This window comes from Salmo trutta, chromosome 7 (assembly GCF_901001165.1).
Source record: "Salmo trutta chromosome 7, fSalTru1.1, whole genome shotgun sequence".
Classification (NCBI taxonomy): domain Eukaryota; kingdom Metazoa; phylum Chordata; class Actinopteri; order Salmoniformes; family Salmonidae; genus Salmo; species Salmo trutta.
In genome coordinates, this window is record NC_042963.1 from 22,990,079 (window position 1) to 23,062,167 (window position 72,089).

The window sequence follows — 72,089 nt, forward strand, 5'->3', positions numbered from 1 at the left end:
CTTTTTTGTAAATAAATATAAACATTTGCATCACAGTCATTGAGAATAACATTATGCATACTTGACAACGCCCACATCTAAAAATCACTATAAAAAAATTATAGCACTATGTTATTTTAAATATGCGTTGTGTGACCTTTCACCTTTTGTCAATTTTAATGCAGGCAGCATTAGCGTAACGGCAGCATAAGCATCATGTCAGCAGCATTAGCGTCACAGCAGCAACATTAACATTTCCGGTTTTCTGCTTTTCCCTTCCAAATAAAGGTCTGCGGCAAAACGCTATGTGTATGATACGAAGACATTTAGTGACAATGGGTTTTCCAGTTGGCCATTGCAAAGTTTTGTCAACTTCTTCCCAAAATTGAAAATCACATTTTTCATTATGCTGCATAAGGGAATGTGTTGCCATTGAAATAGCATGATAATCTAAACATTTATTTTATTTTCCCCCCATTTTTTTGCACGTCTTAACTTTCTTATCCTCCCCAACATCCCTACCACCCCCATACAATTTATGTTTCAGATTTGGTGAGATAGCATTGAGAAATAGTTGGAGCATAAATACATAAATGCAAAGAACATAATAATAGCCTACGGGTAAAAAAATATATAATAACATTTTTTTTTTAAAGAAAGCATTATTTTGAATGTATGCATTTTGTTAATTTACTGGTGCTATTGTTCAAGGATGCAATTTTGAAATGTAATGTTTAACAAAAGTCTTACTGTATTTTTGTTGTATTGCACAAACAAATTGCTCTGTACAGAAAAAAATATTGATTGTGTGTCAAATCAGGTGACTTTTAACTAAAAGCTTGGGCATAGCAAGTGTTGGAGTTTTACTGTGGTCAAACAGCTTAAAATGGAGCTATTGGACACGATACTGTTCAAATATAGCACTGCACTGGCAAGTCTTCCCTGTGGCTCAACTGGTAGAGCATGGTAGAGCATGGTGTTTGCAACGCCAGCATGGTGTGTGCAACGCCAGGGTTGTGGGTTTGATTCCCACGGGGGGCTAGTACAAAAAAATTAAAAATAAAATGCATGAAATGCGTCTGCTAAATGACTAAAATGTAAATGCAAAACGATCGATTGTGTCCAGTCTACTCACCAGAGTCTAGCTATTTTACGAGGCAATAATAGGTCACACAATCACAAAAACCTGAACCCACATCAGTCCAAAAACCCAAGTCCAAGATGGAAACCTTTTGATTAATTGTGACCAGGATGGGTTGAAGAAAAGCGCTGTTAACCTCTGTGATAACCGTTGATAGGCTACAGGCATAATTGGGGTGATATTATAGCAGCATGATCTTACTAGGATACTGCCTCAAAATAAATTGTATTTGTCTAGCCAAAACGCTTGACCTGATTCATGTTTTGGCACGTTCAGGCTGGCCTTGGGCTGATTTACATGTGTAAAGTCTGCAGCCTGCTCATCATTATTAGGATAATGTAGGTCATTTTACAGGCATGCCAGTCAGTTAACACCCAATCGATGAACACCCCATGTACTGGTCACTTACAGTTGAAGTCGGAAGTTTACATACACATTAGCCAAATACATTTAAACTCTGTTTTTCACAATTCCTGACATTTAATCCTTGTAAAAAATTCCCTGTTTTAGGTCAGTTAGGATCACCACTTTATTTTAAGAATGTGAAATGTCAGAATAATAGTAGATTATTTCAGCTTTTATTTCTTTCATCACATTCCCAGTAGGTCAGATGTTTACATACACTCAATTAGTATTTGGTAGCATTGCCTTTAAATTGTTTAACTTGGGTCAAATGTTTCGGGTAGCCTTCCACATGCTTCCCACAATAAGTTGGGTGAATTTTGGCCAATTACTCCTGACAGAGCTGGTGTAACTGAGTCAGGTTTGTAGGCCTCCTTGCTTGCACATACTTTTTCAGTTCTGCCTACAAATGTTCTATGGGATTGAGGTCAGGGCTTTGGGATGGCCACTCCAATACCTTGACTTTGTTGTCCTTAAGCCCTTTTGCCACAACTTTGGAAGTATGCTTGGGGTCATTGTCCATTTGGAAGACCAATTTGTGACCAAGCTTTAACTTCCTGACTGATGTCTTGAGATGTTGCTTCAATATATCCACATCATTTTCCTGCCTCATGATGCCATCTATTTTGTGAAGTGCACCAGTCCCTCCTGCAGCAAAGCAACCCAACAACATGATGCTGCCACCCCCGTGCTTCACGGTTGGGATGATGTTCTTCAGCTTGCAAGCCTCCCCTTTTTCCTCCAAACATAACGATGGTCATTATGGCCAAACAGTTCTATTTTTGTTTCATCAGACCAGAGGACATTTCTCCAAAAAGTAAAATCTTTGTCCCCATGTGCAGTTGTAAACTGTAATCTGTAGCAAACTGTAGCCTTGTTGAGCGTCCTTTCAGGTTATGTCGATATAGGACTAATTTTACTGTGGATATAGATACTTTTGTACCCGTTTCCTCCAGCATCTTCACAAGGTCCTTTGCTGTTGTTCTGGGATTGATTTGCACTTTTCGTACCAAAGTATGTTCATCTCTAGGAGACAGAACGCGTCTCCTTCCTGAGCGGTATGACGGCTGCGTGGTCCCATGGTGTTTATACTTGCGTACTATTGTTTGTACAGATGAACGTGGTACCTTCAGGCATTTGGAAATTGCTCCCAAGGATGAACCAGACTTGTGGAGGTCTGCAATTTATTTTTCTGAGGTCTTGGCTGATTTCTTTTGATTTTCCCATGATGTCAAGCAAAGAGGCACTGAGTTTGAAGGTAGGCCTTGAAATACAGGTACACCTCCAATTGACTCAAATGATGTAAATTAGCCTATCAGGAGCTTCTGACGCCATGACCTCATTTTCTGGAATTTTCCAAGCTGTTAAAAGGCACAGTCAACTTAGTGTATGTAATCTTCTGACCCACTGGAATTGTGATACAGTGAAATAATCTGTCTGGAAACAATTGTTGGAAAAATTACTTGTGTCATGCACAAAGTAGATGTCCAAACCGACTTGCCAAAACTATAGTTTGTTAACAAGAAATTTGTGGAGTGGTTGAAAAACGAGTTTTAATGACTCCATCGTAAGTGTATGTAAACTTCCGACTGCAACTGTATCTATTGATAAGATATAGTCCTGAATTAGTCATTCAGCAGAGAGTTAAAGTGACAGTACAAAAGTGAAGTAGTACGATTTAGACTCAACTTGAGTTCACCGATCTCACAGCCTCAGAGTAGGTGCTGTTACCAAGCCTTGCTGTTCTGGACTTGTTGGACCTCATCCGTTTACTTGACAGAAGAGGCTTAAAGAGGCAATTGGCTGTTTTGTATTCTATGGACACACTATCAGTCGTTTTGCTTGTACAGTAACTAATCACCTGTAGGCCTACAGTTTAGTGAATGGAGTACAAAGTGTTGCTCGTCATTTAGACCTCTGTCCCCCATGACAGAGGTCTCAGCTCACTGGTCACCATAGCAGCACCCACTCTTAGCATGCACTCCAGCAGGTACAGTGAGGGGAAAAAAGTATTTGATCCCCTGCTGATTTTGTACGTTTGCCCACTGACAAAGAAATGATCAGTCTATAATTTTAATGGTAGGTTTATTTGAACAGTGAGAGACAGAATAACAACAAGAAAATCCAGAAAAACGCATGTCAAAAATGTTATAAAATGGTTTGCATTTTAATGAGGGAAATAAGTATTTGACCCCTCTGCAAAACATGACTTAGTACTTGGTGGCAAAACCCTTGTTGGCAATCACAGAGGTCAGACGTTTCTTGTAATGAGGGAAATAAGTATTTGACCCCCTCTCAATCAGAAAGATTTCTGGCTCCCAGGTGTCTTTTATACAGGTAACGAGCTGAAATTAGGAGCACACTCTTAAAGGGAGTGCTCCTAATCTCAGCTCGTTACCTGTATAAAAGACACCTGTCCACCTCACCTCCAAAGCCAATTCCTCCTTTGGTCATCTTTCTTTCCAGTTCTCTGCTGCCAATGACTGGAACGAACTGCAAAAATCTCTGAAACTGGAGACTCATATCTCCCTCACTAGCTTTAAGCACCAGCTGTCAGAGCAGCTCACAGATCACTGCACCTGTACATAGCCCATCTGTAAACAGCCCATCTATCTACCTACCTCATCCCCATACTGTATTTATTTTTTTATCTTGCTCCTTTGCACCCCAGTATCTCTACTTGCACATTCATCTTCTGCACATCTACCATTCCAGTGTTTAATTGCTATATTGTAATTACTTCGCCACCATGGCCTATTTATTGCCTTAATTCCCTTAACTTACCTCATTTGCACTCACTGTATATAGACTTTTTGTTCTCTTTTGTTCTACTGTATTATTGACTGTATGTTTTGTTTATTCCATGTGTAACTGTGTTGTTGTATGTGTCGAATTGCTATGCTTTGTCTTGGCCAGGTCGCAGTTGCAAATTAGAACTTGTTCTCAACTAGCCTACCTGGTTAAATAAAGGTGAAATAAAAAAATGAAATAACACCACATTTAGATACTAAAAACCCAAGTGAATAATTCCAACCCCACTTTTACTTTGGCACCTAGAAATCTTTTCTCTCTATAAGCCAATATGTATTTCATATACAGTGTACTGTATTTGTGGCATTTATTTGACCTTGGAACATGTTTTAAAACTCACCCTTAATGCAAATGTCACTTAAATATGAACAAATATGAATCACTTAATATTTTACAGGTTAATGACACTTCTACTGTTACGTCCCTTACAAATAAAGATTGCAGTTCTGAAAAAGTGCAGTAACTGCAGGCGACTGTGGTTTGTTGGACGCAGTAATTGCAGAAAAACTGCAGTTGAACTGCAGTTATATGGCACTGTAACTGCAGTTGTACTGCAAAATTACTGGAGTAAAAATGTTATTTTGGATGCAGTATTTGCAGCATACTGCAGTTGTACTGCAAAATTACTAGAGTAAAAATGTTATTTTGGATGCAGTATTTGCAGCGTACTGCAGTTGTACTGCACTCCAACCACAGTGTAATGCAGTAATACTGCAATATTTTTTCATAAGAGAGGGAGGGGACTTTTATTTAGAAAAATGTCGTGACCCGGATGTACTTTTTTTTAGTGTTGCTGACGAGACGCTCGCTCAGGCATCGGTGACCGTACTTTGACAAATCGACGGCATGAATTTGACATCAAACCATAGTCCGAATCCTTTCAACGAATGTTTATTTTTACAAGGCTATTAGAACGTTATACTAATAGTTCAGTTTAGCCTTCTATAGCATAGACATGGCGTCTTGAGCTATGTGAAAATGGCTCTATAACACGGTAAGTCACGTTTCCTTGTTTTGTAAGGTCGATGCACCATGTTTATTCCTACGATGACACATAGCTAAGCTTTTTATCAACAGTTCATGCGATAGGTTTAACCAGAGCGCTGATGTTAATAAATTGTATTCTTCAATTGCGTGTGCGCTGTCTGCAGAAAATATTGTCACAATAGCTAGGTTTCCATACAATTGGGATCGATTTTCATGCGAAAGTAATAAATCCGCAAAAGAAAATATGCGAATGTTCCCACCAGTGGTAATTCCACCAAACTGACTTGTTGCGCATACAAATCAGTGCGTGATTACGTAGTGCGCACATGTACTTTTTCGCTTAAGTTTTAATGTACCAAAAAAAAAATCGAAATTAAAATGTTTCCATCGCATTTTCAACTCTACCAAATTATGAATTTTACGACAAATTCCCACAATGTCGAATTAACAAATTCTATCTGCATTTATAAAATTACACTGAAACTTGCTGTTTCCGCAGCTGTCTTGATTTTAAAAAATACGGTATGACATTACTCGCATTAAAAACTGGATGGAAACATGGTTATTGTAGCCATTATTTGTATCTAACACTAACCCATTCCTAGACGCTAACTGCTTAAGTGCCTATTGACGATAGTATCTTATGGTCAAGGGAATTTTGTTAAGGTTTTGACACTTTTTCTGAACGTTAAAATGCATCGCATGTGGTACGGTTTTGGAAATATAAGTAACGTATCTTTCATTTCAGCGAGGAGAAGGATAATAAAAAATAAATAAATTACTACCACCTTTATAGGGTTAGTGATCCCACATGGCCATATCTCCATGTTACATTGCATGTTTACAGAAGACCTAAGTGGCCGCGTGTACTAATTAGCTATATAGTGTGCTCCGAACACCTGTGTGTAAGCGTAACTGTCAGATCTGGCAAACTATCATGGATTGTAAAGGGAAATCCAGCCGCGAGCTGCCCATTGACGCAGGCCTACCAGACTAGCTAAAAGCCTTCTATGCGTGCTTCGAGGCAAGCAACACTGAACAATGCATGAGAGCACCAGCTGTTCTGGACGACTTTGTGATCATGCTCTCCGTAGCCGATGTAAGACCTTTAAACAGGTTAACATTCACAAGGCCGCAGGGCATGCGCTGACCAGCAGGCAAGTGTCTTCACTGACATTTTCAACCTCTCCCTGAACCAGTCTGTAATGCCCACATATTTCAAGCAGACCACGATAGTCCCTGTGCCCAAGAAGGCCAAGGTAACCTGTCTAAATGACTATTGCCCCGTAGTACTCACATCTGTAGCCATGAAATGCTTTGAAAGGACGTCATGGCTCACATCAACACCATCATCCCAGACACCCTGGGCCCACAATTCACATACCGCCCCAACAGATCCACAGATAACGCAATCTCTATTGCACTTCACACTGCCCTTTCCCACCTGGACAAGAGAAACACCTATGTGATAATGCTGTTCATTGACTACAGCTCAGCATTCAACACCATAGTGCCCGCTAAGCTAAGGACCCTGGGACCGGACACCTCCCTCTGCAACTGCATCTTGGACTTCCTGATGGTCCACCCCCAGGTGGTGAGGGTAGGCAACAACACATCCGCCAAGCTGATTTTCAACACAGGAGCCCCACAAGGGTGCGTGCTTAGTCGAATCCTGTACTCCCTGTTCACCCACTACTGTGTGGTCGCGCAAAACTCCAATACCAAGTTTACCAATGACACGACTGGTAGGCCTGATCACCAACATCGATGAGATGGCCAATAGGGAGGTGGTCAGAGACCTGGCAGTGTGTTGCCAGAACAACAACCTCTCCCTCAACATCAGCAAGACAAAGGAGCTGACCGTGGACTACAGGAAACAGAGGGCCGAGCTCACCCCATCCACTTCAACGGGGCTGTAGTGGAGCAGGTCGAGAGCTTGAAATTCTATGTCCACATCCCTAAGGATCTATCATGGTCCACACACACCAACACAGTTATGATGAGTGCACAGCAATGCCACTTCCCCCTCAGGAGGCTGAAAAGATGGCAAAAGCCCTCAGAATTCTAAAGCTGCACTATTGAGAGCATCTTGACTGGCTGCATCACCACTTGGTATGGCAACTGCTTGTCATCAACCACAATGAGCTATAGAGGGTAGTGTGTACTGCCCAGTACATCACTAGGGCTGAGATCCCTGTCATCATCCAGGACCTCTATGTGAACCGGTGTCAGAGGAAGGCCCAAAAAATTGTCAGACTCCAGCCTCCCAAGTCATAGACTGTTCTCTCTGCTACCGCACGGCTGCTACAGATCTACCTCAATTACATCGACTCGGTTCTGGTACTCCGTGTATATAGCCAAGTTATCGTTACTCATTGTGTGTTTATTATTACGTGTTTTTACTTTTCTATTCAAATGCAAACAATTCACACAATGAAGTTATGAAACAATGAATGTGCACAAATTGGCGGGATAGAGCGCCTTCTGGAGAGAGAAGTGCATCTGGGCGCATGGTCAATCCAACGTCTGCATTGGCAATGCAGCATTTACGGTGATACGACCCCCGCAGAAGTCAGAGCATTCATGCTTCTTGTGCTTCGCGGAACATTTACGTTACATTTACGTCATTTAGCAGACACTCTTATCCAGAGCGACTTACAAATTGGTGCATTCACCTTATGATATCCAGTGGAACAACCACTTTACAATAGTACATCTATATCTTTTTTGGGTGGGGGGGGGTAGAAGGATTACTTAATCCTATCCCAGGTATTCCTTAAAGAGGTGGGGTTTCAGGTGTCTCCGGAAGGTGGTGATTGACTCCGCTGGCGTTGTTCCACCATTGGGGTGCCAGAGCAGCGAACAGTTTTGACTGGGCTGAGCGGGAACTGTGCTTCCGCAGAGGTTGGGAGGCGAGCAGGCCAGAGGTGGATGAACTCGGTGCCCTTCTTTGGGTGTAGGGACTGATCAGAGCCTGAAGGTACGGAGGTGCCGTTCCCCTCACAGCTCAGTAGGCAAGCACCATGGTCTTGTAGCAGATGCGAGCTTCAACTGGAAGCCAGTGGAGTGTGCGGAGGAGCGGGGTGACGTGAGAGAACTTGGGAAGGTTGAACACCAGACGGGCTGCGGTGTTCTGGATGAGTTGTAGGGGTTTGATGGCACAGGCAGGGAGCCCCGCCAACAGCGAGTTGCAGTAATCCAGACGGGAGATGACAAGTGCCTGGATTAGGACCTGTGCTGCTTCCTGTGTGAGGCAGGGTTGTACTCTGCGAATGTTGTAGAGCATGAACCTACAGGATCGGGTCACCGCCTTGATGTTAGCGGAGAACGACAGGGTGTTGTCCAGGGTCACGCCCAGGCTCTTAGCACTCTGGGAGGAGGACACAATGGAGTTGTCAACCGTGATGGCGAGATCATGGAACGGGCAGTCCTTCCCCGGGAGGAAGAGCAGCTCCGTCTTGCCGAGGTTCAGCTTGAAGTGGTGATCCGTCATCCACACGGATATGTCTGCCAGACATGCAGAGATGCGATTCGCCACTTGGTTAACTAAAGGGGGAAAGGAGAAGATTAATTGTGTGTCGTCTGCGTAGCAATGATAGGAGAGACCATGTGAGGATATGACGGAGCCAAGTGACTTGGTGTATAGCGAGAATAGGAGAGGGCCTAGAACTGAGCCCTGGGGGACACCAGTGGTGAGAGCACGTGGTGCGGAGATGGATTCTCACCATGCCACCTGGTAGGAGCGACCTGTCAGGTAGGACGCAATCCAAGAGTGAGCCACGCCGGAGATCCCCAACTCGGAGAGGGTGGAGAGGAGGATCTGATGGTTCACAGTATCAAAGGCCGCAGATAGGTCTAGAAGGATGAGAGCAGAGGAGAGAGAGTTAGCTTTAGCAGTGTGGAGAGCCTCCGTGACACAGAGAAGAGCAGTCTCAGTTGAATGACCAGTTTTAACCTGACTGATTTGGATCAAGAAGGTCATTCTGAGAGAGATAGCAAGAGAGCTGGCCAAGGACGGCACGCTCAAGAGTTTTGGAGAGAAAAGAAAGAAGGGATACTGGTCTGTAGTTGTTGACGTCGGAGGGATCGAGTGTAGGTTTTTTGAGAAGGGGTGCAACTGTCGCTCTCTTGAAGATTGAAGGGACGTAGCCAGCGGTCAAGAATGAGTTGATGAGCGAGGTGAGGTAAGGGAGAAGGTCTCCGGAAATGGTCTGGAGAAGAGAGGAGGGGATAGGGTCAAGCGGGCAGGTTGTTGGGCGGCCGGCCGTCACAAGTCGCAAGATTTCATCTGGAGAGAGAGGGGAGAAAGAGGTCAAAGCATAGGGTAGGGCAATGTGAGCAGGACCAGCGGTGTCGTTTGACTTAACAAACGAGGATCGGATGTCGTCAACCTTCTTTTCAAAATGGTTGACAAAGTCGTCCGCAGAGAGGGAGGGGGAGGAGGATTCAGGAGGGAGGAGAAGGTGGCAAAGAGCTTCCTAGGGTTAGAGGCAGATGCTTGGAATTTAGAGTGGTAGAAAGTGGCTTTAGCAGCAGAAACAGAGGAAGAAAATGTGGAGAGGAGGGAGTGAAAATATTCCAGGTCCGCAGGGAGGCTAGTTTTTCTCCATTTCCACTCGGCTGCCCGGAGCCCTGTTCTGTGAGCTCGCAATGAGTCGTCAAGCCACAGAGCAGGAGGGGAGGACTGAGCCGGCTTGGAGGATAGGGGACATAGAGAGTCAAAGGATGCAGAAAGGGAGGAGAGGAAGAATCAGGAGATTGGTTGGAGAAGGATTGAGCAGAGGGAAGAGATGATAGGATGGAAGAAGAGAGAGAGCGAAGGTTGCGACGGCGCAATACCATCTGAGTAGGGGCAGAGTGAGTAGTGTTGGAGGAGAGCGAGAGGGAAAAGGATACAAGGTAGTGGTCGGAGACTTGGAGGGGAGTTGCAGTGAGATTGGTAGAAGAACAGCATCTAGTAAAGATGAGGTCAGGTGTATTGCCTGCCTTGTGAGTAGGGGGGACGGTGAGAGGGTGAGGCCAAAAGGGGAGAGGAGTGGAAAGAAAGAGGCAGAGAGAAATGAGTCAAAGGTAGACGTAGGGAGGTTAAAGTCACCCAGAATTGTGAGGGGTGAGCCATCCTCAGGAAAGGAAGTTATCAAGGCGTCAAGCTCATTGATGAACTCTCCAAGGGAACCTGGAGGGCGATAAATGATAAGGATGTTAAGCTTTAATGGGCTAGTGATTGTGACAGCATGGAATTCAAAGGAGGAGATAGACAGATGGGTCAGAGGAGAAAGAGAGAATGTCCACTTGGGAGAGATGAGGATTCCAGTCCCACCACCCCGCTGACCAGATGCTCTCAGGGTATGCGAGAACACGTGATCAGACGAGGAGAGAGCAGTAGGAGTAGCAGTGTTTTCTGTGGTAATCCATGTTTCCGTCAGCGCCAAGAAGTCGAGGGACTGGAGGGTAGCATAGGCTGAGATGAACTCTGCCTTGTTGGCCGCAGACCGGCAGTTCCAGAGGCTGCCGGAGACCTGGAACTCCACGTGGGTTGTGCGTGCTGGGACCACCAGGTTAGAGTGGCAGCGGCCATGCGGTGTGAAGCGTTTGTGTGGCCTGTGCAGAGAGGAGAGAACAGGGATAGACAGACACATGGTTGACAGGCTACAGGAGAGGCTACGCAAATGCAAAGGAGATTGGAAAGAAAATTAACTAAACAACTGGGGAAGCGAGAGAGCAGCCCCTACCTCATTAACCATTCGCTGAAACACTCAAATATAACTATTCCAACTTCCACTTAGAAATTATAATTGATGTAAACTACAGTGGTTCAATTGTTTCCAGGAATAGGCTCAAACTTAATTTATTCAGCTAGATAACTTGGTACAGTATTCTTCCGTGAAACCCACCCAATGCACCGTGTCTTATGACGCCGTAGCTAACTAGCATGCTAGCATCCAATAACACACGGTTGCACCAATACTTGGTTACAACAAACTATCAATGGATCATTCGTGTCCGTGACTAGTTCCTTTTATAACACAGAAGTAATTAAACGTTGGCTAGCTAACACAGTGGACTACACAACTCGTTGCAAAAATCTTATTGACTAAAAATGATACAGTACTGCTTGCTGGTAGCTGGTAGAGTTGGCTAGCTAGCAGTGGCTGCGTTTACCTTTATCTTTGATACAAAGACAACTATGTAGCTAGCTAACGTTACACTAATCAAATCGTTCCGTTGTAATGTATTTAGTTTCTACAGTACCGCTAGTTGGTAAAGTTGGCTAGCTAGCAGTGGCTGTGGTGTTGTGATGTTAACGCCGTTTGGAAAACAGCGCGAACAAACGAATACAGCTGGCTAGCTAACCTTGTTCGTTTCTCAAAGTTAGTTTCTCAAAGCTACACCTTTAGCTACACCTTTATCCTTGATGCAAAGACAACCATGTAGCTAACTAGCTAACATTACACTAATCAAATCGTTCCGTTGTAACGTAAGGAATGTAAGGAAATGTAATATTACCCGCGGAGCAAAGAACAGCACAACTACTCACTCCAGCATCCGGAACAGTACAGAGCTGTTGTCAAGGAAGTCATTTTGGTTGACGGTAGAAAACAATCATGTCAATGCGGAGCTATAACAGAGCCCTCCGCATTGTTACAAAATTTGGGAGCCGATGCGGTACGGAGCTTGATTTGGATGAAGCATGAATTGGCTTTTAATCTAGGTGTCCGCAATGGGTTAGTTCACTGAGATGGGCTCAAATATATATGTTACTGCTCAAATTAAAACAATCTCGGTCGACCAACAGCCTAACGACCAAACAATCTACCAGTCGACTAATTGGGGTCAGCCCTAATAAATAGTCACTAATCTGTTTGCTACACATTAACTTAACAAACTAAAATCGAAATATTTATCTAGACACACTTCATGCAGGGTTCCCACGGGTCCTCGAAATCCTTGAAAGTTTGTGAATTTGAGAAAAAGTTTTTGAAAATAGACATGGGTCATTGAAAGGGCTTGAATTTATATGTTTTGTGCAAGAATAGAAATTGAAGTTCTTTTAGTTAAGTAAAAAAAATACGCGTCAGTAATGGGCTACGTTCCGCTGTCTGCATGTGTGTCTTCTGCTGTCTGTGCATCCTTGTTTCACGCGCCACCTGCCTCGAGAGTGCGACGTCACGTGCGTGCATGAGTGATTGAAGTCGAATGATGCAGGTTAAACAGCGGCAAGCAAACGAGAAAGCTAAGCTTAAGCGAACCTTCAGCCATGCCTGGAAAATGTAAATTCCAGGACTCGTGGCTCACCAAAGACATTTACAAAGACTGGCTTGTTAAAGATCTGCGGGACATCCATATGGCCCAATACAGAGCCTGCAGCAAATCAATAAAAGTTCACGCCATGGGCGAAGCAGCTGTGACGAGCCATGCTGCTGGAGCATCACACGGGACGGCACTCCGCAAGTTAAAAGCAGGTAGGTCCTACCCCTGGTAACATGTACAAAGGAATACAACAACCATACTTAGTTAGTTACTAACGTTAATTAGTTAGCTAGATTATTCTGTCTCTTCGTGGTTAGGTAAATTAACTTTAACGTTACAGAATTATTCGGTAAAATTAACGTTTGCTATGTTGTTGTTAGCTAACGTTATCTAGATGTCTCAGTCAGTTCTCCCACAGAATCACACCTGTCAATATAGTGCTAGCAAGCAAACGTTAGCTAAGTTGTTAACGTTACGTTAGCCAACTTGCGGCAAGCCGCGCTGGACAGTGAACATTTAAAATAAATGACAGTTTGCTAACGTTCGCTGGAGTTGTTAGTGAATAACGTTTCATGACTAATGCTAGATAACGCCAGCTAGCTAGTCATTCATCAGACTTGGATACAAATTTTCTTACAGCTCCCACTCTATTGAACTATGTGGAAAAGTCATCGTCATCTACATCACCACCTAGACAGTCTTCTACAACTGTTACCACATTCACCACCACCTCAAGACAAAGAGGACACATTGCGGGCTAAGACATTGTGGTGTCTGAATATGATGGAGTCTCACTACTCTTTCCACTCTAGTGAACACACGGGTGAGTGGCATGGTTTATAAACTGTCACCTGTAACATTAAATAATTTTTAGGAACATGTTATGTTTGTTTTCGGATTTCATATTCTCTCTCTGTGACACACATACACGTTCACACACAGGCTAGAAACAGAAATAAGTGTTTGAAATCAATATATTTTTTTTTACTCTTAGGTGTGCCGTTCTCAGCGATGTTCCCAGACAGTGCAATAGCCAAGACCTTCGCATGCGGGCCAACAAAGTCCAACTATGTGTGCACACATGGCTTGGCTCCTCATTTCAAGCACTTATCTAAAAAAAAAATGTCTACTGGGGAGGAGGACTATGTACTTCACTTTGATGAGAGCCTTAACAGAAAAAAACAGTCAAAGCAGTGTGACTTTCACGTCCGTTTATGGGATGAGGAAAGTTGTGACGAATTTAAGATTCTACATTTATGGGACATGCGACTGCATTGGACCTTAAAGCTGTCTGTGAGAAGCGCACCGAAGATCTACCAAAGAAAAACATGGTTCAGATCTCCATGGATGGACCAAATGTAAATTGGTCATTTTACTCAAAGGTTGAGAAGCCCTATGAGAATAAAGTAGTCCTACACCTTATAAACATAGGCAGTTGCGGTCTCCATATTGTACATGGAGCATTTCAGAAGGGAGTGGAAGAAACAGAGTGGAAAGTCGACGGTGTACTGCATGCTATGTACCAACTTCTGAAGGATACTCCAGCCCGTTGGGAGGACTACTTTAACATCATTAGATCCCTCAATGCCACTTAAGTTTGGCAAGACACGGTGGGTTGAAAATGTGCCCGTGCTTGAAAGAGCTTTAGAGTATTTAGCCCATATGGCAACATACGTGAAGGTTGTAGAGAAGAGATGTCCAAATCCAGACACAAAGTTCTTTGAGGTGATTCAGGAGGCTGTTAAGGACCCTCTCATGACAGCAAAACTGAATTTCATCTTGTCAGTGAGCAAAGTAACACCATTCCTCACACGCTACCAGACCGATAAGCCCATGGTGCCATTTCTCTCTACAGACTTGATCAAGTTGCTTAAGAGCTTGATGAGTAGATTCATTAAGCCAGACCTCATGAAAGAAGCAAAAACCCCTCAAAAACCTCTTGATGTCGAGCTGGCCCAGTCATCCAATCACATAGACTCCTCACAGGTCGACTTGGGCTTTGTTACTTGAAGAATTGTGAGAGACTTGTCTGCAGGGAAGAAAATTGGACAGAAAACATTGGACTTCAAAATCGCTTGCAAGAAGTGTATGCTCACAACTGTTAACAAACTCATTGAGAAATCTCCATTGAAGTACTCTCTGGTCTCGCATCTTTCTTTCTTGGATCCAAGGGGAATGGCAGGCACAAATGGAAAGATGCTGTGTACAGCAAAGTTGAAGAAGGCCCTGACCTACCTTGTAAATAGTCATCGGGTGAAGGAAGAAGATTGTGATGATGACATTCGACAATACTCACATTTTTATTGATGACATTGTCCAGGCCCAACACTGTTTGTAAACTTTGATCCTGTCCAAGACAGCATGGACACATTTTGGACAAATTTTTACATGAGTAATGTCAGAGCTCAGAAATCTGTGGAGACTTTGCCGCCAACTCCTCTTACTGTCACACGGACAAGCCTCAGTAGAGCGCGGATTCTCCATCAATCGGCAGATTGAAGTGGAGAACTTGAAGGAAGATTCATACGTAGCACAGAGATGTATAGTTGACCACATAAGAGCTGTGGGTGGCATACATGTGTGCATTGACAGAGCGCTGCTGATGTCAGTGGCATCTGCAAGGCAGAGGTATGTGACACATCAAGAAGAACAGACAGTGAAGAATGGAAGAGCAAAAAAACAGAGGAAAGACCTTATAGATGAACTTAAAGGGAAGAAAAGAAGACTGACAGATTACATAAATGCTCCCAAGACCTCAGCAGACAAATTTGCACTCAAAGCGGAGAGCACAGGCAACCTCACTCTTATTGCCAAGTCCAATAGCCTGAGAAAGGGTGCTAAAGATAAAAAATAAAAATAAAAAAAAGCACAAATAGCTGAAATAGAAACACTGCTCAACAAAAAAGTGAATGACCTGAAAAGCAAATGAAGGGGCATAGCAGCAAAAAGCAAGGGTTGGGCACTGTTTTAACAGTTTGAGAAAGGGCAAAAAACTACTCAATGAGCAAGTGTTCAAAAATGTAATAAAAAAAGCTAATTAACCAAAAAGGCCAACAACCCCAGAACACAATGGTTGGGGAAATGTTTTATTTACTTTGATCCAATTCATTTATCTAATCTTTGTTGCAAAATATTTTATGGTCATGTGTTTTTTTTGTTTATCTATTCATTTGGACATGGTCATGTTGATAAAAAAAAAGGTTGTGTTTTTGCTCTGCAACATGTTTTGTGTTGTGAAGCTGGTGCTAATGAAATAAACGAGGAGTTACTTAGCTCTTCAACTTGTAAATAAGTCTGTCTTTATCGCTCAACTTACACAATATATTGTTTTGCTGTGCTGTGTTCGAGAAGGCAAGAGACCACATAGTCTGCCATCAGCACAATTGAGAAGTGTTCACACATTCAAGCCTCTCTCTCTTTTTAATTGTTGTCTGTGAGCTTCTGTAAAGCCTGATAGTTCACATCATAAAAATTGGCATTGCTGTAACAGTAATTAACCTTGATGAAAACATGGACGTAAATGTGAAATTCATGCATCCAAGTTATCCAGCAAAATCATTTTCTTGGCCAAACGGAGAGGACATATGCTTGTTTTTGGTGCATAACATCTGCACCATTAAGGAACAAACCACTGCAACTGGTTGCCAATATCAATTTGGATGTAGCGACATCACTGCAATAGATGCACTGAACAAAGAAAGAATGAAATGAGGAATGAGTAGTCCTCAAGGCAATTTTTTTGGTTTTATATGCTTTTTATTTTATGTATGTTCTAACTTAAACACTCAATTTACATTTATAAATCATCATATGAAGGTTGTCTTAAATGAACATTGAGGGTGTGGGGGACATTCAACAGCACCATCTTGTGATCAGAACCTGGTAATATGCTGTTGTATGATGGTACATAAACTCAACGATTTCAAATACTAATTTCTCTGAACAGGGGAAGATGGCCATCACCAAATTCATTGAGAATACATTACATGGTATGAAGAAAGAAACAATACTCCTAGTCGCAGCTTCATAGTACTCGTCAGACAGCGAACTGATGCTGTATACTTGCCGTTGGGGTGGGCTTGGTTTGGGGGGTCTGTGGTTGGCTTTTGACAATTTATTTGGGTTCCTCAAGTAATCATTGCTAATAAGAGGTCTGGTTCAAATCAGATGTTGGTTACTATATTTATTGAATATTCTATAAATTGAAATGGCCAATTTTGGTGCAATCAATTAGCTTAATTTCTCAGAGTTCAAATTGTCTTTAAATAAACAAATAATGTTGCAGGAATGCTTATTATATCTGTTTCTAACAACAAACTATTTCAAAACAATCTGAGATGGTGAGTGATGAAATCCTCTTTTTGTGCTTTTTGAGGCAGAACGACCCATGATGTCTACCTGCCTCAATGTCCTTCTCTTGGTCCATCAGGTGTTGTGGAGGGCGCGGTCCATTCAACAAGGAGCTGTGGACACCAGCAGGCAGGATGGAGGAGAAGAAACGCAACATCCGGATCATTGAATGGGAGGACCTGGACAAGAAAAAGTTCTACTCCCTGGGTGTGTTCATGACCATGACCACCAGGGCCACAGTCTACCCGTTCACCCTCATCCGCACCCGGCTGCAGGTGCAGAAGGGCAAGTCCCTTTACACGGGCACCTTTGACGCCTTCTACAAGATCCTGAAGGCGGAGGGCCCGCGAGGCCTCTACCGAGGCTTTATGGTTAACACCTTCACCTTGATCTCAGGCCAGGCCTACATCACCACCTATGAACTGGTAAGGAAGTACGTGTCCCAATATTCCAGCAATAACACAGTGAAGTCTCTGTGGGCAGGGGGAGCGGCGTCCCTGGTGGCCCAGACCATCACTGTGCCCATCGATATGGTCTCTCAGCAGCTAATGATGCAAGGCCAGGTGGGACACCTGAGCCGCTTCAAGGTCAAACCCAAAATAATGATGGCGACATCCAAGAGCAAAGTGACTTTCGGACAAACCAGGGATATTGTGGTGCAGATATGCGCCGCTGACGGTTTCCGGGGATTTTACCGGGGATACGTGGCATCCCTCCTCACCTACATCCCCAATAGTGCGGTGTGGTGGCCTTTTTATCATTTTTATGCAGGTAGGCGACTAAGCAAGCAGTACTAGATTTTAGCTAGGTTTTCTATGATATTACATGACACGGGCAATTCTAAAGCTGCTTGAAATGCATCTGAAATGTTTTTGCGCCTTACATTTTCACTATGTTTATGTTTACAGAGAACCTTTCCAAACTAGCCCCCAGTGATTGTCCTCACCTGCTGCTGCAGGCCATCGCCGGGCCAATGGCAGCAGCCACAGCCTCCACCATCACCAATCCCATGGATGTTGTGCGGGCCAGAGTGCAGGTAAAACCACAAGTATATTGCTTTGTCTGTAAACAATCCTTGTTATGGTTTAACTGAACGAAGAGTGACACATTCATATTCAGTGTTGTCTTAGTTAATCCTTTTTGTAATCACTGGTGACATGGTTTGCAAACCATTTCAAGTTTACCATACCAGATTCTCTTATTGGACATGCAGTGCATTTGGAAAGTATTCAGACCCTTTTTCCACATTTAGTCACTTTTACAGCCTTATTCTAAAATGGATTTAAAAAAAACAATCTACACACAATATCCCATAATGACAAAGCGAAAACAGGTTTTTAGAATATTTGGCACATTTATAAAAAAGATGCCTTATTTACTTAAATATTCAGACCCTTTGCTATGATAGTTGAACTTGGTGCATCCTGTTTGCATTGATCATCCTTGAGATGCTTCTATAACTTGATTGGACAAATTCAATTGATTGGAAAGGCACACACCTGTCTAGATACTTGATGAAAACCTGCTCCAGAGCGCTCAGGACCTCAGACTGGGGTGAAAGTTCACCTTCCAACAGGACCCTAAGCACACAGCCAAGACAACACAGGAGTGCCTTCCGGACAAGTCTCTGAATGTCATTGAGTGGCCCAGCCAGAGCCTGGACTTGAACCCGATCGAACATCTCTGGAGAGACCTGAAAATAGCTGTGCAGCAACGCTCCCCGTCCAACCTGACAGAGCTTGAAAGGATCTGCAGAGAGGAATGGGAGAAACTCCCCAAATATGTGCCAAGCTTGTAGCGTCATACCCAAGAAGACTCGAGGCTGTAATCACTGCCAAAGGTGCTTCAACTGAGTAAAGGGTCTGAATACTTATGTAAATGTGATTTATTTTTATTTTTAATACATTTGGAAACATTTCTAAAAGCCAGTTCCTGCTTTGTCATAATGGAGTATTGTGTGTAGATTGATGAAGAAACAATGTAATACATTTTACAATAAGGCTGTAATGTAACAATGTGGAAAAAGTCAAGAGGTGTGAATACTTTCTGAATGCACTGTATTTTGGGGGTATATACTGTTCAAGGCACTTATGAGTTCAATTCATTATATTTTACAAAGCAGGTTCAAGGGGTTTTCAGGCCAACATTTACAAACATGGATTTTTCAGGGGATATTTAAATGTTCATAAGAATGATTTGCCTAGCTTAAATACATAGCCAGAAAAATTCCCATGTTAACCAAGAAACAACTGAGTAGGCATTTGTCAAGACTCTGAAGGGACTCCTCATTTGTCTTTCTACCTCGATCCATCTATTTCTCTATGGACTCTAAAGGTATTTTTTTGGGTGATATGAACCTTTCTCACTGTGGCTAAGGTGGAGGGCAGGTCATCGGTCATTGCAACCTTCAAGCAGCTGTTGGCAGAGGAAGGACCCTGGGGGATGACTAAGGGGTTGTCTGCCCGCATCATCTCCTCCACCCCCACGGCCGTGGTCATCGTGGTGGGCTACGAGACCCTCAAGAGACTGAGCCTGCGGCCTGAGCTGGTCAACTCTAGACACTGGTAAATACCAGAGGGACAACCAGGGACAGACCCGGGCTAGACTGGGCCAGATAGCCAGGGACACTGTCAAACACAGACAAAACATGGCTACCTGGTCCCCCATATTGCTGATTCGGTTTGCCTGTCAAAAACTGTTGCCTTTTTTGTTTTAATGTGAGGTAGGTGGATTTTATCATGTTTGGGCAGAGGAATTATGATTCATACCTTTTTGTTTTCAGGGAGTACAACTGTAGATATTGGAACTTGTCAATTAGAGGTATGGAGAAAAATGTGTGAGTTGTTGCAGCAGAGTAAGCAAATTAAAGTAATTAATAAGGAGAGTAATTTAATTTACCAATTATAAGCCTTGGTAAATTTTACACTGGGTTAAACTAGTTTTCAAAAGGGACTCACAAACCCTCTGTTGCCCTTAAAGAATGGTGTTTATGTTAACTTTAAATGGTACATGTTTTCAGCTTTGTATTGTTCATGTATTCACCCAGTGGTTGCGTTTCACTGGCAAAGGTAATGTAGACAACCCTGCTGAGAGCCTGTCGACAGGGCAGGTTATTACATTCAACAAAGTTCTCTTCCTATGGTGAGAAAGGACCAGGGCTATGTTGAATAAGAGCAGAACCGCTCTCTAGTACCCTTTTTCTCTGAATATGATGTGTAAAGCAAGTTATTCAAAGTAGGCTTGGGAAACACTATGGCATGGTAAAATTACTGGTGCTTCCTCAACACATCTCAATTTAAAAACAGTACTACCTACTCCTGCCCTCAATGCTTGTCGACTGTTGGGAATAGTACACTATATACAAAAGTATGTGGACACCCTTTCAAATTAGTGGATTCTGCTAGTTCAGCTCCACCAGTTGCTGACAGGTGTATAAAATTGAGCACACAGCCATGCAATCTCCATAGACAAATATTGGCAGTAGAATTGCCTTACTGAAGAGCTCAATGACTTTCAATGTGGCTGTGTCATAAGATGCCACCTCAAATGTATACCCTGCTTGAGCTGCCCTGGTCAACTGTAAGTGCTGTTATTGTGAGGTGGAAACATCTAGGAGCAACAACAGCTCAGCCGCAAAGTGGTAGGCCACACGAGCTCACAGAATGGGGCCGCTGAAGTGCGTAGCGTGTAAAAATAATCTGTCCTCGGTTGCAACACACTACCAAGTTCCAAACTGCCTCTGGAAGCAACAAAATAACTTAGTCTGGAGCTTCATGAAATGGGCACCCGCAGTCCAAGCCTAAGATCACCATGCGCAATGCCAAGCGTCAGCTGGAGTGATGTAAAGCTTGGACTCTGGAGCAGTGGAAAAGCTTCACCATCTGGCAGTCCGACGGATGAGTCTGGGTTTGGCGGATGCCAGGAGAACGCTACTTGCCCGAATGCATAGTGCCAACTATAAAGTTTGGTGGAGGAGTCCCTGCAGCAATGTTCCAACATCTAGTGCAAAGCCTTCCCAGAGTGGAGGCCGCTAAACTCCATGTGAATGGCCATGATTTTGGAATGAGATGTTAGACAAGCAGGTGTCCACATACTTTTGATCATGTGTATGGTGAGGCAGCCATTTTAAGAGTCCATTGTCCTGAAACATGCCACAATATCATGCTCTATGAAGTGTTACTTGGCAAAAATTAGATTTAGAAATGTAATTAATGGTTTCTAAATGTACTACATACATTTCATGGAGTATATGCTATAGTGAATAAGGTTGTGCTTTGAATATTTCACTTTTTTTTCTGTAAGTTGTAGACAATTGTTGCACTTCATTGATTTTAGTTCATGAAATGAACCTTGTTTGTAAGAATTCACGCATTGAATTTGCCCAACAGTCTCTGTGTCCTCTCTCTCCACAACCAACCTTATGAAGGCTAGGAGCCAAAACACGTTGGTTGTAACAATAAAGCAGAATTTTTATCAACTTCCTCAAATATGAGTAGCGATATTTGGCACCATGCTCAGTTGTGAAGTATACCCATGTTAACTGGATAGGGTGTTGTGATTTCTTCAATGAGAAAGTTACAATTTCAGGTCACAACTGTGTTTTGGATAAATTAAATAGATTTGCACAAGTTATTTTAACTTGATGGAAAATGTCAAATACTGTCACAGCACAACCAAGCCTTTAAATGTCTCCTAATGCTTAGCAAAAAAATCATAACTCATGAATTTGAATTGCAAGGTCATTGACAGTTTGTACAATAAATTGGACTTCACACTGTTTCAGGAACAGGCCTACTTGTGTAACAACCCTACAGTGTGCCTGAAGCTGATTTGATCCTCACTGTTACACCAATTGCCGTTAACCACTAGATTTATCGTCGCCGCCACTCCCAAAAATGTTACATTCTTAAAATAAACATTTGGGATGGTAACGTTTATGTAAAATTAAATTACTAAAATCAGTATGTAGAAAAGATAATGGACATATTTTAAAATAAGATCTTTGAGAACTAATCACCAAAATAAAGAGCGTAAGGGAGAATCAGATTACACACGTCATGGTATGGAGCCCCCATTGACTCAAACAGAACAAAATCAATCAGGTAACATAACACTGCATAAGCTATGACAATGTGTAGAATTGCAGGAAATTAACTTACATTTTGTCTGCACCCTAAACTTTCAGCCTGCGACCTTGCCACCGAACACCAATTTTTTTCTATCAGTTGGGGATACATTTAATCATCCTTCTAAGTCATTCTACAAAAATATAATCTCATGGGTCTGCATGCCCACAGACCCTCCCCAGGTAAATGAAAAGAATCCCAGGGGAATCTTTTCTATGCCACCTTAACATGGGCAGTTGGGCAAAACTCCCCTTAATGTGAACTCATTTTCCCTCTACGATGGGCATGGCAAAGTGCAAATGTGTCCATTACGTTGCAGTTTTCTTAAAACACTGGAATAGGAATTAATTATATATGCAGTACTGATTTTTGGTCACAGGATGGAGCACTGGTTTGCAAGGCCTTCTTGAGCATGTTGTATGTAATAGGAAACTAACTGTAGCCTTGGTGCCAGCCTGAGATGGAAGTTCATGCTGATTGAAATGTGTGCTTCCTCACCTTTCACAGAAATCCTGAGTAGAGTAATTGTTTTTCTAAACATAACAGTCTGGGAAACATCTGCTGTATTTTAATTTGCGGTGACATTAATTTAGATCTCCACAAATGACTAGGTTACCATTCTGAAAATTTACTGCAAATGTTGAAAAGTTAATTGAATAAATCATGCACCGGTAGGAAGGAATATTAACTCAAATTAGTTGGGAAAATGAAAATACAAAAAATCCTTTATTTTGAGTACAACAAAAGGAGGGCAAGGTACAGTGAAGTGCAAAATAATCAATGACATTGAACCTCCCAATCATTGTTTGATTGCAGTTTAGCTCTGGCTCAGTGGAGCAACCATGGGCTGTTCTGACTGAGCTAGGCCATAGGTGAAACTCAATAGTCTAAATGGACTTCCTCTCCACGAGAAGGAGCAGGGCTTGTGAATGTGAATTTTCAAATCAGTGCAGATGAGAGGAAGGAGAGCAAGTCAGAATATTGAGCTGCACCATAAATAGGATGAGCCAGGCAAGATAAGCTGTGGTACTCTTACTAGAGCGCCAGTATTCAGACTGCCTGGTCTGCAGCTGGGAGAGGTGGTAGGAATGAGAGCTGGTGCATCACATGGGACAATCATAGATATGGATGGCCCGGTCATCTCCAACAGATACGATCTTAGAACCTGTGCCGTTGTATTTCACACTCCACACCTGGGGGGGGGGAAAGCAGACAAGACTTGAACAACATGAAGGCAGCAGTTAAGTGTAAAAACACACCATGTCACTTAAAATACTCTGTAGGCATTTCAAAACCAGTTCAGAATGCAGGTGTACGACTGCACCATTAAATGTATTCAGACAAGATTTCAGATCTTATTATTCTGTAAAAAAAAAAAAAATGCACGCTTTGAAATGATGGTGGGACAACCAAGGGATGTTCTATCATCAATAACACATTCGACCTCTGAAAAGCAAGAAGAGCTCCTCTGTCTATTGTGACCAGTCTGAACAAGAGTTACTGCTACAAAAGAGAGATGATTCTATCAGCTGCATTTGTCCATATCATTCTCTTGACTTCCCAGCAGCTTTCATTCAGACAGAGGCTAAAAATGGAAAGCAGACCAGACACTCAACTGCCTCTGATCTCTCCTCTCCTCAGAGCAATGTCTGTAAATTTGAAGCTTTCTAAAAGAGAAGATTAAGCCTCCCTACAGGCGTCTGCAGTGGAGATCTAACGACAGCTCGGATTATTAAGTCTGCCAACGCTGAGACATAACAGAAAGACAGCAGGGGGCATAGTAGGACAACAGCCACATCAATTCCCATATTCTTTTGAGTGGCCAGCCACTATAACACCGAAGGGGGGCAAGAGATGAGTCTACTGTATTGTATATGGCTGTTAGACCCAATAATATTATTAATCCCTTCCCTCATTTTCTTTCTTTTGTGATCAGACTGTAGGTGAAAATAATATGGGGGATTAAAGCTATGAGTCCTGTTCACCCAATCCAGGATGCATGCACTATATGGATTGTAAAACGAGAAGTGCTTTCTAAATTAAATGTACGGTCCTCAGGATCAACAAAATGTTCCATTAGCCGTTGAGAGTTGACTGAATGTTCTCACCTGGTCCTGATGGTCGAAGAATGTATTGACACACGCCCTGGAGCTGGCGTCCCAAACCTTTACACTCTTGTCTGAGGAACTGAGAGGAGCAAAAACAAAAGTAATATTGTCATCCCAAAAATTCATAACACTTCTTGGCATCACAACTGTCAGTGGTAGTCTAGACTCTAGCCCTTAAAATCTGAATGTGTGTGAAGAAAAAAAAGAAGAAAAAAAAACAAACTTGTTGGAACACTTTGGAATTAGGATCTCTTCCTTCTCCCATCATTGACGTTATCACTGATTTTACATAACTGAGTGACAATTGTTTTATGGTCTTTGAATTAGACTTTGGCACCTGCCATTATTAAATCACATCAAATATGATCTGGGAACTCGCTATTAAAAACCAAAACAGTTACTGAATTAAGACAAGCACACACACTTTACCTGGACACAAAATGCGTGTCGTCAGGGGAGAAAGCTACGTTGAGGACCCAGGACGCGTGGCCACTCAGGGTGCCTGCCAACTTGGCATGCTGCCTGTAAAACAACATTTTCCAAGTGTTAATAAAATACATGACAAAGTATTTAGACACCTGCTCGTGGAAAATCTCATTCCAAATCATGGGCATTAATATAGAGTTGGTCCCCCTTTGCTGCTATAACAGCCTCCACCCTTCTGGGAAGAATTTACTCTTAAATCAGTGGTACTCATTGCGCGGCCCGCATGAGCCCTTAATTTGCGGCTCACGGTCATTTTCCTATTTTCCATTCATATTACATAAATGATACAATTTCAATTCAATGTGTTTAATGCAGGCCTGAATCACTTCATTGAATATATATAGTTCTCTGGACAGCAGATAGATGGCAGTATAGCGCAACTGTTGAACAGAAAGGCTGAAATAGAACGCAACTGCTCAACTACAGCGACCGACACACATCAGTTTGCTACTAGCTAATTTTGCAGTCTGGTTGACATGGATCGATTGTAAAAAAAAGTTACGTAAATCTATTGACAATAAAAATGAGGGGGAAGAGCTGGAGAACAACAACATGACAGCTATGAACAAACAACCACCGGGGAGAACCTGGAAAATCAGAAAGATGGCGGCGGGGAAATGTAGCTAGCTCACATGGCTCCGGTGGCTAAGAGAAGGATATGGTCGATTCAAGAAGAAAACAAAGTTCCAAGAGAAATGGACAGACAAGTATTTTTTTGTACTGCATGATGGGACCAGCTCTAGGAAGTGTCTTGGTGGTTACAAACTTCTTCCATTTAAGAATGATGGACACCAGTGTTCTTGGGGACCGTCAATGCTGCAGAAATGTTTTGGTACCCTTCCCCAGATCTGTGCTTCGACACAATCCTGTCTCGTTTTTGCTCTGACATGCACTATCAAATGTGGGACCTTATATAGACCGGTGGGTGCCTTTCCATCAATTGAATTTACCACAGGTGGACTCCAATCAAGTTGTAGAAACATCTCAAGGATAATCAATGGAAACTGAATACTTATGTAAATAAGTTGTCTCTTTATTTGAAATAAATTTGCAAACATGTCTAAAAACCCGTTTTCGCTTTATCAGGTGACATCTTGTGGCCTTGTTGGGCCCTTCAGATTTCCACAGGTGTCTAATTATCTCTGTGTGGCCTTATCACATTAAAATATTTTAAAATAGATTAACAAAGTTATAAATTATCATTAACTTAGCGTATACCATTTGTGTTTAATGAGGGTTTCCGCATATTTACACATTTATTTAACTATGTTTTTGTTGTCAGTGTTTTTGCTCCAAACTGGTGGCAGTTGTGGAAAAAGTCAATAGTTGGAAGAGTTAATTGAAAATAATGCCATTGTTGATTAGGCTATTTTATCTTGAACCATATGGTCTAGCCACTAGAAACTTATGGACGATATAAAAAAAATAAAGATGCTAACTTTATATATAAAGTATAAATTAACAAAAAGTTACCAAAGATTGCCACATTACCAGTAGCTTTGCAACTGCAGTTAATACTTTTGCAACTGCAGTTAATACTTTTTTTCAAATAATTAAACGTCTTCCAAAAAAGGAGTGTGATAGCAACAGCAACACCCAAAATATGAGTATAGGGACTGCTTGGCATCAGACCACTGTTGAGGTCTGAAAAGATCTGACAGACTTTGGGGTGATTTTAGGGTGAGCCATCTCTGGAAGTCAGCGTGGACCTGTGCGACAATGTAATTTGACATTTCACTTGGTTCTCAAAGAGAACCACCAAGACTTAGAATGTTGTTTCAAATATATCCCAAATATTCAATTCATGGATACATTGCCTTGAGCACAAAGCAATACAGCCATGCATTTTTGATTTGTTTGGAACAGTCTATAGGATTCTTATTGTACACCACAATACCCTAAAATGAGAGCAGACGAGTCAGATGGCCATTAACTCCCCAGTGAACTTACACGTCATAAATCTTGATGTAGCCATCATCTGAGGCTGTGACTAAGAGCTGTGAGTCTGGAGAGAACGTCAGAGATCTGATAGGCATGGCGTGACCTACAGAGAGGGAGTGGAGAGAGGGGGGGGACAGCATGCTCGATTAAAACACACAGCTTGTCTTCAGTGCTGACAATTCGTGAGAGCTATACCCCTTCAATATGAAGACGCATGACATTGTCCATTGTAGATTGAGTCACATAGCAGCCAGTGAAATGTTTTACTAACCAGGTTTCCATCCAACCTTTTTATGAGAGTAAAGTACTTAACAAATGTTGACAAAACAAAATACGCAACGGTGGGATCTTTTTGTGCCGGTAAAATTAATTAGGCGAGAAATGACAAAAACGCCTTTATGTACAAATATTGATATAACAACCATAGACGTAAACTTGTAATCACACAATGATATATTATCCCACTACGACTCAGGAAAGCATGAAGTTTAATAGGCAACAGATTAAATAAGTTATAATGAACTTCACTGGGTGTTGAAAGTGCACAGTGATGTGCTTGATGCTGCTTTCCAATAAATAACAAGGGTCTTATTCTGGTGACATGACGATTGGTGCTTGGCTGCCGTTTGACCAAAAAAATTCTTGCTCTTTTGTACATAATGTGTATGTAGCCTACCCGCACCGCCTGCGAGCTGTTGGCTTAAGCACACTTGTAAAGACCACATTTGCTATATAACACTTTCTTTCTGCGACAAAACGATCAGTAGAGTTGAAAATGCGTTAGAAACCCATTTACTTGTATTGTTTTATTTGTTACATGGAATTTATCCACAAAAAGTCAATTTGATGGAAACATCTCTGATGGGAAACTGCACATTGTTTTTAATGCGGATTTTAGAATATTCACATGTAAATCTGTCGCCAATTGGATGGAAACCTAGCTACTGAGATGTTGTGGGAGAAAGTGGTTGAGGGACACAGAGGCCAGAGAATGTACCTTCCAGCGTATGGAGTAGTTTCCCAGTGGCAATGTCAAAGATGTTAATGATTCCATCTATAGCTCCACTGGCCAAGTACTTTCCGTCTGGACTCTGGAAAAAAAGATAGGGGAAAAATTTAAATTCAAGTATTCTGATAGTTATAAAGCTTGTTTTGAGCAGTTGTATTTGAACGTTTACCTAGATGTTATTGATGTAATCATGTGGAAAATGTGGGATAAAAACTATGAACCACTGCCAGCTGAAGAAGTGAATTCATTATCAGGAACATTTGATAGTTGCAGCACTGACAATTCTTTAAAGGCTGTGGCGCCGACTTAACTCAACCTTTCCTCCCGAGCACTAAAAGGTCCCGAAGCTTCTGCGCATGTGCGTAAGATGTTCTACGCATGTTTCTTTACCTCTACTTTACACACATTTGTTGTGTCCTTCCCTTCATGTTTCTTTACCTCTACTTTACACACATTTGTTGTGTCCTTCCCTTCATGTTTCTTTACCTCTACTTTACACACATTTGTTGTGTCCTTCCCTTCATGTTTCTTTACCTCTACTTTACACACATTTGTTGTGTCCTTCCCTTCATGTTTCTTTACCTCTACTTTACACACATTTGTTGTGTCCTTCCCTTCATGTTTCTTTACCTCTACTTTACACACATTTGTTGTGTCCTTCCCTTCATGTTTCTTTACCTCTACTTTACACACATTTGTTGTGTCCTTCCCTTCATGTTTCTTTACCTCTACTTTACACACATTTGTTGTGTCCTTCCCTTCATGTTTCTTTACCTCTACTTTACACACATTTGTTGTGTCCTTCCCTTCATGTTTCTTTACCTCTACTTTACACACATTTGTTGTGCCCTTCCCTTCATGTTTCTTTACCTCTACTTTACACACATTTGCTGTAGCTAACGGGGCTGTAGTAGAGCAGGTAGAGAGAGTCAAGTTCCTTGATGTCCACATGACCAACAAACTATCATGATCCAAACACACGGCCTGGTATGGCAACTCCTCGGCATCCGACCGCAAGGTGCTACAGATGGTAGCGCGTACGGCCCAGCACATCACTGGAGCCAAGCTTCCTGCCATCCAGCACCTCTATACCAGACGGTGTCAGAGGCCCTAAAAATTGTCAGACTCCAGCCACCCTAGTCAGACTGTTCTCTCTGCTACCGCACGGTAAGCGGTATCGGAGCACCAAGTCTAGGTCCAAAAGGCTCCTTAACAGTTTCTACCCCCAAGCCATAAGACTACGGAACAGCGAATCAAATGGCTACATGAACTATTTGCATTGACCCCCCCCCACCCCACTTTTTTATGCTGCTAGTCACTTTACCTCTACCTACATGTACATATTATCTCGACTAACCTCTACCCCCGCACATTGACTCAGTACTGGTACCCCCGTACATATAGCCTCGTTATTATATTTTACTTTATTTAGTAAATCTTTTAACTAATATTTTTCTTAAAACTGCATTGTTGGTTAAGGGCTTGTAAGGTCTACAACTGTTGTAGTTGGCGCATATGACAGATTTGATATTTTGCCTAGAGGTGCGCACTGTTGAGTTTTGGCCACATGAGAAAAATTAGGCATGTGTTTACAGTAATATACTATGCTTTTATATTCAGTTCTGTTATGTAGAATATTATGATCTTGCAGACATTGATTCAGCTTTGATCTAACTTTATTAAACAAGCACCTTTTGCCAGAGTAGCCTGTTCCCTACTACTTAAAGTAGAGCATAAACATGCGCAGAACGTGATCCGCACATGCGCATAAGCTTCGGGACCTTCAGGGCTCTGAAGAAAAGGTCAGGGAGAAGTCAGATCAGCAGCCACTCAGTTCTTTAAAATGTTAGGTTACTTGTGTAACCCTGGTTTTATGGGATAAGCAAGGTGGGTCACAAGCTTGAAGTATCCAATTACAGTGTCAGAGACACAGGTAAAGTGGCAAATGAAGTGAGTCCCTCTCCTCCATAAAGGGAGCCACTCGCCCGCCAACTGGTAATTCTCGAACATGCCTCTTCCTTGCGCTCTTGCAAGCAGAGAAAAGCAGTGACAGCTCATACGTATTCTCATAGAACCGGGGTTACTCAAGTAACCCAAACATTAGGAACACCTGCTCTTTCCATGACAGACTGACTTGTTTGTGAGACAGACACCTTTCCACAGAGGGGCCATATTAGTGTGTAGCAAACTGTTCAGACGCTACAGACAGAAGTTGGTAGATCAGCTGTAATGACTTCAGACAAGTCCCAAGATGCCTTTGTGGCGGGGGGGGCATAGAGCAAAACGGAGAACACCATCGTGTTCGTGAGAGTCATCTTTCCATAGAGGGGTCATAATAGTTAGGACGCTACAGACGTTTTCACGATTAGACCGATTTTCGTGACGTCTCATTCTGACAAACACCGCTCTAGCTCTGCCACCGTTCACTGTGGATGCGGCGGAACCGTGGGAAGGGGTTGATAATTATTTTACGTTCCGGGCATTCTTTTCCAGTCCCACAAATTGCACAAAAAATTAAATAAAATAAAAAAACCTATGCAAAGCCCTCATTCTGTCACTCAGAAACTTACTGCAGTGTCTGCCTGCCAGCTGTAAATCTTTGCCAGTGGGTGTGCGTAGGCTACCTGCCCCTCCCTTCTGAAGCATAGCTTACTATAGCCTACTGACAATGTTAATGTTAAGTGTAATTCAGAAAAGATGTTTAAAGAAGAATGGATTGACTTTTTCAATGCTAGTTAAGGATACTAAAGTCATCGTTTCACATTGGATTTATTAACTTCAAAAAAGGTAAGACGGGTTTTTAATTCTAGAGCTGCTCTGCAAACAAACTAGTTAGATAGCTAGCTAACATTTTCACTGGTCCAACATTAAACCAACTGGGAACATTCAAAGTTCCATAGAAGCTGCTCCTCCATAGGTATAATTCTGTGGGCCTAACACAGATAATGCATGTCATCACAAGATACCCAGAGCTTCAAGGCACGCTTCCTCCATCCTCTCTCCTCATCCTAAAAATGGCCGTTGATTATCGCACCCTACACTGACTGGCAGCACAGTGTTTGTCTTTCATTATGATAAAACAATGCTCTTATGGCAAGTACGATTTGCTCTTAATGACTTTCCTACACAGATTAAAATTGTTACCCGCTCCACAGAAAGCTGCTCTAGCCACAATGGACTAGTGAAGTAATTAATGTTGCGCCAAATAAAAAAAATAAACGATTTCTGGATGTTTAAAAATTAACAGAAAGGAATGATATAAACCGGTACTTTTTGGTGGTTTCGAACTTTATCTTGCTGGTCGGAACAGTGGAAAGGAACAGAAAAAAAAATTATGGAAAATAATTTTTGGTTCCAACCCCTGGTTTTCAGTCACACAACTTCTTCTTTTGTTTCCATACAGTGAGCAGGTAAAAGGAGCCCTGGCACTCTGGATAGGCAAAATGACTCAGAGACAAGCCGGTCACATTCAGATATAACCTCTCACGGACAGGCCCAGAGGGGCTACCAATTGCCTGACTGGCAATCGAGGGGCTACCAAGATGAGGGATCCGTCTTTCATCCCTCACTCTGTTCAGAGTGGGGAGAATCAAGCAGAGAAGGAAACATGCAGAGCATCACCCTTGGCAAAGGGTGTGCCAGCGTTTCCAGTCACAGTGGTGCGTATCCTGTGAACGCAAAGAACGGGCAATGAGAGTCAACATTCAGATTTTAAGTCATTTAGAAGATGTTCTTTTCCAGAGCGACTTACTGGAGAGTGCATAAATTTTTCGTACTGGTCCCCCGTGGGAATCAAACTCACAACCCTGGCGTTGCAAGTGCCATGCTCTACCAACTGAGCCACGTTTCTTTGTGCGATGCAGAGATCTACAGTGGCTAGACCGTGTGTCTCCCAGATCTAGTTCTGTCTCCAATCCCTGTATAGGAGATTCCCTCTGGATAACAAGTCCGCTCCCACATTCCATACACCTGGGATGTGAGTAGTGAAAGCAGGTGCGCCCTGCTCCACAGAATAATCTTGACAGTTGGACAGTGTAGACGGAGAGAGTGTGCCACCCCAGTCATATTGTCTGCCCTGACAAGGATGTGAGAATTTTGAAGGAAAGGCAGAAAGTGTATCAATGCGAGAAACACTGTCAGCAGTTCGATGTAATTTATATGAGCATGGCGGAGCTGTGGGGACCACAATCCATTTATTGCTCTTCCCTCGTGACTCACTCAGTGAGTGACGCATCTGTCGTCACCACCTTCCTCGTTGACACTATACCTAGGGAAGGGTTTCGGTTAAGAAAATGTGGCGCTGGACATTTGCCAAGCAGCATTTTAATTTACTGAACATTTGAGAAATTTGCCGGACCCATATGCATTAGCCGCGTAACCCGATTAGGGCGTCCACCTATGGTGCTCATGACAGAAATAACATTTAGATTATGGTAATTCATCTTTTCAGAACATGCAAGTCAAGGATGTAACGATGTGTGGTCCTTCTTACTGAATTCCAATGCCCACATTTACTTTTCCCCAGCCAACAAGATGAGTAACCTACAGCAAAATCACTAGCCTATGTCAATATACTATCCCATATAGTAGAAAGGTTTACCTATTCTATTGGTTAGCTTTGAGAAAAAAATTACAAAACAGACTCTGGGACAGTTGTAGGAAGATAGATGCCAAATTCATACAACCAGTAGGCCTAGGCTACATAAAAATAAAATGTTAAAAAGCAATGAGTGATGCAACAGATGAGAACGCTGAAAAATATAACTTAGATAATGATATCTTTGATGATACTGTGGTAGCAATACATGGTTATAACATCTACTGAAAAGACAAATGCCAATTGGGGCGGCGTTGCGGTCTATATTCAGAACCACATTCCTTTAAAGCTTAGAGAGGATCTCATGTTAAATACTGTTGAAGTAATATGGCTACAGGTTCATCTGCCTCACCTAAAGTCAATTATTGTGGGAAGCTGCTATAGACCATCAAGTGCTAACAGTCAGTATCTGGATAATATGTGGGAAATTCTTAACCTCTCTAGGGTCGGCGGGACGAAATCGTCCCACCTACGTAACAGCCAGTGGAATCCTGTGGCGCGTTATTCAAATACCTTTGAAGTAATAGCATTTCTATTTCTCAAACATGACTATTTTACACCATTTTAAAAGACAAGACTCTCGTTAATCTAACCACACTTTCCGATTTCAAAAAGGCTTTACAACGAAAGCAAAACATTAGATTGTCAGCAGAGTACCCAGCCAGAAATAAATCAGACACCCATTTTTCAAGCTAGCATATAATGTCACAAAAACCCAAACCACAGCTAAATGCAGCACTAACCTTTGATGATCTTCATCAGATGACACACCTAGGACATTATGTTATACAATGCATGCATGTTTTGTTCAATCAAGTTCATATTTATATCAAAAACCAGCTTTTTACATTGGCATGTGACGTTCAGAACTAGCATACCCCCCGCAAACTTCCGGTGAATTTACAAAAAATTTACTAAATTACTCACGATAAACGTTCACAAAAAGCATAAATTATTTTAAGAATTATAGATACAGAACTCCTCTATGCACTCGATATGTCCGATTTTAAAATAGCTTTTCGGTGAAAGCACATTTTGCAAAATTCTGAGTAGATAGCCCGGCATCACAGGGCTAGCTATTTAAACACCCAGCAAGTTTAGCACTCACCAAATTCAGATTTACTATAAGAAAAATGTTATTACCTTTGGTGTTCTTCGTCAGAATGCACTCTACTTCAATAACAAATGTTTGTTTGGTCCCAAATAATCCATAGTTATATCCAACTATCCTCTGTTTTGTTCGTGCGTTCAAGACACTATCCGAATGGTAAAGAAGGGTGACGAGCACGACGCATTTCGTGACAAAAAATGTCTAAATATTCCATTACCGTACTTCGAAGCATGTCAACCGCTGTTTAAAATCAATTTTTATGCCATTTTTCTCGTAAAAAAGCGATAATATTCCGACCGGGAAATCGTTTTTTAATACAAAGAGAGCGAAAGTAAAAGCATGGGATCCCCTCATGCACGAGCCTCAGTCTGATGGCCCTCTGATAGAGCACTTGCCAAAAGTGCTAGTGTGTTTCAGCCTGGGGCTGGAATCACATCATTCAGCTTTTTCCCGCCTTCTGAGAGCCTATGGGAGCCATAGGAAGTGTCACGTAACAGCAGAGATCCCCTGTTTTGGATAGAGATGATCAAGGAGGGCAAGAAATGGTCAGACAGGCCACTTCCTGTAAGGAATCTTCAGGTTTTTGCCTGCCATATGAGTTCTGTTATACTCACAGACACCATTCAAACAGTTTTAGAAACTTTGGAGTGTTTTCTATCCAAAGCTAATAATTATATGCATATTCTAGTTTCTGGGCAGGAGTAATAATCAGATTAAATCGGGTACGTTTTTTATCCGGCCGTGAAAATACTGCCCCCTATCCATAACAGGTTAAAGTAATGTCTGAGTATAACAGGACTGAAATGGCAGGTGAAAACCTGAGAAAGATCCATCCAGGAAGTGGGATTTTTTTATGTTTGTAGTTTTCTATTGAATGCCATTACAGTATCCATTGACTTGGGACTCAAATTGCACTTCCAATGGCTTCCACTAGATCTCAACAGTCTTTAGAAATTGTTTCAGGCTTGTATTCTGAAAAATGAGGGAGGTGGACCCTGGGAAGTTGCCAGACCCGTTTCCTTTCATATTGACGACGCTATTGTCTGGTTGAAATGTTATCGATTATTTAGGCTAAAAACAACCTGAGGATTGATTATAAACATCGTTTGACATGTTTCTACAAACTTTACAGGAACTATTTGTATTTTTCGACTGCCTTTGAGCCATTGGATTACTGAACAAAACGCACCAACAAAACTGAGGTTTTTGGATATAAAGAGGGACTTTATCGAACAAAATGAACATTTATTGTGTAACTGGGAGTCTTGTGAGTGCAACCATACGAAGATCAAAGGTAAGGCATTTTTTATATCGCTATTTCTGACTTTTGTGTTGCACCTGCCTGGTTGAAATATGATTTTCATGCTTTTGTATGCGGGGCTCTGTCCTCAGATAATCGCATGGTTTGCTTTCGTCGTAAAGCCTTTTTGAAATCTGACACAGCGGCTGGATTAACAAGAAGTTAAGCTTTATTTTGATGTATAACACATATATTTTCAAGAATGTTAAATATTTGAATTGAGTATTTTAGAATTTTGCGCTATGCAATTTCACTGGATGTTGGCCAGGTGGGACGCTACCGTCCCAGGTACCCATAAGAAGTTTTAAAAGGCCGCAAAAATGTTAAATATGTCGGTATCATTTTTTTGGCAAGGAAAATATTGAATATCGGTATTGGCCAAAAATGTCATATTGGTGCATCACTACAATCAACAGGAGCTAATGTCCTACATACATCAGCATTACCCTCACGGTTTGCCTGAGAACGGTTCAGTAGGAAGACAGGAACCTAGTCGTTCTGAGGAGAGATTTTAGTGAACACAGTCACTTCCTCAAAGAAGTTGAGAGAATGACCAGTTGGCGGGAGAGTGGCTCTCTTTATGTAAGCGAGGGGCTCACCTCATTCGCCACATGACCTGTCCAACAGATGCTGTGTGATTGGATACTTTAAGCTTGTGACCCGCCCTAAGGCGTATCCCCATAAGTGACACACCGAAACAAGTATTAGAAATAATCTGCGTTCCCAGAGATGTTCTATACTCGAATCAACATAACTCATAACGACCAGCCTGTGTTGGGTGTAGTGCATTTACAGAGATGCGCATCAAGTCATTTTCACAAATTGCTCTCCCAGAGTGCAAATGGAGAGCCCTTATGCTAATTGTATGTGTGTATGGTGTTATTATTTTTAAAAGGCCCAGTGCTGTCAAAATAGATGTTCCTGTTTTATGTTGTTGAAACTAGCAAACATTGTAAAAGTGTGAAAAATATGTGTGTGTGTGGGGACCTATAACATGTATTTTGAGTGAACACTTGTTCCACTGTAATAATCAGTAAAATGGCCCACAATTAACAACATTCAATCTTGATTGTTTCTTACGTAGGCTATACTCAGTATGAATTTCCCTCTGGTGTCCAAAGAGTACTCCTTCTTGCCGCTTTCAACCCCAAAGATGTTGACCTTTCCAAGATGGCTTCCTGTGGCAATGTATTTGGAGTCTGGGGAGAAGGCTACTGTCCATGCATCAACTGGAATGAGACAAAATGCCCTTCATTACATTACTGAATACAGAAAACCATAGAGAGAAAACATAAGGGTGACATTGAAGCCCACAGAAGTAAAAGCCAGGACACTTCTGCGCTACTTTGTTTCTCCTCAAGCTGTTCTATTGGAACGACGAGAGAAACAGAATAAAGGTGTAATCCTGGGTGACCCTTGAGGATACTGTATAGTGTGAACAGCACTTAAGTAAAAATACTTTAAGGTACCGTGTGGCTCAGTTGGTAGAGCATGGTGTTTGCAACGCCAGGGTTGTTGGTTCGATTCCCACGGGGGACCAGTACGGAGAAAAAAATGAAATGTATGCATTCACTACTGTAAGTCGCTCTGGATAAGAGCGTCTGCTAAATGACTTAAATGTAAATGTAAGTAGTTTTTTGGGGTATCTGTACTGTATTATTTATATTTTGGAAAACTTTTACTTCACTACATTCCTAAAGAAAATAATGTAGTTTTTACTCCATACATTTTCTCTGACACCCAAAAGTACTCGTTACATTTTAAATGGTTAGCAGGACAGAAAAATGGTCCAATTCACGCACTTAGAGACCATCCCTGGTTATCCCTACTGCCCGATCTGGCGGACTCACTAAACACACGTTTTGTTTGGGAAAGGGGATACCTTGTCAGTTGTACAACTGAATGCGTTCTACTGAAATGTGTCTACCGCATTTAACCCAACCCCTCAGAGAGAGGAGTGGAGGGCTGCCACCACTGGTGAACAGACACAGGGTTAGTCAGCTCAGCAGGCTTTATAACCAATTTATTGAGTTAGAACTCCTATGGCTCTGGCCTGAACTACAATTAGTCAACAACTAAACAAATCATCCACAATTGCAGAGAGGAATATGTCTTGTGTCAATAGCTTTGGCTGCAAGTTTGTCGGTTGTGGTCACTCAGTTGAGCCATGTGAGCCTTGTTTTGTCAAGCTGCCACCCTGTACCTGACCCTATGAACCACATTTGGGCATAGTACTTCATCTTCAATGTTGCACACACTGAACATCGGGGCTGGGGTCAATCCCAAATTATGAAAAAAATAACTGAATGAAAATCGCATTGTCCCCTGCTACACATGCCCTCGCCGGACATAATGTGGCTGAAAAGCCACCAGACAATGTCCTACCTGGGCCCGCATCCATGGACTTGATCTGCTTGCCAAACTCAAGGTCCCAGAGGCGTATGTGGGCATCCAGTGAGCTGGAGGCTGCTATGGCTCCGTTGGGACTGACGTCCACTGAGACTATACCCAGCTGGTGGCCCTCCAGGGTCCACTGCAGCTCCAGCTTTTCATCTGACCTGAGTGGCAAGAGAGAGAACAGAACAGTCAACTTAGTGTAAACCGACCGTACTGGCTCAATTCAATTGGATTCAAAATATGCAGTGTATTACCATTTCCAGACTTTCACCATGTCGTCCAGAGAGCCAGTGACTATTGTCTCCAATCCATCCCGCTCACTTCTACCCCACGCAGCAGTCCAGATGGCATCGTCGTGGGCTGTGGGCAAACACATATTAGACACACCAAAAAATAAATAAATTATAAGGTGTCAAATGACAAACCATTTAAAGGAAAATATTCATATCAATATGTAATGAGTTTGGGACAGGGGGGTTAATATTGAGGATCAGTTAAGACAAAACTCACCATGTTCTTGCTTGAACAGAATACTGTACTGGAAAGAAAATAAATTGTTATTGAATCACGCACAGGTAGCTTTCACAACTCATTATGTGATCACCTTACATGGCTTCCCCCTACCCGAAACAGAATCTGGGTTTACAGTAGACATTGAATATGGCAATTCTTTTAAGCCCAGGCAGCTGCCATTCACCAGCTTAAAAATACACTCAGTACTTACAAAATAATGGAGTTTCGCTAAGCAACTATTGTCCTTACTGCCGGTATGTTCTTCAAAAACAAGGTCTAAATCCACCGCCAATAAAATCACTCATTACTGCCATTACTGATCCAGCAGCAGGAAAGGTCTTTGATTTTATCCAGAGAGGAAGAGGCGAAGCCAAAATAAGCCCAATGCGTTTCTATAGCCTTCCCGCTTTTTGGACAACAACTCATTGTTAGGGCGGAGACATGAGCATCAACACATATATACATGCAGACATATGTAGAACCAGTCAAAAGTTTGGACACACCTACTCATTCCAGAGTTTTTCTTTATTTTAACTATTTTCTTCATCGTAAAATAGTGAAGACATCAAAACTATGAAACAACACATATGGAATCACGTAGTAACCAAAAAAAAAGTGTTGAATCAAAACACATTGTATATTTGAGATTCTTCAAAGTAGCCACCCTTAACAGCTTTGCACATTCTTGGCATTCTCTCAACCAGCTTCATGAGGTCCTCACCTGGAATGCATTTCAATTAACAGGTGTGCCTTGTACCGTGTTTTTTAAAAACATTTTTTTAAATGTAACCTTTATTTAACTAGGCAAGTCAGTTAAGAACAAATTCTTATTTACAATGACGGTCTACCGGGGAACAGTGGGTTAACCGCCTTGTTCAGGGGTAGAACGACGGATTTTTACCTTGTCAGCTCGGGGATTCGATCCAGCAACCTTTCGGTTACTGGCCCAATGCTCTAACCACTGTGTTTGACTGTTATTTTTGAAAATAATTACACACCAAATTCAATTATTACGCGATTAAATTCATCAAACAACAATTAAGTAGTAATCTGGGGCACAATGGAATGAAAAGTCCCTAGTGGACAAAACTGATATGACGGCTTGTTACACAAAATGTCGGATTCAAAAGAGAGGGAAAGGGAGAGAAAGGAATTCCACTAACGTACATACAGCTAATAACTATGCTTATGGAAATGTGAATAGTTTGCTAATGAACGGCCGCTCTTTCGAAATAATTGCAATGTATATATTTACGTGTATGTCTTTGCGGTCTCTCCGTTTAAAACGCTCAATCTTTCAACGTACCACCCCGTGGTTCTCGGTCGAATTTACCAGACTAAAGTACTTAAACAGCTACAGACTGAATGTTCATGTGTAGTCTTCTTCTGAGTTTCTAACCATTTCAACGTGCAGCCACTCTCCACGTTTTTCTGGTCTCAGAGTCTGACCATTCATGACGTCCAGTTCAACACCGTCCGCCTACTTGGTCTCTAGTCTTGTAGTTTTCTTAACCATTTGTAACATATTCAGCTGGCGCTGCACGTAACTGGTCTATAGAGATCTTCAGCGGGTTCTTTTAAACACTTGGGGGAAAAGGCCGTTCCATTATGTTTGGCATAATGTTTGTGCTCACATGGGCGTGGTTACTGACTGGATAAACTTTACACGAAAAACCATTTTCTCATTTAGAAGGCCAAGATCACATTTCAACCTCACAAATAGTTTAATATTTAATCCTACAAGTTCCGCAACATTTGGATGTAAACCTGATAACTGGGAAATATACACATTCAGAGATACATTTATGTTGTTATACCGTCCTTAATGAGATCCCAAAACAACAACTGAGCTGACAATTGTTCTTTAAGCACCCACGGACCCTTCCAACGGTTTGGATTACAGAAATATACAGTATCTCACAAAAGTGAGTACACCCCTCACATTTGTCAATATTTGAGTATATCTTTTCATGTGACAACACTGAAGAAATGACACTTTGCTACAATGTAAAGTAGTGAGTGTACAGCTTGTATAACAGTGTAAATTTGCTGTCCCCTCAAAATAACAACACAGAGCCATTAATGTCTAAACCGCTGGCAACAAAAGTGAGTACACCCCTAAGTGAAAATATCCACATTTGTTTTAGTTATTTTGAGGGGACAGCAAATTTACACTGTTATACAAGCTGTACACTCACCACTTTACATTGTAGCAAAGTGTCATTTCTTCAGTGTTGTCACATGAAAAGATATGCTCAAATATTTACAAAAATGTGAGGGGTGTACTCGCTTTTGTGAGACACTGTATTTTGATGTTACCGTACTGCACCACTCACTCTGTTATAACAAAGGGATTTTTAACTTCCATTTCTGCAGAGTGGGAGAGTGTTTTCTGTATTTACAACAGTCATGAAACGGCCAACCCCCTCTGCGTGAGAGAGAGAGGGCGCTGTAGAGCGGACCCACTGTAACCTGAATCTTCAGATCTTCACAGGAGAGTCATGACACTTGTTAAAAGTTATTTTGTGGAATTCCTTTCCTTCTTAATGCATTTGAGCCAATCAGTTGTGTTGTGACAAGGTAGGGGTGGTATACAGAAGATAGCCCTATTTGGTAAAATACCAAGTCCATATTATGGCAAGAATAGCTCAAATAAGCAAAAAGAAACAACAGTCCATCACTACTTTAAGATATGAAGGTCAGACAATCCGGAAAATGAAGAACTTTGAAACTTTTTGAGTAGGCAACATTTCTGGCATATTTTATTTCTGCTCATGAAACCAACATTTCACATGTTGCGTTCATATTTTTGTACAGTGAGCTTCTTCCGGTTTGATGCAGTCCAAGACAGCCACTACGTAATCATATTTTATGGTGAATAACCTAGCTATGGAAACTATTAGTCTATTATAGCGTAAGTTGGCTTGTTTGGTTGCCATTTCTCCCTCCCTGCTCCCCATATCACGCGCTCACAGTAGGGCCAATCCCAGTCTGCTAGAGCTGCACTTCTCTCCCTCCTCTCACGCTTTAACAGCTCTGGTTAATAAAAAGTAGCTTAAAATTACTTTTCTGCTGCTTCCCTTACTCGGATCTGACCAGGTCAATATGTAACAAGACTAGTTGTATTCGGGTCCGCTCGGAATGGGTCTCTATATTTAAAAATATATATTTAGGCATATCAGGTCCGAGTGGGAACGCCCCTGGTTCATTTCAGAACGGGTCCAGAACTCTTATCCCCAGCATCATTCAGGCGGAGATAACATTCCAATTAGTCAATGGGTATCGTTGGAATGCAAGTTGCATATCCTGAGTGCCTGCTGTCATAGAATTTGAAACTGATCACCACACAGCCCCAATACCCGACAGTTATACAGGAAGGATACTGGCCTTGTCGCTGCATCTATCCCAGAATTGTGCAGCTACCTGGTCAGCTAACCTCCATTAAATGGTATTATGGAAGCCATATTGGATTTTGGACCCCCGTATTGGATTTAAGGCTAAATCCATGGTGGTCCTAAAGAGAATCTGTGGTGGCCCTTGACCCAATTACAAGAGTATGGGCTAAAGATACAAAATCGTTCAAGGAACCTTGGACACAAAAATGTTTAATTCCGATGTCTGAGCCCACTGTGGCTAGATTACACTAGCCACAACAATAAAAACATGTAACTGTATGCATCTTTGTCAGATGGGATGATACAGCACTGAGAGGAAATTTGACTTAGAAAGTTGTCTATTATATTAACTACCAAAAAGTCAAGCTTACATTCTTCAGAAATATTCAATGATTTTTGCAATACAATATTTTTACACAACCATCCATTTCACAAATGGGCGACATTAGGGATGTGAAAAAACATGGATGTGTTTTGTTCTACCTGTATCTCACTAGCCTATTTTGACATTATTAAACTTGAAATGCTGGTCAACGGCTGCTTACGTCTTGTGTAAATCCAGATTCTGGTTCACCCCAAAACAGAGATTTACTGACAGAATGAATGAACCTGACTGAATGTCAAACAGACACGCACGTTGATTTCAGCACGCCTGTATGTTTTTTACTCGCAAGATTAGCCAAGCAGCTAACTGTTAGCTAGTTACCTAAAACAACAGAACATTACAGACCTAGGAAGTAACGTTAGCTAACTTAGCAAGCTACTAACCTTGGCTTTGGCTAACGTTGGCTAATTATTTCACTTACTTGAGTGGTCATTGTTGTTCGTTAAATCTTGCAAGTCGTTTTACGTCCTGAAAGTCAAATAATTCACATAACGTTAGCTAAGTAAAGTTAGCTAGCTAAATAGAGAAATAGCTATCTGGCAAAGCTAGCTAACGTTATAGCTAATCCAGAAATGCAGAAAAATGCAGGGGAAAAAATATATTAAACTAGAACACCTGGATATTGCTGAAAGATGCATATTAATTAGCGATATTACGTTTGATCCTGGAGCTCCACGGCAAGCGTCGAAATCACGAAGCAGCCAACTTCGAAACGCTATTCTTCTTCTTCGGTGGGGTTTATCGACGGTTGGTATCCAACGTTATAGTGCATTACCGCCACGTACTGTACTCGAGTGTGGGCCAGAGTCAGGGAGAAACTAAACCTTACCTGCCAGCCCCGATGCTCTTAAAAAATAAAAATAAATATTTCAGACTATATCTAATGACGTTCTACTCAATATACTCTTTAAACTAATTTCCTGTGTCCCCTTTTTTTAAACCACGTTGCAAAATGCGATATCCCACTCCCACTACCACTTCTTCTTATGACTTGCCTAATTAAATAAAGGTTACAGTTATTGGCAGACTCACCCATAAGGTCTATTGCTGCCACCTTCTTTAGGGGGTAGTGAAATATCTTTGGAGGTAAATTAGTGACAAGTATACAAGCACATAAAGTATGATTTGAACCAATTATGTACCAAAGACATCTTACATCGTTTATATATATATATATATATATATATACACTACTGTTCAAAATGTTGTTGTCACTTAGAAATGTCCTTGTTTTTGAAAGAAAAGCTAATTTTTTGTCCATTTAAAATAACATCAAATTGATCAGAAATACAGTGTAGACATTGTTAATGTTGTAAATGACTATTGTAGATGGGAACGGCAGATTTTTTTATGGAATATCTACATAGGCGTACAGGGGCCCATTATCAGCAACCATCACTCCTGTGTTCCAATGGCACGTTGTGTTAGCTAATCCACGTTTATCATTTTAAAAGGCTAATTGATCATTATAAAAAACCCTTTTGCAATTATGTTAGCACAGCTGAAAACTGTTGTTCTGATTAAAGAAGCAACAAAGCTGGCCTTCTTTAGACTAGTTGAGTATCTGGAGCATCAGCATTTGTGGGTTTGATTACAAGCTCAAAGTGGCCAGAAACAAATAACTTTCTTCTGAAACTCGTCAGTCTATTCTTGTTCTGAGAAATGAAGGCTATTCAATGGGGAAAAATTGCCAAGAAACTGAAGATCTGGTGCAACGCTGTGTACTACTCCCTTCACAGAACGGCGCAAACTGTCTCTAACCAGAATAGAAAGAGGAGTGGGAGGCCCCCGTGCACAACTGCGCAAGAGGACAAGTACATTAGTGTCTAGTTTGAGAAACAGACGACTCACAAGTCCTTAACTGGCAGCTTCATTAAATAGTACCCGCAAAACACGAGTTTCAACGTCAACATTGAAGAGGCGACTCCGGGATGCTGGCCTTCTAGGAAGATTTGCAAAGAAAATTACATATCTCAGACTGGCTAATAAAAGATTAAGATTGGCAAAAGCGCACAGACACTGGGCAGAGATGGCTTTTTCTTGCTCGTGTTTCTTGGCCCAAGCATGTGTCTTCTTCTTATTGGTGTCCTTTAGTAGTCCTTTGCAGCAATTCGACTATGAAGGCCTAATTCACGCAGTCTCCTCTTAACAGTTGATGTTGAGATGTGTCTGTTACTTGAACTCTGTGAAGCATTTATTTGGGCTGCAATTTCTGAGGCTGGTAATTGGGTTGCATTAAGAAGGAAATAAATTCCACTATTTAACTTTGAACAAGGCATTCCAGGTGACGACCTCAAGAAGCTAGTTGAGATAATGCCAAGACTGTGCAAAGCTGTCATCAAGGCAAAGGGTGGCTACTTTGAAGAATGTAAAATATTAAAATATTTGTTTAACACTTTTTTGGTTACTACATGATTCCATGTGTTATTTCATAGTTTGGATGTCTTAACTATTATTCTACAATGTAGAAAACAGTAAAAAATAAATAAAAACCCTTGAATGAGTAGGTGTGTCCAAACTTTTGACTGCCAGTATTTAGCTTACATTAGGGTGAAGTAGCCTAGGCTTTCTAATCTAGTTAGATTTTCAATATTATTATCAACGAATATAAAACCATGTTATCTTGAATGGTGTAATTTAATAAAATGCACGGGTGTGATAGATGTGTGAATTTCTCACAATGCTAGCCTACTCATTAGAAAAAAACAGCAGCTCTAATTCAATATTAACTTCACAGTGAAACACCGCTATTCTGGCCATTAATCATTCTTAAACAGTCAGTAAAATAGCTTATTTAGCTATCTCAAATCGTAGCCTATAAGATTCCATGCATGCAAGTTTACCTGTCATATCCACAATGATGGAGCAGCAGACCAAGTAATATGCGAGGATAATTATTCTGCTGTGTCAACTTCATTTATTAAGAGGTGACGTTACAGATATCGATTCTGTTACATGTTATTCGTGTTACATATTTACATTTTGGGATAGTTGTTCACTGAATTACTAGCACTACAGTGGCTACAAACGTCTCACGCTCGGTAGAACGTGAATGCACTATCACGTGATGCTGCCTTCGAATACCGTCCCAAATGGCAGCAGCCTACCGGAAAAGTGCTACCTACTAAGGTAGGTGCCTTTGGAGGCAGGTAGGCAGCAGCCTTTGGATTGGTTAAATAATAACAGTATGCTACACCAACATATTAGTTTCCATTCATACAAAGTGTCAAAACAATTGCCAGAATTTTGCGTGAACTCGTGATGCCCGGAGCCGAGGTGTGCTGCTCAGACCACTGCGTTACAGCAGTTCAACTGTGAGAATTCTTGACGGTATGAGATCGGTTGGTTTGCAGAGCCTTCCCCAAACCATAGCCCCCGAGGTATGGTATTACATTGTATAGCCTACAAACACAGCTTCCAGCTGCCCCCTGGCGGTGATTATAGGTTAAAAATATTTATTCAAATCCTCCTGCTGCGACAAAATGGTTGATATTAAGATCCGAGATCTGTTGGTTTGCCTCCGAAAAGACAACATAAAAGAAAAACCCACAACAATTTAGTATAGGGTGGAAAAAGAATATGGAGCAAAACAAACAGCGGAAACACAAAACCTCAGGCTTCTTTCAAACTAAAGTGGTTGAGCTAGTAATCGCGCCTCAGTTTACGTGAGGTGTAGCTCTCCAAACAGCTCTTTTCCAATTTAAGTAGCTCTTAAATTAAAAACCAGCTGGGCCAGCACAGGTGAAACACATCCTGAGACTAACGAGATCACTCGCCAGCACAAGGCAGCACGCTCTGCATGCACTCTGCTGATGGCGGCTCTGAGTGTGTGAGTTTCCATAGCAACGGCTCCGCTTGGCCAACTCTGCTCTTGATGAGACAAACTCAAGGAACATTATTAGTGTATGTGAAATAATCTCTCCTGTCTTAAATTTGACGAGGTTGAAGCACCTCTGACACCATTTTATGATCTTAGTCAGATATGACTGTACTGCTCAGCAGAGCATGAGCAAAGGGTTCAGCTTCAAAATGTTAGTGACACCCAGCCATACCTGTACCCTAGTTATTGATGAAAAAACAGGCCCTACCTGGCCCTAACCCAATCTATAATATCGGGGCCCGTCGGGCTCGGGTTGGGTAGCAGAGCTCTAGCTGAAACTGTCACATTGGAGAAAGCATCCAAGCAAGCAAAGCAGCTCCCCTCTCTCTTACTACAGTGAGGGAAAAAGTATTTGATCCCCTGCTGATTTTGTACATTTGCCCACTGACAAAGAAATGATCCATCTATAATTTTAATGATAGGTTTATTTGAACAGTGAGAGACAGAATAACAACAACAAAAATCCAGAAAAACGCATGTCAAAAATGTTATAAATTTATTTGAATTTTAATGAGGGAAATAAGTATTTGACCCCCTCTCAATCAGAAAGATTTCTGGCTCCCAGGTGTCTTTTATACAGGTAATGAGCTGAGATTAGGAGCACACTCTTAAAGGGAGTGCTCCTAATCTCAGTTTGTTACCTGTATAAAAGACACCTGTCCACAGAAGCAATCAATCAATCAGATTCCAAACTCTCCACAATGGCCAAGACCAAAGAGCTCTCCAAGGATGTCAGGGACAAGATTGTAGACCTACACACGGCTGGAATGGGCTACAAGACCATCGCCAAGCAGCTTGGTGAGAAGGTGACAACAGTTGGTGCGATTATTCGCAAATGGAAGAAACACAAAAGAGCTGTCAAACTCCCTCGGCCTGGGGCTCCATGCAAGATCTCACCTCGTGGAGTTGCAATGATCATGAGAACGGTGAGGAATCAGCCCAGACGGGGCCATGTACCGTCAAATCTTGGGTGAGAACCTCCTTCCCTCAGCCAGGGCATTGAAAATGGGTCGTGGATGGGTATTCCAGCATGACAATGACCCAAAACACACGGCCAAGGCAACAAAGGAGTGCCTCAAGAAGAAGCACATTAAGGTCCTGGAGTGGCCTAGCCAGTCTCCAGACCTTAATCCCATAGAAAATCTGTGGAGGGAGCTGAAGGTTCGAGTTGCCAAACGTCAGCCTCGAAACCTTTATGACTTGGAGAAGATCTGCAAAGAGGAGTGTGACAAAATCCCTCCTGAGATGTGTGCAAACCTGGTGGCCAACTACAAGAAACATCTGACCTCTATGATTGCCAACAAGGGTTTTGCCACCAAGTACTAAGTCATGTTTTGCAGAGAGGTCAAATACTCATTTCCCTCATTACAATGCAAATCAATTTATAACATTTTTGACATGCGTTTTTCTGGATTTTTTGTTGTTATTCTGTCTCTCACTGTTCAAATAAACCTACAATTAAAATTATAGACTGATCATTTCTTTGTCAGTGGGCAAACGTACAAAATCAGCAGGGGATCAAATACTTTTTTCCCTCACTGTATATGTAGCCCATGTACCTGATGCTGTCAGGCCAAAAAGAGTTTGACATTCCATACTCTTTTTGGCCAGACAGTATCAGATACATGGGCTACACATACACTACATGACCAAAAGTATGTGGACACCTGCTCTTCGAACATCTCATTCCAAAATCATGGGCATTCATTCCAGAATCATGGGTGTTAATATGGAGTTGGTCCCCCCCTTTGCTGCTATAACAGCCTCCACTCTTCTGGGAAGTTGGAACATTGCTGCGGGGACTTGCTTCCATTCAGCCACAAGAGCACTGGTCGGCACTGATGTTGGGCGATTAGGCCTGGCTCGTAGTTGGCATTCCAATTCATCCCAGTCAAGTTCTGCCACACCAAATCTCGACAAACCAATATTCTGTATGGACCTCGCTTTATGCACGGGGCATTGTCATGCTGAAACAGGAAAAGGCCTTCCCCAAACTGTTGCCACAAAGTTGGAAGTATAGAATTGTCTAGAATGTCATTGTATGCTGTAGCGATAATATTTCCCTTCACTGAAACTAGCACAAACCATGAAAAACAGCCCCAGACCATTATTCCTCCTCCACCAAACATTACAGTTGGCACTATATATTGGGGCAGGTAGCATTCTCCTGGCATCTGCCAAACCCAGATTCGCCCAGATTTATCCGTAGGACAGCCAGATGGTGAAACGTGATTCATCATTCGAGAGAACGCGTTTCCACTGCTCCAGAGTCCAATGGCGGTAAGCTTTACACCTCTCCAGCCAATGCTTGGCATTGCACATGGTGATCTTAGGCTTGTGTGCAGCTGCCCAGCCATGGAAACCCATTTCATGAAGCTCCCGATGAACAGTTCTTGTGCTGATGTTGCTTCCAGAGGCAGTTTGGAACTCGGTAGCGAGTGTTGCAACTGAAGACAGACGATTTTTACGCACTTCAGCACTCGGCAGTCCAGTTCTGTGAGCTTGGATGGCCTACCACTTCGCGGCTGAGCCGTTGTTGCTCCAAGACATTTCCATGTCATAATAACAGCACTTACAGTTGACCAGGGCAAACATTGGACGAACTGACTTGTTGTAAAGGTGGCATCCTATGACAGTGCCATGTGGAAAGTCACTGTGTTCCTCAATAAGTCTATGTACTACCAATGTTTGTCTATGGAGATTGCATGGCGTTGTTAATGATTTTATACACTTGTCAGCAACGGGTGTGGCTGAAATAGCCGTACCCACTAAATTGAAGGGGTGTCCACGTACTTTTGTATATATAGTGTACATGTCCTGTGCCTCTGCTTCGATGAGTAATATCAGCAGTTCCTGTATTTTTACTAAAGAAATGTGAGCAGAGCATGGGGGGCCTCAAGCGGAATAATTTATTTTTTATTTTTATGATTACTATTTTTTATTTTATTTTTTATTATGCCCAGCTCACGATGCCCCATGATGATGTGAGGCCTGAGGCAATTGCCTCTTCTGCCTAATGGTAAGTCCAACACTGGTCCTCTTAATGCCACTTTGGTTATAAACATGTATGTCTCGATGTATCCCTGTTTAGGGGGGTTGGTTACTCGTTTCTGCAACACATGCTCACAACAGTGCACATGGGCACATTATACCATCTCCACAAAGTCTTTTACTTCATAAATACAATTGTTTCTGTGTGTGTGTGCTTGTGAATGTACTCTATGTTCAGAAGGCTCTTGAGCTAAATCGAATGCACTTGTTAATGGAAGGAAGTGCGTCATTGTTGCTCTGTGCTCCTAATAAGTGTTTACTTCCAGACCAGCGTTTCTTTCAATCAAGTACACTTCAGACTTTTTTATGTTTTTTTTACAGGGAACATTTTGCTCATCAAAAGCAACGAAGTGCATTCATTCTCTCCATTTCTGCCACAGGTCTTCGCTTCCAGAGCTTGTTTCACCTCATTACTGATCTCAGTGCTGCGGTTTGCCTCACTGGGAGGCACATCCACATGACTCATTATAGTCGACTTGGGAAATGATTGTTAATAATGAGTTGATGTCTTGCATTAACTGCAACATGTTAAAAGAGAATTACTCACGTCAGAGGTTATTTTTTAATGCAGCTGATGTTAATGGGTTTGCATTGATTTGAGAACTAAACCGTTTTTAAAACCCTTTACATGTTTGCTGTACTTAGCTTTTCCTGTTCCTCTATTGTGGGTAAAGATGTGATTTTTCTTACCAAGTTTTTATTTATTTTGACCTTCTTACAATATGGTTTTCTTTACTTTTCCCTCAACCAACATATCGGCTATGTTACAACAATGTATTTAATGTTCAGTTTGTATGCTCCAGAAATTGTCAGTGTCATTGCTGTGATCCATCATCAAGTACACTTTAGACATGGGTCCTTACAGCAAACATTCACTTAAAAAATATATGAGTTACATACATACTGTAGTATGTAGCAATACTCAATCAGCTTTGCTCGGCGCAAAGTACATGACAAAATATGTACTTTTCACCAAAATATCTGAAATGGTACAAAATGTCCTAAAATCTTTGTTTTACTGCACTATATCTACTAGTACTAATCCAAACTCACAATGGGGCAGGCCTATGCATTTATTTTTTTTAGGGGGAGAAAGATATGGGGTGCTTGTCTTTTGTTGAGTCTGAGACTTTCATTTTCTCTTTCATTTAACTATGTATTTATATATTCCCTTCTTCTCTAATCTCCCAGGCAGGTAGGCCTGATTTCTCTGGCATGAATTCTTTGACAGGGCCGAGTGCTTTGGAGCCGTGATAATGCTCATCTGGTGTCTGCCTGTCATGGCTGGCTTAAGGGACCCGTACTGTGAGGATCAGAACCCTCTGATCTCTCCCCTTCCATTTTCATATCACAACCCCAAGCTTTATTCCCCTACACTTCTTTTTGGTAGATTTTCATAACAATTAACAGCTGATGTTACTCCAACTAGAGCAAGCGCTTCCTTCTCCATGTCATCCGGGGGTGATTATGTAATGATGAAATGATAGAGTTTCTACCTCTTCTGCTTAAGCTGTTAAAAAAAAAGGTTTTAGCCTGATTATTGGATTTAGAGTTTGGAGGCAAACTGTGTCAAGGTGAAGGAAATTACATTTTTAATCCCCCAAAAAACTATTAATCCAAAAGTGGTGCATTTTCAAAACTTTCCAGCTGAGCTGTTTCACTTGAGTTATTTCACAGAAGCCTTGACAGGTAATGGAAATAAATTATTTAAATTGTAATTATTGTTTACAATTTTGCATTATTTTAAAAACTGTCCAGTAAAGTTGTTTCTTATTGTATCGTTCAGTGATGGTAAACAGATAAAATCAATCAATATGTTAAATAGTTGAAAGGGGAATCACCTTGTTTATTGTTCATAATCAACTCAACTGGTGCTGGCAGTTTGAAAATAGCCATTAGTGTGCTTTGTTTGTATGGTGGGCTAATGGGGTACTGAGTATGGTGGGCTAATGGGGTACTTTTGTTGCGCGCGCGCGCGCACACACACACACACACACACACACACACGTGCACTCACTCCATACCTTTATGCTCATGACAATTTCAAAATATCAAAGACTTAAACAAGTGAAGTTCAAGTTAAAATATTTTATTGTATGAAGCCCTCAGAATTTACTTTTATTTGCTCTTCATTTCAGTAGACTATACAGAGAAACTTACAGTAGTGAGTGCATACATTTTTTTTGTACTGGTCCCACAACTTTTTTTGTACTGAATCCACAACTTTGGCAATGCAAGTGCTATGCTGTACCAGCTGAGCCACACGGGTTCCCTTAGTGTGCCACAAAAGGTAAAGGTTTCACTATTGAGAGTGAAATGAGCATTCATATAAGGGGACCGATTTGTGATATAAGCTATACAATAAGTTAGGATGCAATGAATAAAGGATTTCCATTTCCAACCATATGGTAGTGGGTTAACCATATCAGAAGATTTTGCCATAAGCATGTAAGTAAACTAGATTGGGCCATGAATAAAAACTATTCCCATCACAATACACAATCACTAACTGGAAGTATCAGACATGACTTTAAAATGTTAATTCCATCAGAAAATGTCATTGATTACCATACAAAAAATATAAATATTTTACATGAATAAAAAAAAAATCACACATGATTTCAAAGGTTGATCATCTCGGTTCTGAATCCCAGTCTGGGTTAGGGAATGACACATTTGGTGTGTTCTGTCTAGTCTCAGAACAGATTGTGTGAAATGTCTTACGTTAATAATGGGGGAGGGACCTATAGTTATTCAGATTAAAGACACTTGCTATAACTACTGACAGAGACAAGGTCAAAACTGACACTAGAGAGAGAGAGACAGTCAGAGTGAGACTACAATTGAGATAGAGGGAGTCAAAGGCAGACAGTAAGAAAAAGGTGTGTATGAAGAATAGAGACACTTGCTTTAGCTCGTGGCAAAGAGGAAGTTGAAGCTGCTACAGAAAGGGAGATACAGAAAGATTGAGAGAGGCAGAGGTTGTGAGTAGAGAAGAGAGTGCAAAGCAGAGGAAAGGAGGAGAGTAAGAGAGAGGGTACAGGAAGCACAGAGCGTGGAGCAGGTTCTTTGTAGGCACAGCCTTACTGTCAGCCCCAGCAGAAATGCCCAACTTTGCCGGTACCTGGAAAATGAAGAGCAGTGAGAATTTTGACGAACTTCTCAAAGCCCTTGGTAAGCCCCTTCTTGACGTTTTGTCTCTCTCATCCCTCTCTTTGTTTCTCCCTTTCTTTTTTCAATAGCCTGCACAGTGCATCCCTGCATGAGCTTTATCCATCATGTGCATTTAAAAAAAATATTTGTATTTTCCTTGGGCATTGCTTCACTTCCAACAATATGCTATTGTCCTATCTCATCTAAATGAGGAGGGAGGGAGAGCATACAAGCAAGCTGTAGCGGGAAAGCCTTCAGCTACAGGAGATGTCAATGATATAGACATGGTATTGTTATAGCTGTGGTCCGGCTGCATGTGCATGGGAACAACATTACTCATGTACTAACGTTTAAGTAGGGCATGCGTTAGCAGTGTCAGTGGAGGTCTTCATGGAATTCTCTCTTCTGCCTTTTGTGGTTTTTTTTCTCTCACTTGCTTTTTTTCCTTGCTGATCATTGTGATGGTTTAGAATTGGACCAGTTTATCTGGGTCATTCATTTGTGTGGCTGGGTCTTTCTGTGTCTGGACTGTAAGTACCACGCTGCTCAAGCAATGAGACCACACTGGTCATACTTTGGTTTTGGGTGAGAATATTCCCTATGCGGCTGTTTGGGTTTGTTGCTCAGAGGATGGCTTTGAGTTGTGAGCACCATTAAACAGTTTAACAGTTAGTAACCCAGCGGGTACGTGTCATCAAATTGGCTCAGGGGGCCTGTTAAATAGTTAACAGAAACATGTTACGGTACTATATTTCCAGGTACAAATTCAGTTCAAACCAGAAAAATTAACATTACAAGTCAATCTATAACTTGAAAACTGCCCAATCCTTTTCCATTCATGAATTGTAAATCAATTACCTGAATTGAAAAAAAATTGCCCCTCTTGTTCTGGACCTGTATGAGTCCCTCAGCTCAACTAAGTTTGTTAAATATGCAAGCTGCAGTTTACTGACCTTGCTTAGCCTCCACCAAACAGATCCTGTGAACCACTCCGAGCTGTGATTACAATTTCCTTGTGAGATGTCTGCCAACCCAACACAGCACAGTTCAGCTATGATCCAATGGGGACCATTCTTCGTGGTTATGAATGTATGGTTCAGAGAGATTGCATGCATTCCGTCTGTTCTACGTTTTGTTCAGTCGTGCCCACAGTCTCTTAAGGATCGGACCCTTTTTTCAATTTTCACCTAAAATGACATGCCCAAATCTAACTGCCTGTAGCTCAGGACCTGAAGCAAGGATATGCATATTCTTAATACCATTTGAAAGGAAACACTTTGAAGTTTGTGGAAATGTGAAATTAATGTAGGAGAGTATAACTCATTAGATCTGGTAAAAGATAAGGAGTCACTTAGGAGTCTAGGTGCAATGTATTATTTGGCCACTAGATGGCAGCAGTGTATGTGCTACATTTTAGACTGATCCAATGAAACATTGCATTACTGTTCAAAATGTTGTATCAAGTCTGCCCAAATGTGCCGAATTGGTAAATTCATCAATTTTCAAGTACATAACTATAGAGAACATACAAAAATGATATGGTAATAAAAATTTGAAGTTTACACACTCCCAGGAATGTCATAGATGGATAATTAACTTCCCTACAGAAAATACACTAACCTTCACACATCTAGATGGGGGGGGGGGGGGCAGACACAGCAGGGGTTCAAACTGTAGAACCCAGTTCCTACATAAAAATGGATTTCATCGAACAAAACTATGCTACATTTTATCTCTGTGACCCTCAGGATGACAAATTAGAGCAAGATTACTGAAGGTAAGTACATTATCTACCTTCAGAGATGAATGCATCAAACCAGTTGCCGTGATAAAAGTTTTTTATTGTTGTGCACTCTCCTAAAACAATAGAATGGTATTTTTCACTGTAAATTTCACTTTTCTCCTGTAAATTGGACAGTACAGTTAGATTAACAAGAATTTAAGCTTTCTGTCCATATAAGACATGTCTATGTCCTGGGAAATGTTCTTGTTACTTACAACGTCATGCTAATCACATTAGCGCACGTTAGCTCAACCATCCGGCGGGGGGGACACCAATCCCGTAGAGGTTAACCACAACTGCCCCTGCAGATCATTAGTTTCCTCTTGCATAAGTGCCTGGTTAACTGAGAGCCGTGCATCAGCCTAATGTGGATTCCGACGCTGCTCTGCCTGTTTCTATCAACATCCCTATAATCATCTGTTAACTCAGAGGGAGGGGGGTGCACGGTGGACCATGATGCCGGTTTCTTGACCATGGCAGCATGGAACATGCAGTGCTGTGTGCAGCTTACTGCTATGACGTGATGTCAGCGTACATACGCAATACCCTGGTCCACGGCTCGTTACGTGGTCTTGCTTGTTGCATTCTATAGTTGGTTAAGGTTAAGACTACTGTTACACCAGTTGCTAAGTGCTGAAACCCACTGGGCAAAGACGTCAATTCAATGTCTAGTTTTGAATTCACGTGAATTCAATGTAAAAAAAAATGTTTTTTTAAATGCCACTATGTCATTGGATTTAGGTTAAAAAAAAAAAAAATTAAATACGAAATTCCCTTACATTGATTACTTTTTTCAAATCCAATCAGTTTTCCACGTTGATTTAATGTCATCACATTGCATTTTTGTTGTTGAAATGATGAAGAAAATGATTCAACCAGTTTCTGCACAGTGGGAAGTATCTAAAGCCCTTGGCAATCAATGCATGTTTGAGGGGAGCCATAGGGTGAATGTCTGGGAGTGAGTCCTCCTCCTTGAATAGCCCACAATCCAACCGTCAGTCTGTATCTGTGGCCATTTTGCCTGCAAGATAATATAGACAGTGTAGAGAGAGACCAGTAAGACCTGGTAGGGCTGATTCAGACCATTGGAAGGACGTAGGGGTGGCCAGACAGACTTGCAGAGTGGCACAGGGCATGCCAAAGCACTCCCCTCATGCCAGGACTTTGCCATGCGTCTTAGTCACTGCTTTACACTGACAGCCACCAGATTCTCCGAAACCCAATTCAGATCTGGCCCTGTGACACAATGTTGTTTTATTCCCCTCAGGGCAATCAGGCCAAATACTTAATCTCTTGCGCAGGCCGGAGCCCCAACAATTCCTCCGATTTCTCCTCAAGTTTTCAGATTTGTTACCACAGAGCACTTACCAGAAGAACAATGCTCTACTATTATGGTTTACCATTTTTAATTGGTGTCTGTTGAAGAAAAGCTATTCCTCATTCAGTTGGCCTATCATGTTTTTAAAAGTAAGAAAATATACATGATTAAGTAGCCAAGAGAAGAGAAAGTCCATAAAGAGAGAGAGAGGTAGGGCAGGGTGGGGTGGTGAGAGAGGGGTCAGGTCGAGGACTGTTTTGGGGTAAATCTGGTCCAGACGGATCTAGGCGGTGGGGGGTGTCTGTCTGTCTGAATCAGGCCTAACTCCCTCCTCCTATCCTTCCATTCCATTCCCTTCTCCCTCCCTGGTCTCTGCTGTGCCCATCCAGGCGTGAATGCCATGCTGAGGAAGGTGGCTGGGGCGGCTGCCTCCAAGCCTCACGTGGAGATCCGTCAGGACGGGGAGCAGTTCTACATCAAGACATCCACCACCGTCCGCACCACCGAGATCAACTTCCACATCGGCCAGGAGTTCGACGAGGAGACAGTGGACGGCAGGAAATGCAAGGTAATGTGGAAAGGGTATCCTCCATTGTGCAGTACAGGTACATGTTGCCTCTTAATAAGTGTAATGCACACTGATTTAAAAACAACTATATGACATGAAGTCAATCATAAAGAAGTATTCAACAGATTTTGGTAAATTACACATAATATGCCCATATTTATTTTTCTACTTGTTAGATAAACACTGTTATTAGGGCACCTTCTCGTTCGGCCCAACGGCTTCCTTGACTACATCTAATACACTAAATATGAAAATACTGGCAGAGAACTGTGATCACAGTGCCAGATTCCGGCAATCTAATACATTTTGCTAATTGTGGGATTGAAACTCTGTTCACTGGAATCTTGCCTGCAGATTTCCTATATATTAAAACATTTATTTCCGAATACAGTTATACAAAAGTATACAGAACACCTGCTCTTACCATGACATAGACAGATCAGGTGGATCCAGGTGAAAGCTATGATCCTTTATTGATGTCACTTGTTAAATCCACTTCAAGCAGTGTACAGTCGTGGCCAAAAGTTTTGCGAATGACACAAATATTAATTTTCAAAGTTTTCTGCTTCAGTGTCTTTAGATATTTTTGTCAGATGTTACTATGGAATACTGAAGTACAATTACAAGCATTTCATAAGTGTCAAAGGCTTTTATTGACAATTACATGAAGTTGAGGTTAGAGGTTCTTTTTCAAGACCTCTGTAATCTGCCCTGGCATGCTGTCAATTAACTTCTGGGCCACATCCTGACTGATGGCAGCCCATTCTTGCATAATCAATGCTTGGAGTTTGTCAGAATTTGTGGGTTTTTGTTTGTCCACCCGCCTCTTGAGGATTGACCACAAGTTCTCAATGCGATTAAGGTCTGGGGAGTTTCCTGGCTATGGACCCAAAATATCGATGTTTTGTTCCCCGAGCCACTTAGTTATCACTTTGCCTTATGGCAAGGTGCTCCATCATGCTGGAAAAGGCATTGTTCGTCACCAAACTGTTCCTGGATGGTTGGGAGAAGTTGCTCTCTGTGGCTCAGTTGGTAGAGCATGGTGTGTGCAACACCAGGGTTGTGGGTTTGATTCCCACGGGGGGCCAGTACAAAAAAAATGCATGAAATGTATTCATTACTGTAAGTCGCTCTAAATAAGAGCGTCTGCTAAATGACTAAAATTGAAATGTAAAAAAATGTGTTGGTACCATTCTTTATTCGTGGCTGTGTTCTTAGGCAAAATTGTGTGTGAGCCCACTCCCTTGGCTGAGAAGCAACCCCACACGTGAATGGTCTCAGGATGCTTTACTGTTGGCATGACACAGGACTGATGGTAGCGCTCACCTTGTCTTCTCCGGACAAGCTTTTTTCTGGATGCCCCAAACAATTGGAAAGGGGATTCATCAGAGAAAATGACTTTACCCCAGTCCTCAGCAGTACCTTTTGCAGAATATCAGTCTGTCCCTGATGTTTTTCCTGGAGAGAAGTGGCTTCTTTGCTGCCCTTCTTGACACCAGGCCATCCTCCAAAAGTCTTCGCCTCACTGTGCGTGCAGATGCACTCACACCTGCCTGCTGCCATTCCTGAGCAAGCTCTGTACTGGTGGTGCACCGATCCCGCAGCTGAATCAACTTTAGGAGACGGTCCTGGCGCTTGCTGGACTTTCTTGGGCACCCTGAAGCCTTTTTCACAACAATTGAACCGCTCTCCTTGAAGTTCTTGATGATCTGATAAATGGTTGATTTAGGTGCTATCTTACTGGCAGCAATATCCTTGCCTGTGAAGCCCTTTTTGTGCAAAGCAATGATGACGGAACGTGTTTCCTTGCAGATAACCATGGTTGACAGAGGAAGAACAATGATTCCAAGGACCACCCTCCTTTTGAAGCTTCCAGTCTGTTATACGAACTCAATCAGCATGACAGAGTGATCTCCAGCCTTGTCCTCGTCAACACTCACACCTGTGTTAACGAGAGAATCACTGACATGATGTCAGCTGGTCCTTTTGTGGCAGGGCTGAAATGCAGTGGAAATGTTTTGGGGGGATTCAGTTCATTTGCATGGCAAAGAGGGACTTTGAAATTAACATTCTGAAGTATATGCAAATTGCCATCATACAAACTGAGGCAGCAGACTTTGTGAAAATTAATATTAGTGTCATTCTCAAAACTTTTCGCCACGACTGTAGATGAAGGGGAGGAGACAGGTTAAAGAAGGATTTTTAAGCCTTGAGACAATTGAGACATGGATTGTGTATTTGTGCCATTCAGAGGGTGAATGGGCAAGACAAAATATCTAAGTGCCTTTGAACAGGGTATGGTAGGTAGTAGGTGCCAGGCACACCGGTTTGTGTCAAGAACTGCAACGCTGCTATGTTTTTCACACAGTTTCCCGTGTGTATTGTTGCGGAAATATTGTAATCAAAAGGAGAGACCTTTAAATTTCTTCAAAACAAGTCAACTTTATTATTTAATTACTGCAGTAATGGAGCTGGTCAGTAACCACCCCTGGAGGTGATCACAGATCTCAAGGAGTGGATTTGAGCCACAGCATTTTATAGAAAAGTCCATCCTCCTGGATGTTCATGACAAACAACAGATGTATGGAATGGGTCACAAGGTTACTAATAATTCACAGCAAACGGTATCTGCAGTAAATACTGTCCTCATTGTGTAGAGACCAGGGTCTGCCCCCCAACTCCATACTAGAGCCATCTCCCCCTGGTACAGTAATATAACAATCTTTCAATTTTGCTCTCACAGTATAAAGAATGGTCCATCACCCAAAGGTCATCCAGACAATTTGACACAACTGTGGGAAGCATTGGAGTCAACATGGGCCAGCATCCATGCCGCAACGAATTGAGGCTGTTCTGAAGGAAAAAAGGGTGCAACTCAATATTAGGAAGGTGTTGCTAACGTTTGGTATACTCAGTGTATGTGTATGGGTTACCACCACCCATAGGATTTAATCAGAATGCACTCATTGGCTCACCGCTCAATCTCAAAAACAAACACAGGTCACCCAACTCCAAGTTTGGTGCCAGAAGCTCAAAGCACAATCAACAGACTTGGGAGAGGAGTGGTGATTGTGTTGGGGATTACCAAATTAGTGTGGTGGGTAGGTAGGGGGGAGAGGGAGTTACTGTACATTTGGAAATGGGGAAATTTGTCTTTCAGTGATGGGATGGATTTGGGTTGGCAAAATATGGGGGTTGAGCATTGGGTAGGGTGGCAGAGCTACAGAGACTGGGAAAAGTGTGCTCTGGGGTTCCCTGAGGGTGTGGGAGAGGAGAAGGGGGATGATAAATAAGACTGGTTGAAAGTGTGTGTGTGTGTGTGTGTGTGTGTGTGTGTGTGTGTGTGTGTGTGTGTGTGTGTGTGTGTGTGTGTATCTGTGAGTGTGACAAGGCTTTTATTATTTTCCTTTTGAGTAGCGTTTCCATGAAAAATGAAAACATTAACATGGCTGACTTATTAGTATCATGCTGACGTCTGAGAAAGTGGATTAGAGGGCTGACATAGATGAGATAGATGGGGCCTCTCTCCAAGCTTTGGCCCTTCGGGGAACTCTCAAGCCGTTGTTTGGAATGAGCAGGTCACGATGCCACGTCAGCGCAGATAAACTGTGACTCAGCCATCTTCATCAAATACAAGGTACTACACTAGTCCCCAGCTATAGGCTGCTTTTCCACCAGGGTCGTTGCATGTCATTTCAGCAAGCCATGACATTCACCATCTCAGATTGTTCTGAAATCATTTTTGCAGTTATAAACAAATAAGTTTAGCATTCCTGCAGCCTTTTTTTATTTATATAATTTGATCTCTGAGAAATTAAGCTAATTGATTGCACCTAAATTGGACATTTAAATTGATAGGTTTCATCTAATAATTTTTTACCCCTTTTTCTCCCCAATTTCATGATATCTAACTGGTGGTTACAGTTTTGTCCCATCGCTGCAACTGCCGTACAGACTTGGGAGAGGTGAAGGCGAGAGCCATGTGTCCTCCAAAACACGACCCTGCCAAGCACTGCTTCTTGACACACTACTTGCACCAACGTGTCAGAGGAAACACTGTACAGCTGGCGACCGAAGTCAACTTGCAGGCACCCGGCCTGCCACAAGGAGCACTAGAGCACGATGGGACAAGGAAACCCCGGGCTGCCAAACCCTCCCCTAACCCCGACGACGCTGGGCCAATTGTGCACCGCATCATGGGTCTTACGATCACAGCCGGCAGCCTGGGATCCAACCCCGGACTGTAGTGACGTCTCAAGCACTGCGATGCAGTGCCTTAGACCACTGTGCCACTCGGGAGGTCCACAAAAGTTTTTTCTAATAATGAGTAAGACATTAGGAATCCAAATAAATGGTAAAAAGCCACCACCCACCCTAAGAACCCAATTCTGATTTTTTTTATCCACTGTCCACACTCAGTTTTACCCATATCAGATTTGCACACTGTAGCCTCTGAAGTTGCACACAGATGCAATGCTCATTTCCTGGCATTGTTACTTAACATTTTGGGGTGGTTGTCATGGTAATGCCAGGTCACGTGTATAAAAGCCCCATCAGAGCAAACATCAAAATTGTATCAGGATTGAGATCCACATACGGTGCTTTCGGAAAGTATTCAGACCCCTTCCCCTTTTCCACGTTTTGTTACATTACAGCCTTATTCTAAAATTCATTAAATAAATGTTTTCCCTCATCAATCTACACAAAATACCCCATAATGAGAAAGTGAAAACAGGTTTTTATAAATGTTTGCAAAAAAACATAAATAACTTATTTACGAAATAACTTATTTACATAAGTATTCAGAACCTTTGCTATGAGACTCGAAATTGACGTCAGGTGCATCCTGTTTCCATTGATCATCCTTGAGATGTTTCTACAACTTGATTGGAGTTCACCTGTTGTAACTTCCATTAATTGATCATGATTTGGAAAGGCACACACCTGTCTATATAAGGTCCTACAGTTGACAGTGCATGTCAGAGCAAAAACCAAGCCATGAGGTAAAAGGAATAGCTCTGAGAGGATTGTGTCGAGGCACAGATCTGGGGAAGGTCCCCAAGAACACAGTGGCCTCTATCATTCTTAAATGGAAGAAGTTTGGAACCACCAAGACTCTTCCTAGAGCTGGCTGACCGGCCAAACTGAGCAATCGGGGGAGATTGGCCTTGGTCATGGAGGTGACCAAGAACCTTATGGTCACTCTGACAGAGCTCCAGTGTTCTTCTGTGGAGATGGGAGAACCTTCCAGAAGGACAACCATCTGCAGCACTCCACCAATCGGCCTTTATGGTACAGTGGCCAGACGGAAGCCACTCCTCAGTAAAAGGCACATGACAGCCCGCTTAGAGTTTGCCAAAGGGCACTTAAAGGACTCTGACCATGAGAAACAAGATCTGATCTGATGAATCCAAAATTGAACTCTTTGGCCTGAATGCCAAGCATCATGTCTGGAGGAAACCTGGCACCTTCCCTACGGTGAAGCATGGTTGTGGCAACATCATGCTGTGGGGATGGTTTTCAACGGCAGGGACAGGGAGACCAGTCAGGATTGAGGGAAAGATGAACAGAGCAAAGTATAGAAAGATCCTTGATGAAAACCTGCTCCAGAGCGCTCAGGACCTCAGACTGGGGCAAAGGTTCACCTTCCAACAGGACAATCATCCTAAGCACACAGCCAAGACAACATAGGAGTGACTTTGGGACAAGTCTATGAATGTCCTTGAGTGGCACAGCCAAAGCCCGGACTTGAACCCCATCTAACAACTCTGGAAAGACCTGAAAATAGATGTGCAGCGACGCTCCCCATCCAACCTGACAGAGCTTGAGAAGATCTGCAGAGAAGAATGGGAGAAACTCCCCAAATACAGGTGTGCCAAGCTTGTAGCGTCATACCCAAGAAGACTCGAGGCTGTAATCGCTGCCAAAGATGCTTCAACACAGTACTGAGTAAAAGGTCTGAATACTTACTGTATGTAAATGAGATATTTCAGTTAAATCGAAATCGAAAAACCTGTTTTTGCTTTGTCATTATGGGGTATTGTGTGTAGATTGATGATGGAAAAAAATATATTGAATCCATTTTAGAATAAGGCTGTAACGTAACAAAATGTGAAAAAAGTAAAGGGGTCTGAATACTTTCTGAATGCACTGTGTGGATGTGGTATATATAAAAAAACATCAGATTCCATGTGTTTTTTTTGCTGTTTACACATTAGGGAAAATATCAGATTGGTATCAGATATGGAAATAATCAGCAATTTATAATTTTGCGTCCCCTTGATATTTTAAGAAGAAATTGTGCACCAATATTGTATTTTAAAAAAGCCTGTTATATTAAATAAAGTGCCCTTTAATATAGACCACATAGACAATTCAATAAATCCATTTTTTTATATGAATAAACACTTAAATTGCTAAAGTGCCAAAAATCTGCATTTTTACATGTTCCTCATTATGACTTCTAGGAAGATTTTAACCCTTAACCCCAACATTTCCTCAAGTTTTCACCATCATTATAAAGGCCTAGTTACGCAATTTCTGAAGATTCTAATGTATTTCATGTTATTCATTCATGTGATCCCTAATTTTACGGTAAAGCCTGGTATGTGAACTGAACTCTCGTTTTAATATGGTTAAACTATTCCTTTTGACATTATTTTTGCAAAAGAAACATTGAACATATAATACTCAAATCATAGTGTAAAAGCAGGTGAGCTGGTCCTACTCTTTTTGGCCATTTGCTGGTGTTTTGTGCTGGGAAACTGACACTTACTATAGACATTTCGTTTACCCTTTGAAATGGGAAAACATGCTTTTTATGATGTTGAACATGTGCTCTTTATGACAGAATGTTAAAATGAGGTGAAATTAAGTTGTTTTTGACCAAGTTACACTACCCAAAATATACTCTATTCGTGGAACGACCCAGATCTGAATTGGACTGCATGTGTAAACGCATCCTAATAAGCTCACCCTCAAGTACACAAAACAGACTTTTCTACTTAATTTTAATCACATTAATTGTCCTATTGAATAACACTGCCACGATAAATTCTGATTGAAATAAATGTTTATTTTAATATGAACATTTAAAAAATATAAATGCCAAAAAACCCAGAGCAATAATAAGCCATCTGCTATTGTTTGAACCAAGACACATCAGTTAAGCTCTTGCATTTAGGGGCATGTTAAGAACATGGATCTTCAATTCTTGAGTTAGTAATTTTACATGTGATTAAGTTAGGTGGAAGTACTTGCCAGCAATCACATGTTATAGCAACATTGATCTTGAATCATAGATTTTGGTATGTTCGAACTAAGACCGCTTACGTCACCAGTTTCAGAACAGGCCATGGATGATTTTACAAAGAGCTGGTAACAGTCGCCAAAGCATACATCTCTAGGACACTAACATATTCCTCTTAAAGTAAAAAAAGAAAAGAATAACAGTCGAATCCCCCAGAAAATCCCCCAAAAATGTCTAGACAAATGGTATTCTGGTGGCAAGATAATTGCAAGTGGAAAGAGGAAAACATGCATCAGTGCGCAGAGAGCTTTTATGTCAATAAAATCGCTGCTCATAACTGTAAGGGGAAAAATAATCTTACTGGGGAAAATAAATCTTACTTTTGTGAAAAAGACAAAATAGAAATGCCAACCCAAATAGTCAACATTGTATCGTCATGACACGAATGCATCTTACTCAATTTCTAGACTGACTGAACCAGGAATCTGTAACTCATTGGTTTGAGCATTAGATTATGGCACTGGGTTTTTATTTATTTTATTTGACCTTTTTTTAACTAGGCAAGTCAGTTAAGAAGAAATTCTTATTTTCAATGACGGCCTACGAACAGTTGGTTAACTGCCTTGCTCAGGGGCAGAACGACAGATTGTTACCTTGTCAGCTCTAAGATTTGATCTTGCAACCTTTTGGTTACTAGTCCAACGCTCTAACCACTTGGCTACCTGCTGGGTTCCATAGCCTGTGCAGGATATTTTACAATTCAGTGTTGGATCGTAAGAGACAGAAAGGCCCCTACAGTCTGTGCCCTCAGGCATGGTGGACAGACCCATACATCTCTTTGGCTGCCATCTCTAGGCCATCTTGTACCTCCAGATCCCCATCGGTTATGTCTGGGTATTTATGTGTAGAGTCTATGGGAATGGCTCGTGTCTGTCAGGTAGCATATGATCGATCCCTCCATTCCTTTTGATTTAAAGTATTTTCTGGCTGTTCGTGAGGTTTGAGGATCACTTTTAAAAAAGTCTCTGCTCCCGTCCTCGATACAAGTATTTCCCAGGTAAATTTCCTTGGTCAGCTTCCACTTAGCTTCATGGTAGGCACAGTCCCCAATTAGACACCGTACTGGCTGGGCTTGTGGCAGGGTCCCGAGCCATGGGCCTGGCCCAGGTTGGGGGGTTTAAAGGGATTACACTAAGGCAAACAGGCGAGGGCTGTTTCACACTGGCACAAGGTTAAAAGCGCTCTCTAATCGGGGGATTGGAGGGGATCAGGAGAGCCCTTCTCACTTACAGGGGCATCTCATTTCTGCCGGCAGGGAGAAAGTGATAAGGAACATTCAGCGCTGAGAGAGTCGCCCCACAGGGAAGGGGCTGGATCAAAGTTTTAGTCAGGAGTCACAGTGACCCCCCCAAAAAGTGATAATGAGACTGAGAGAAACCTGGCTGACGTTGACGAGCAAATTTCACCAACGCAAAGCTCTTCAACGTCAAAGTGGCCATTGATGCTGTAGAAACGTGAAAAGGAGAAGCTACAGCTGTGTATATGTACATACCACGTATAACTCACTCTGCTTGTCAGCGACCACGCTTATTTTTTATACCGAACCTTGGTGCAACCATTATGGTCTCTCCTGAAGACCGACACCAAGAGGAGAACGCTGCACTTCACGACAAACAGACGACTTTGACAAATCAAGTCTTTTGGCCTGGCTGGTTGCTATAGAGACAGACTTTTAGAATTACTCACCTGCCACAGGGTACACTACGTGCAGGGGGTTCAGGGAGATCGATTAAGATGCCGTGCAAAGACTGCAGTCGTAGTTCCTTCCCGTCGTTTGAGAACACAGTCCATCAAGACGACAAAAAGGTCATTCTTATTGACATACAGTCCCTTCAGAAAGTATTCATAACCCTTGACTAGTTCTACATTTTGTTGTGCTACAGCCTGAATTCAAAATGGATTACACATTTTTTTTCACCCATCTAGACACAATACTCCATAATGACAAAGTGAAAACAAATTTGTTTAAAATGAAATGCAGAATTATCTCATTTACATGTGTATTCAGACCCCTAAGTCAATACTTTGTAGAAGCACCTTTGGCAGCGATTACAGCTGTGAGTCTTTCTGAGTAAGTATCTAAGAGCTTTCCACACCTGGATTGAGCAACATTTGCCCATTATTATTAAACACATTTTTCAAGCTCTATCAAATTGGTTGATCATTGCTAGACAACCAATTTCAGGTCTTACCATAGATTTTCAAGTAGATTTAAGTCAAAACTGTATCTCAGCCACTCAGGAACAATCACTGTCTTCTTGGTAAGCAACTCCAGTGTAGATTTGGCCTTGTGTTTTAAGTTATTGTCCTGCTGAAAGGTGAATCAATCTCCCAGTGTCTGGTGGAAAGCAGACTGAATCAGGTTTTCCTCTAGGATTTTGGGTGTGCTTAGCTCCATTCCGTTTCTTTTTTTATCCTGAAAAACTCCCCAGTCCTTAACGATTACAAGTATACCCATAACATAATGCAGCACCCACTATTCTTGAAAATATGGCGAGTGATACTCAGTAATATGTTTTACTGGCTTTGCCCCAAACATAACACTTTGTATTCAGGCCAAAAAGTGTATTGCTTTGCCACCTTTGTTTTGCAGTATTACTTTAGTGCCTTGTTGCAAACATGATGCATGTTTTGGAATATTGTTTTTCTGTCCAAGCTTTTTTTCACTCTGTCAATTAGGTTAGTATTTTGGGGTAACTACAATGTTGTTGATCCATCCTCAGTTTTCTCTTATCACAGCCATTAAACTCTGTAACTGTTTTAAAGTCTCCATTGGCCTCAGGGTGAAGCGGTTTCCTTCCTCTCTGGCAACTGAGTTAGAAATGATGCCTGTATCTTTCAGATCTTAAATATGCAAGTAGGACCTAAAAAATTGTTAAATTCACTACAGAAACATCAAGTACTAGGTGCACACGTATAACATATGATACACCATCCAAAGTGTAATTAATAACTTCACCATGCTCACATTGATATTCAATGTTTGCTTTTCATATTTTTTACCCATCTACAAATAGGTGACCTTCTTTGCAAGGCATTGGAAAACCTCTAGTCTTTGTGGTTGAATCTGTGATTGAAATTCACTGTATGTGTAGGGTACAGAGATTTGGTTGTCATTAAAAAAATCATGTTAACACTATTATTGTACACCGAGTGAGTCCATGTAACTTTTTATGTGAGATGTTATGCAAGTTTTTACTCCTGAACTGATTTAGGCATGCCATAACAAAGGGGTTGAATACTTATTAACACAAGACATTTCAGCTTTTCATTTTGATTTAATTTGTAAAAAAAATAAATAATAATGAATCAAATTATATATACACACTACTGTTCAAAAGTTTGGGGTCACTTAGAAATGTCCTTGTTTTTGAAAGAACATCTTTTTTTTTGTCCATTGAAATAACATCAAATTGATCAGAAATACAGTGTAGATATTGTTAATGTTGTAATTGACTATTGTAGCTGGAAACGGCAGATCTTTAATGGAATATCTAAATAGGCGTACAGAGGCCCATTATCAGCAACCATCACTCCTGTGTTCCAATGGCACGTTGTGTTAGCTAATCCACGTTTATCATTTTAAAAGGCTAATTGATCATTAGAAAATCCTTTTGCAATTATGTTAGCACAGCTGAAAACTGTTGTCCTAATTAAAGAAGCAATAAAACTGTCCTCCTTTAGACTAGTTGAGTATCTGGAGCATCAGCATTTGTGGTTATGATTACATGCTCAAAATGGCCATAAAAAAAGCACTTTCTTCTGAAACTCGTCAGTCTATTCTTGTTCTGAGAAATTAAGGCTATTCCATGCGAGAAATTGCCAAGAAACTGAAGATCTCATACAGCGCTGTGTACTACTCCCTTCACAGAACAGCACAAACTGGCTCTAACCAGAATAGAAAGAGGAGTGAGAAGCCACGATGCACAACTGAGCAAGGGGACAAGTATATTAGAGTGTCTAGTTTGAGAAACTATTTTCTACTATGTAAAAAATAGTAAAAATAAAGAAAAACTCTTGAATGAGTAGGTGTTCCAAAACTTTTGACCGGTACTGTATATATACAGTAGCCTCCAAAATTACTGGCACCCCTGACTGGCAATGGACAAAGAATACTTTAAAAAATAAACAATATAACTATAGAGAAACTCAAAATACCAACATGTGAGAAATACTGTTCTTTATTAATGTTTCAATGGAACCCACCAAAATCATTTATTGATTTAATTATAAATCAATGTCCTCTAAATCAAGGTTTCACAATTAATGGCAGCCTTAAAGTTTATTGTAAATAACATCTACCAAATTTAAACCAATAATTAAATTCCATTTATTTAAGTTTATGTAAGTCTTAAGGAACTATATTGAGTCATTACATCACTTCCTGTTTCACTAGGGTATAAAAATTAGGTAACACGCATGCACTATCCCTTTGTCATCCTACACCATGAAGAAAACAAAAATAACTGGCAGTTCAAAAGAGACAGATGGTCGTAGACCTTCATAAATCTGGTAACGGCTACAAGAAGATCCACAAACGACTGAATATACCACTGAGCACTGTCAGGGAAATTATTAAAACATTCAAAACATATGGAACAGTTGAAAACCACATGGGTAGAGGACACAAATGCATTCCCTCCCCCCCAGGATAGGGAAGAGGATTGTGAGAGAAGCGACAAAATCCTCAAGAATCACTGTGAAAGAATTGCAGGCCTTGGTGTTGTCTTGGGGTCACCAGGTTTCAAAAAGCACCATCAGATGCCACCTCCACAACCACAGGCTCTTTGGAATGGTTGCCAGAAGAAAGCCCTTTCGGACCCCAAGACACAGACGCAAGCGCTTGGAGTTTGCCAAACATCATTTAAATTATGACTGGAAGAAGTTGTTCTGGTCAGATGAGGCCAAAATGTAATGTTTTGGTCAGATACAGCATCGGCATGTTTGGCGTCGAAACAGAGATGCATACAAGGAGAGGCACCTCATACCCACAGTGAAATATGGTGGTGGGTCAGTGATGTTTTGGGGCTGTTTTAATTCCAGAGGTCCAGGGGCACTGGTTAAGATTCACGGCATAATGAATTCCACCAACTATCAAACAATTTTGGCTGACAATCTGGTTGCCTCTGCCAGAAGGCTGGGACTTGGCCGTGGGTGGACTTTCCAACAAGAGAGTGACCAAAAACATACCTCAAGATCCACACAGAAATTATTCTGTGAACAAAATCAATGTTCTGCCATGGCCATCTCAGTTGATCATCATCGCAGTTGATAAGAGCAAACCCAAGAATGTGAAGGATCTTGAAAGGATCTGCATAGAGGTATGGTCCAAAATCCCTCCAAATATGTTCCTTAACCTTGTCAAATATTACAGGAAAAGACTCCATGCTGTTATCCTTGCCAGAGGTGGTTGATGAGGAGTGCCAATAATTATGAAACCTTGATTTTGGTGAAATATATTTTGTATAAAATAATTGTATGATTTTGGTTGGTTCCATTGAAACATTAATAAAGTACAGTATTTCTCACATGTTGGTATTTTGAGTTTTGAGTATATTGTTTATATTTTTTAAAGTATTGTGACAGTAATTTTGGAGCCCACTGTCTATATATATTTCTACTTTGACATTTTGGGGTATTGTGTGTAGGCCAGTGACAAAATATATAAATTCAATCTATTTCAAATTCAGTCTGTAAAACAATAAAATGTGGAAAAAGTCAAGGGGTGTGAATACTTTCTGAAGGCACTGTATAAGGAGATCCGAAGTGAGTTAATTCAGTGAGGCAACATGCCTTCAGTTTAGAGTTAAGTGAGATGGCTTCCTGGGTCTTGGCTATTGGAGCTTATTAGGCTGTTGCGTTGACAGCCACGCTCCCTGCTGTCCTTTGACAGACAATGTGTCATCCACAGTCAGCCAAGTGCTTGGAACACGCCTGCAGCGAGGCACAGGGAGACCACAGCTCCACAGCTAGCCATGGAAAGTCTCATGAAAGAATGCTTTTGGCTGAATTTTGCTCAAACACTGTGTCATGTTGACAACTCACTGGATCAATGTGATAAACTAAACTAAAAACCAGTGACGTACCAATGAATAATAGATAGCTTTCAGGACTGTGCATTGTCATGAAATCACTAAATGTAATGTTTTATGAAGATGCACCCTGCATCTATACCTTGCAAGCAAATGAAAAACTGTAATAGTCTACAAGAATATCTTGGGTGGGGTGGAGTTCATGGGAAGTAAGGGCTTTAATTTAGGATGCCGCTAAGTAAAGCACAAGAAATCCCAATTCACCCCAAAACATAGATGATTATTCAGAGCAGGAAATAGGATTTTCCCCACTTAAAATTAGACTCCCTCTTTGTCTGCCGAGAGGCCATGGTAACAGAACGGCTCTTATCCAAAGCCAAAGCCAGCAGATGTTCCAGTCAACTAGCTTCTTAAATGATACAGAAGAGGCATGACGGGGTAAACCAAATGCCCGGAGGAGGGATGGGGAGGAAGAGACCAGAAGAAAGAGAGAGGGAGGGAGAGAGGGAGAGGGAAAGAGAGAGCAAATCCATCCGAGTCGGTGCCAGAGACGGATGATAGTGGAAAATGGGGCCGTAGCAAATTCGACTCTGGGTTTATTAGAAAGGAGAGGAGAGAGCTTGAAAAAAAGCGCAGTGCACAGCGGAGCTCCACTGTTCAAGCTGTAGCTTGTCTGTCTACGGGCCCGGCAGGCACTGATCGCTTCCCCCAACCTTTGATATGGTGATTAACATTTGGGTCTCACAGACTAGGAACTGCAGCATAGTCTACTGTGGACAACATCAAACAGCATGGAGAACGGCTATGTACACACTATCGAGCTTTGTTCAAAAGATGTCCTTTTAATTACATTGAAAAATAGGTATATTCACCAGCAATTAGAAGGAATAGATTACTTCGTAAATCGTCATAATTGATTGAAAAAGAGTTGCAGTAGTTGTAGTTTGATCATTTGGGAAAATGTTTTACTCAGTTGTGACTAAATGTGTTGAGGTCAAATATTGTACACATTTTAGAGTTACTGTAGTATTAAGCTCCTTTTTGATAATTTGGAAAATATTCTATGACCGTATTGTGGAATGTAGATTATTAAATTAGCATTGCGTAGTGACTTCATCTTCTGGTCAGTTCCCAGAGTGACAGGCTAGCATCTGGCTACAGAAGTTTGCATGTTATGCTTAAGTGAGTTACGTTGTTGGGGACGCAGGTTTGAATCTCGAGTCTGCGGTGGTAGAGATGGACAGTGGTGCTATATTATTCAGATCTCTCAGTCGGCTCTGAGATTGCTGCGAAAATAGAGGTGGTGGTCAAAGGTAACATTATCAAAACAAACTTCACAAGAAACTCTTAGCCAAGAACCACAGATCTGGCTCATTTGCATCAATAGTCAGCCAAGACCTTAGGCTTTGGTTCCTGGCTTTTATGAATTGATAATCCTTTAATATTTGAATCAATTACCCAAGGGAAAATGTGTCTTAAAACCATTATTAAATCAAACTAACTGAGAAAAACCTTGACCTTTTTGGTGCTAAGAGGCTTATAGAATGTGTTTTTTCTGCCTATAAAAAAGGCCTTCATAGATGAGACTTAAATAAGGATTGGAGACAGGTCCTGAAGTTTGTATTTCATTTAAAAGGGTCTTAAATAAATATAATTTAATGGGTTGTTCCTTTTGCACCCCAGGGCAAGATTGGGGGGGGGGGGGGGGGTTCAAGGAGAGGATAGGGGTGTTGCATCAAACCGATTGAAGTAGCTTGTGTCCAATGTACATAATGACTAATGGATCCCATTGAGACCAATGCCCTCTTTTGAAAGGGAGCCCTGCATAAACAAAATGTATAAAATGTACAACATTCAAACATAATCAATCTATCAAATGTATTTACAAAGGCCTTTTTACATTAGCAGTTGTCACAAAATGCTTATACAGAAACCCAGCCTAAAACCCCAAAGAGCAAGTAATGCAGATGTAGAAGCACAGTGGCTAGGAAAAACTCCCTAAAAAGGCAGGAACCTACGAAGAAACCTAGGGAGGAATCAGGCTCTGGGGGGGTTGCCAGTCCTCTTCTAGTTGTGCCGGGTGGAGATTATAAGAGTACATGGCCATTAAGGCCAGATCGTTCTTCAAATGTTCATAGATGATCAGAATTTCATAATCGAGCATACAGAGGTCGAGACAGTAGGTACGAGAAAGAGAGAGGGAGAGGGAGGAGGAGGGAGTCTAAACAGCAGGTCTGGGACAAGGTAGCTCGTCCGGTGAACAGGTCAGGGTTCCATAGCTACAGGCAGAACAGAAGCACGACCAGGTGGACTGGAGTTGTCAGGCCAGCTATTCCTGAAGCATGGTCATAGGGCTCAGGTCCTCCGGGAGAGGAGAGAGAGAAGAGGGAGAGAATAACTAAGATCACACAGGACACCTGACAGGAGAATTTAACTAGATAGGACAGACTGACCCTAGCCCCCCGTACATACACTATTGCAGCATAGACACTCGGGACAGAGACGGTCGTCTCTGCCTGGCCAGCTCCCCCCTCCACTGGGATTCTCTGCCTCTGACCCTATTACAGGAGCTGAGTCATTGGCGTGCTCGCGCTCACCCATGCCGTCCCTAGGAGGGGTGTATCACATTATGCCAAGATTGTTTTGCTATACAAGTAGGCTGAGTCACCGACGTGATCTTCCTGTCCGGGTTTGTGCCCCTTCGGGCTTGGGCGGTGGGGAGATATTCATTGGCTATACTCAGCCTTGTCTCAGTGTAGTAAGTTAGTGGTCTGTTGATCTCCCTTTGGTGGTGTGGAGGCTTTGCTTTGGCAAAGTAAGTGGGGTTATATCCTGCCTGGTTGGCCCTGTCCAGCCAGGCAGGATATAGCCACTCATTAGTAAGAGGCACATGACAGCCCACTTGAAGTTTGCCTGAAGGCACCTAAAGACTCTCAGACCATGAGAAACAAGATTCTCTGGTCTGATAAAACCAAGATTGAACTCTTTGGCCTGAGCATCACATCACATCCAATAATCACATCTGGAGGAAACCTGGCACCATCCTTACTGTGAAGCATGGTGGTGGCAGTATCATGCTGTGGGGATGTTTTTCAGGGTCAGGGACTGGGAGACTAGTCAGGATCTAGGGAAAGATGAACGGAGCAAAATACAGAGAGATCCTTGATGAAAACCTGCTCCAGAGCGCTCAGGACCTCAGACTGGGGTGAAGGTTCACCTTCCAACAGGACAACGACCCTTAGCACACAGCCAAGACAAAGCAGGAGTGGCTTCTGGACAAGTCTCAATGTCCTTGAGTGGCCCAGCCAGAGCCCGGACTTGAACCCGATTGAACATCTCTGGAGAGACCTGAAAATAGCTGTGCAGCAACACTCCCCATACAACCTGACAGAGAAGAATGGTAGAAAATCCCCAAATACAGGTGTGCCAAGCTTGTAGCGTCATACCCAAGAATACTCGAGGCTGTAAATCGCTACCAAGGGTGCTTCAACAAAGTAGTGAGTAAAGGGTCTGAATACTTATGTAAATGTAATATTTACGTTATTGTTTTTAAATAAATTAGCAAAACCTTCTAAAAACAGTTTCCGCTTTGTCATTAGGAACCCGATCGAACATCAGATTGATGAGGAAAAAAAACATTTCATCCATTTTAGAAAAAGGCTGTAACGTAACAAAATGGAAAAAGTGAAGGGGTCTGAATGCTTTC

General features: G+C 41.8%; 3 protein-coding genes across 6 annotated transcripts in view; 2 read left to right on the forward strand and 1 right to left on the reverse strand.

The window, feature by feature from the left end:
* The first annotated feature begins 5,110 nt into the window (after positions 1 to 5,110).
* On the forward strand, positions 5,111 to 19,801 carry slc25a44a (solute carrier family 25 member 44a). 4 transcript variants are annotated; one of them, XM_029758442.1, is made up of 4 exons: positions 5,111 to 5,327; positions 16,951 to 17,692; positions 17,830 to 17,957; positions 19,298 to 19,801. In XM_029758442.1, exons 2-4 carry the CDS (start codon positions 16,978 to 16,980, stop codon positions 19,487 to 19,489), a joined length of 1,035 nt encoding a protein of 344 aa, XP_029614302.1. In that variant the 5' UTR covers positions 5,111 to 5,327; positions 16,951 to 16,977; the 3' UTR covers positions 19,490 to 19,801. The 4 variants fall into 4 exon arrangements, with proteins under 4 accessions (XP_029614302.1, XP_029614304.1, XP_029614306.1 ...); XM_029758444.1 differs by having other exon boundaries at positions 17,001 to 17,692; XM_029758446.1 differs by lacking the exon at positions 5,111 to 5,327 and adding an exon at positions 11,834 to 12,783 and having other exon boundaries at positions 17,001 to 17,692.
* A 2,940-nt stretch (positions 19,802 to 22,741) lies between these two features.
* Positions 22,742 to 42,110, reverse strand: skic8 (SKI8 subunit of superkiller complex). The gene is made up of 11 exons (XM_029758447.1): positions 41,946 to 42,110; positions 41,711 to 41,757; positions 37,507 to 37,534; positions 37,251 to 37,356; positions 36,985 to 37,157; positions 35,680 to 35,828; positions 27,580 to 27,673; positions 26,592 to 26,685; positions 24,585 to 24,677; positions 24,156 to 24,234; positions 22,742 to 23,240 (listed from the first exon to the last, which is right to left on the reverse strand). Exons 2-11 carry the CDS (start codon positions 41,720 to 41,722, stop codon positions 23,151 to 23,153), a joined length of 918 nt encoding a protein of 305 aa, XP_029614307.1. The 5' UTR covers positions 41,723 to 41,757; positions 41,946 to 42,110; the 3' UTR covers positions 22,742 to 23,150.
* Positions 42,111 to 50,984: 8,874 nt separating this feature from the next.
* The window catches only part of crabp1a (cellular retinoic acid binding protein 1a), a 27,296-nt gene continuing 6,191 nt past the window's right edge, over positions 50,985 to 72,089 (forward strand). Inside the window, exons 1-2 of the mRNA XM_029758448.1 lie at positions 50,985 to 51,394; positions 54,864 to 55,042. Of these exons, the coding sequence (XP_029614308.1) occupies positions 51,325 to 51,394; positions 54,864 to 55,042 (249 nt within the window). The 5' untranslated portion in view covers positions 50,985 to 51,324. The remainder of the gene's footprint in view (positions 51,395 to 54,863; positions 55,043 to 72,089) is intronic.

Coding starts and splice junctions, on each gene's coding strand:
- skic8 (XM_029758447.1), bottom strand. Junction 35,829..36,984: donor GTCCATGGATGCGGGCCCAG/GTAGGACATTGT, acceptor GTCTCATTCCAG/TTGATGCATGGACAGTAGCC. Junction 23,241..24,155: donor TCTTCGACCATCAGGACCAG/GTGAGAACATTC, acceptor CCCCCCCCCCAG/GTGTGGAGTGTGAAATACAA.
- slc25a44a (XM_029758442.1), top strand. CDS start 16,978: ATGTCCTTCTCTTGGTCCATCAGGTGTTGTGGAGGGCGCGGTCCATTC. Junction 17,693..17,829: donor TTTTTATCATTTTTATGCAG/GTAGGCGACTAA, acceptor TTATGTTTACAG/AGAACCTTTCCAAACTAGCC. Junction 17,958..19,297: donor TTGTGCGGGCCAGAGTGCAG/GTAAAACCACAA, acceptor ACTGTGGCTAAG/GTGGAGGGCAGGTCATCGGT.